Below are 72089 nucleotides of genomic sequence, written 5' to 3'. Positions count from 1 at the left end.
ACATTTTTTTATTTAAGAAAGGTGATGGATTCATAGGACATTCATAACTTTAAGGCATAGACACTAAGACACTAATGATCACAAGACACAAACATAGATAAACATAAGCACTAAAATTCGAAAAACAAGGAAATAAAGAACAAGGAGATTAAAGAACGGGTCCACCTCAGTGATGGCGGCTTGTTCTTCCTCTTGAAGGTCTTATGGAGTGCTTGAGCTCCTCAATGTCTCTTCCTTGTCTTTGTTGCTCCTCTCTCATGATTCTTTGATCTTCTCTAATTTCATGGAGGAGGATGGAATGTTCTTGGTGCTCCACCATTAGTTGTCCCATGTTGGAACTCAATTCTCCTAGGGAGGTGTTCAGTTGCTCCCAATAGCCTTGTGGAGGAAAGTGCATCCCTTGAGGTATCTCAGGGATCTCATGATGAGAGGGATCTCTTGTTTGCTCCATCCTTTTCTTAGTGATGGGCTTATCCTCATCAATGGGGATGTCTCCCTCTATGTCAACTCCAACTGAATAACAGAGGTGACAAATGAGATGAGGAAAGGCTAACCTTGCCAAGGTGGATGACTTGTCCGCCACCTTATAGAGTTCTTGGGCTATAACCTCATGAACTTCCACTTCTTCTCCAATCATGATGCTATGAATCATGATGGCCCGGTCTAGAGTAACTTCGGACCGGTTGCTAGTGGTAATGATTGAGCGTTGGATAAACTCCAACCATCCTCTAGCCACGGGCTTGAGGTCATGCCTTCTTAATTGAACCGGCTTCCCTCTTGAATCTCTCTTCCATTGGGCGCCCTCTTCACAAATATCAGTGAGGACTTGGTCCAACCTTTGATCAAAGTTGACCCTTCTAGTGTAAGGATGTTCATCTCCTTGCATCATAGGCAAGTTGAATGCCAACCTTACATTTTCCGGACTAAAATCCAAGTATTCCCCCCGAACCATAGTAAGCCAATTCTTTGGATCCGGGTTCACACTTTGATCATGGTTCTTGGTGATCCATGCATTGGCATAGAACTCTTGAACCATTAAGATTCCGACTTGTTGAATGGGGTTGGTGAGAACTTCCCAACCTCTTCTTCGGATCTCATGTCGGATCTCCGGATATTCACTCTTTTTGAGTGAAAAAGGGACCTCGGGGATCACCTTCTTCAAGGCCACAACTTCATAGAAGTGGTCTTGATGCACCCTAGAGATGAATCTCTCCATCTCCCATGACTCGGAGGTGGAAGCATTTGCCTTCCCTTTCCTCTTTCTAGAGGTTTCTCCGGCCTTAGATGCCATAAATGGTTATGGAAAAACGAAAAAGCAACGCTTTTACCACACCAAACTTAAAATGTTTGCTCGTCCTCGAGCAAAAGAAGAAAGAAGAGAGTAGAAGAAGAAGAAATGAGGAAGAAGGGAGTGGCTTTGTGTTCGGCCAAAGAGGGGGAGAAGTGGTGTTTAGGTTGTGTGAAAATGAAGGGGTGAAGAAGGGTATATATAGGAGAAGGGGGATCATGGTTCGGCTATTATGGATGGGTTTGGGAGGGAAAGTGGTTTGAATTTGAAGGGTGAGGTAGGTGGGGTTTTATGAAGGATGGATGTGAGTGGTGAAGAGAAAGATGGGATTTGATAGGTGAAGGGTGTTTGGGGAAGGGGAATTGAGGTGATTGGTGAATGGGTGAAGAAGAGAGAGAGTGGTGGGGTTGGTGGGGATCCTGTGGGGTCCACAGATCCTGTGGTGTCAAGGAAAAGTCATCCCTGCACCAAATGGCATTCAAAATCACGTTTTGAGCCAATTCTGGCGTTAAACGCCGGGCTGGTGCCCCTTTCTGGCGTTTAACGCCAGGTTCTTGCCCTTTTCTGGCGTTTAACGCCAGTCTGGTGCCCCTTTCTGGCGTTAAACGCCCAGAATGGTGCCAGACTGGGCGTTAAACGCCCAACTGCTAACATTACTGGCATTTAAACGCCAGCAAATTTTCCTCCAGGGTGTGCTGTTTTTCTTCCTGTTTCTCATTTTGTTTTTGCTTTTTCAATTGATTTTGTGACTTCTTATGATCATCAACCTACAAAATAAAATAAAATAACAAAAGAAAATAGATAAAATATAACATTGGGTTGCCTCTCAACAAGCGCTTCTTTAATGTCAGTAGCTTGACAGAGGGCTCTCATGGAGCCTCTCAGATACTCAGAGCAAATGTTGGGACCTCCCAACACCAAACTTAGAGTTTGAATGTGGGGGTTCAACACCAAACTTAGAGTTTGGTTGTGGCCTCCCAACACCAAACTTAGAGTTTGACTGTGGGGGCTCTGTTTGACTCTGATTTGAGAGAAGCTCTTCATGCTTCCTCTCCATGATGACAGAGGGATATCCTTGAGCCTTAAACACAAAGGATTCTTCATTCACTTGAATGATCAGTTCACCTCCATCAACATCAATCACAGCCTTTGCTGTGGCTAGGAAGGATCTGCCAAGGATGATGGTTTCATCCATGCACTTCCCAGTCTCTAGGACTATGAAATCAGCAGGGATGTAATGGCCTTCAATCTTCACCAAAACATCCTCTACAAGTCCATGAGCTTGTTTTCTTGAATTGTCTGCCATCTCTAATGAGATTTTTGCAGTTTGCACCTCAAAGATCCCTAGCTTCTCCATTACAGAGAGAGGCATGAGGTTTACACTTGGCCCTAAGTCACACAGAGCCTTCTTGAAGGTCATGGTGCCTATGGTACAAGGTATTGAAAACTTCCCAGGATCTTGTTTCTTTTGAGGTAATTTCTGCCTAGACAAGTCATCCAATTCCTTGGTGAGCAAAGGGGGTTTATCCTCCCAAGTCTCATTTCCAAATAACTTGTCATTTAGCTTCATGATTGCTCCAAGGTATTTAGCAACTTGCTCTTCAGTGACATACTCATCCTCTTCAGAGGAAGAATACTCATCAGAGCTCATGAAAGACAGAAGTAAGTCCAATGGAATCTCTATGGTCTCATTTTGAGCCTCAGATTCCCATGGTTCCTCATTGCGGAACTTAGTGGAGGCCAGTGGACGTCCATTGAGGTCTCCCTCAGTGGCGTTCACTGCCTCTCCTTCCTCTCCAAATTCGGCCATGTTGATGGCCTTGCACTCTCCTTTTGGATTTTCTTCTGTATTGCTTGGAAGAGTACTAGGAGGGAGTTCAGTAACTTTCTTGCTCAGCTGACCCACTTGTGCCTCCAAGTTCCTAATGGAGGACCTTGTTTCAGTCATGAAACTTTGAGTGGTTTTGATTAGATCAGAGACCATGGTTGCTAAGTCAGAGGGGTTCTGTTTAGAATTCTCTGTCTGTTGCTGAGAAGATGATGGAAAAGGCTTGCCATTGCTAAACCTGTTTCTTCTACCATTATTGTTGTTGAAACCTTGTTGAGGTCTCTGTTGATCCTTCCATGAGAAATTTGGATGATTTCTCCATGAAGAATTATAGGTGTTTCCATAGGGTTCTCCTAGGTAATTCACCTCTTCCATTGAAGGGTTCTTAGGATCATAGGCTTCTTCTTCAGATGAAGCATCCTTAGTACTGCTTGGTGCATTTTGCATTCCAGACAGACTTTGAGAAATCAAATTGACTTGTTGAGTCAATATCTTGTTCTGAGCCAGAATGGCATTCAGAGTATCAATCTCAAGAACTCCTTTCTTCTGATTTGTCCCATTGTTCACAGGATTCCTTTCAGAAGTGTACATGAATTGGTTATTTGCAACCATTTCAATTAGCTCTTGAGCTTCTGTAGGCGTCTTCTTCAGATGAAGAGATCCTCCAGCAGAGCTATCCAAAGACATCTTGGATAGTTCAGAGAGACCATCATAGAAAATACCTATGATGCTCCATTCAGAAAGCATGTCAGAAGGACATTTTCTGATCAATTGTTTCTATCTTTCCCAAGCTTCATAGAGGGATTCTCCATCCTTCTGTCTGAAGGTTTGGACTTCCACTCTAAGCTTACTCAATTTTTGAGGTGGAAAGAACTTTGCCAAGAAGGCATTGACTAGCTTTTCCCATGAGTCCAGGCTTTCTTTAGGTTGTGAGTCCAAGCATGTCCTAGCTCTGTCTCTTACAGCAAAAGGGAATAGCATAAGTCTGTAGACCTCAGGGTCAACCCCATTAGTCTTGACAGTGTCACAGATTTGCAAGAATTCAGCTAAGAACTGATGAGGATCTTCCAATGGAAGTCCATGGAACTTGCAATTCTGTTGCATTAGAGAAACTAATTGAGGCTTAAGCTCAAAGTTGTTTGCTCCAATGGCAGGGATAGAGATGCTTCTCCCATAGAAGTCGGGAGTAGGTGCAGTAAAGTCACCCAGCACCTTCCTTGCATTGTTTGCATTGTTGTTGTTTTCGGCTGCCATGTCTTCTTCTTTGAAGATTTCTGTTAGGTCCTCTACAGAGAGTTGTGCCTTAGCTTCTCTTAGCTTTCGCTTCAAGGTCCTTTCAGGTTCAGGGTCAGCTTTAACAAGAATGCTTTTGTCTTTATTCCTGTTCATATGAAAGAGAAGAGAACAAGAAAATATGGAATCCTCTATGTCACAGTATAGAGATTCCTTGAGGTGTCAGAAAAGAAGAAAAATAGAAGGAAGAAGGAGAAGAATTCGAACTTAGTCAGATAGAGTTCGAACTGTGCATTGAGGAGGAGTGGTACTCCATAATTAGAAGGATGTGAGAAGAGGGGAAGAGATTTTTTCGAAAATTAATTAAAAAGATTTTAAAAACATTTTGAAAAACTTTAATTTGATTTTTGAAAATCAAGAGTGAGAAAGAGATCAAGTAATTTTTTTGAAAAAGATTTTGAAATTAGAAATCAAAAAGATATGATTAAAAACTGTTTTGAAAAAGATGTGATTAAAAAGATATGATTAAAAAGTTATGGTTTTAAAAAGATATGATTGAAAAGATATGATTTGAAAATAATTTAAAAAAAAGATTTGATTTTAAAAATTAATGACTTGCCTAACAAGAAAAGATATGATTCAAACATTAAACCTTTCTCAACAGAAAAGGCAGCATACTTGAAATGTTCAATCAAATCATTTAATTGTTGGCAAGTATCTTTGAAAGAGAAAGAAATTGATTTTGAAAAAGATTTGATTGAAAAGATATGATTTGAAAAAGATTTGATTTTGAAAAACTTTGAAAACTTGAAAAAAATCTGAATTAAAAACAGAATCTTCGCTCTTGTGCCATCATGGCGTTAAACGCCCAGAATGGTGCACATTCTGGCATTTAACGCCCAATGCACTACCTTTTTGGGCGTTAAACGCCCAACCAGGCACCCTGGCTGGCGTTTAAACGCCAGTCTGTCCTTCTTCACTGGGCGTTTTGAACGCCCAGCTTTTTCTGTGTAATTCCTCTGCTGCATGTTCTGAATCTTCAGTTCCCTGTACTATTGACTTGAAAATAGAACCAAGATCAAATAAACAATGCACGCAAGACACCAAACTTAAAATTAGACACTAGACTCAAACAAGAAACATAAAATATTTTTTGGTTTTTATGATTTTGAAAATTTTTTTGTGCTTTTTCGAAAATTATATGAAAATAGAAAATGAAGGTTTCAGAATTCTCAATTTTGATTCCAGGAATCATTGCAATGCTAGTCTAAGACTTCGGTCCAGGAATTAGACATGGCTTCACAGCCAGCCAAGCTTTCAAAGAAAGCTTCGGTCCAAAACACTAGACATGGCCAATGGCCAACCAAGCCTTAGCAGATCATTGCTCCAATAGCAAGATTGATAGAAATCAACAAGCTCTTGTGATGATCAGTTGAAACCTCGGTCCAATAAGATTAGACATGGCTTCTCAGCCAGCCAGATTTCAACAGATCATCATGAAACTCTAGAATTCATCCTTAAAGAACTCTGAAAAAAAAATACCTAATCTAAGCAATAAGATGAACCGTCAGTTGTCCATACTCGAAACAATCCCCGGCAACGGCGCCAAAAACTTGGTGTGCGAAATTGTGATCACTACTTTTCACAACTCAAATAATCCCTACTAATGGCCCCAAAAACTTGGTGCTCAATACCATGGCATAAACACAACTTTGCACAACTAACCAGCAAGTGCACTGGGTCGTCCAAGTAAAAAACCTTACGTGAGTAAGGGTCGATCCCACGGAGATTGTTGGTATGAAGCAAGCTATGGTCACCTTGTAAATCTCAGTCAGGCAGACTCAAATGGGTATAGATGATGAATGAATAAAACATAAAGATAAAGATAGAGATACTTATATATATCATTGGTGAGAGCTTCAGATAAGCGTATGAAGATGCTTGTCCCTTCCGTCTCTCTGCTTTCCTACTGTCTTCATCCAATCCTTCTTACTCCTTTCCATGGAAAGCTTGTGCAAGGGTTTCACCGTTGTCAGTGGCTACCTCCCATCCTCTCAGTGGAAATGTTCAACGCACCCTGTCACGGCACGGCTATCCATCTGTCGGTTCTCGATCAGGCCAGAATAGAATCCAGTGATTCTTTTGCGTCTGTCACTAACGCCCCGCCCTCAGGAGTTTGAAGCACGTCACAGTCATTCAATCATTGAATCCTACTCAGAATACCACAGACAAGGTTAGACCTTCCGGATTCTCTTGAATGCCGCCATCAGTTCTTGCCTATACCACGAAGACTCTGATCTCACGGAATGGCTGGCTCGTTTGTCAGGCGAGCGCTCGGTTGTCAGGCGATCAACCATGCATCGTGTATCAGGAATCCAAGAGATAAACATTAGAGCCTTGTTGCTTGTAGAACTACAGTGGTTGTCAATCACGTGTTCATAAGTGAGAATGATGATGAGCGTTACATAATCATCACATTCATCAAGTTCTTGAGTGCGAATGAATATCTTGGAATAAGAACAAGCTGAATTGAATAGAAGAACAATAGTAATTGCATTAATACTCGAGGTACAGCAGAGCTCCACACCTTAATCTATGGTGTGTAGAAACTCCACCGTTGAAAATACATAAGAACAAGGTCTAGGCATGGCCGAATGGCCAGCCTCCCAAAGTGATCAAAAGATCTAAAGATCAAAAGATTCCAAAGATCAGAAGATTTAAATACAATAGTAAAAAGGTCCTATAAATAGAGAACTAGTAGCCTAGGGTGTACAGAGATGAGTAAATGACATAAAAATCCACTTCCGGGCCCACTTGGTGTGTGTTTGGGCTGAGCATTGAAGCATTTTCGTGTAGAGACTCTTCTTGGAGTTAAACGCCAGCTTTTGTGCCAGTTTGGGCGTTTAACTCCCACTTTGGTGCCAGTTCCGGCGTTTAACGCTGGGAATTCTGAGGGTGACTTTGAACGCCGGTTTAAGCCATCAAATATTGGGCAAAGTATGGACTATCATATATTGTTGGAAAGCCCAGGATGTCTACTTTCCAACGCCGTTGAGAGCGCGCCAATGGAGCTTATGTAGCTCCAGAAAATCCAGTTCGAGTGCAGGGAAGTCAGAATCCAACAGCATCTACAGTCCTTTTTAGTCTCCGAATCAGATTTTTGCTCAGGTCCCTCAATTTCAGCCAGAAAATACCTGAAATCATAGAAAAACACACAAACTCATAGTAAAATCCAGAAAAGTGAATTTTAATTAAAAACTAATAAAAATATACTAAAAACTCAACTAAAACTACTAAAAACATACTAAAAATAATGCCAAAAAGCGTACAAATTATCCGCTCATCACTGGTTCGGTTGCCAGTCCTTGGATTAGAGACCTATTTCCCGTCCCGGGCTTGGTGCTTGTTAGCTTGGAAAGGAGATCTGCTTGGGCGTTTCTCTCTCTAGGGACATGCTGGATTACGAATTCTTCTAAGCTTTTTCATAGCTCTTTTACCTTTTCTAGTTACTTTTGTAGTAGTGTGTCTCTAGCCTGGTAGCTGCCGTTTATCTGGGAGGTGATGATCTGGGAGTCACTGGTAACGTCTATCCTTGATGCTCCGACCTCTTTAGCTAGGACTAACCCTCCTATTACTGCTTCGTATTCTGCCTGGTTGTTGAAGACTGGAAAATCGAATTTGATCGATTGTTCGTAAGCTACTCCTGCCGAGTTCTCAAGGATGATGCCAGCTCCTCTAAACATTTGGTTGGATGCTCTGTCAACGTGGAGTTTCCACCGTGTGTTCGGTGTGTCGGGTGAGTCACCTATGACCTCTACCAGAAAATCTACCATTGCTTGGACTTTGATTGCCTGTCTGGGTTCGTATTGCAAGTTATATTGAGACAGCTCTACTGCCCATGCCATCATTCTTCCCGTGAGGTCGGGTTTCTGAAGGACTTGCCGAATAGCCTGGTCAGTTCTCAGGATGATTACTTGCCCTTGGAAGTACTGTTTTAGCCTTCTTGACGAGGTCAGTAGGGCGTAGGCCAATTTTTTCAACTTGGTGTACTTCAACTCCTCCCCTTGGAGTACCTTACTGATGAAGTATATTGGGCGTTGAGTCTTGTCTTCTTTTCGAACAAGGACTGCCATCATGGCTTGTGTGGTCACTGCCAAGTATTAGTACAAAGGTTCTCCTTCTCTGGGTCTGCTGAGCACGGGAGGTTCTGAGAGTATCTTTTTGAAATGGCTAAATGCTTCTTCGCATGTCGGGGTCCACTCAAAGGTGATCCCTTTCTTCATTAGGTTGGAGAACGGGATGGCCTTTTTTGCCGAGGCTTCGAGGAAGCGGGATAAAGCCGTAAGTTTCCCGGTAAGTCGCTGCACATCTTTGATGCACCCTGGGCTCGTCATTTTGAGCACGGCTTCGCACTTGTCTGGGTTGGCCTCCACCCCCTTTTGCGTTATCATGAAGCCTAGGAATTTCCCTGCTTTCATGGAAAATGCACACTTAAGTGGGTTGATCCGCATCTTGAACTTTCTTAGTGCCTTGAAGACAGCTTGGAGGTCGTCTATAAGACTATTCGGTTCTACTGTTTTTACCAAGATGTCATCGACGTAAACTTCTACTGTCTTGCCGATGAGGTCGTGAAAGACCTTGCTTATTAGCCTTTGGTACTTCAACCCAAATGGCATTACCTTGTAGCAATAGGTGCCTCCTGGAGTTATGAACGCTGTTTTGTCTTCGTCAAGTCGGTGCATCGGGATCTGGTTATAACCGGAGTATGCATCCATGAAGCTGAGGAAACGATATCCTACCGCTGAGTCTACCAAGGTGTCGATGTTGGGGAGGGGGAAAGAGTCTTTGGGACATGCTTTGTTCAGGTCAGAATAGTCAACACACATTCTCCACCTTTCGCTGCCTTTTTTGAGCGGGACGACGTTGGACATCCATGTGGAGTACTCGAGCTCCTTGATGAACCTGGCTTCTAGTAGCCCGGCTGTTTGCTTGGTGACTTCATTGGCCCTTTCCTGGGACATCTTTCTTCGTCGTTGGGCTACTGGCTTGGCATCTAGTTTGACAGCTAGTCGGTAGGATGCGACTTCGGGATCCAAGCCGGCATGTTTGAGGGTGTCCATGCGAAGAGATCGCCGTTTGCCCTTACGACCTCCATGAGGGGGCCCTTGAGCTCGTGGGGTAGGTTCCTGTTTACGAAGGTAAACTGCTCTGCCGACTTCCCTATTTGGAACTTCTCAATGTCCCCTTCTGGTTCTAGTCTCGGCTTGACTTCCATCCTTACGTCCAAGTCTGCCAAGAACACACCAGCTGCCTTCTTAGACTCTTTCCTTAGGTAGAGACTGGCGTTGTCGTAGGCGACCGCCGCTTCTAAGTCTCTCCTAATGGAGCCAACGGTTCCTTTTTCTGTCACGAACTTTATTGTTAGGAATTTAGTACATATCACGGCTGAAAATTCATTGATGGTCTTTCTTCCTAGAATGATGTTGTAGGCTGTGGAGTCTCTAAGGACTACGAAGTCCGCCATAACCGACCTTTTACCGTCATCGGCTCTAAGGCAGATTGGGAGAGAGATCGTCCCGTCGAGCTTTATATAGTTGTCGCCTAGCCCCATAACCCCGTGCTGGTGACTCTTGAGGTCAGACTCCTTGAGTCCCATGACGTCGAATACGTTCCTGAATAGGATGTTGGAGTTAGCCCCAGTATCGACGAGGATTCGCCTGACTAACCCGGTCCCAACAATTGCCGTGATTACCATGGGGGTGTTTTAGGGAGATCGTAAAACCACTGATCTTCTGGACCGTAGGATATCGTTGGGGTCTTCTGCTTGAGGCGGTGGGACCTCTTGTCGAGATAGAAAGGATCCGGGTATCCTTCTTTGCTGCTGACTTAGATTTGGGGGGTATCGCGCCTGACCACAACGTTAACCACGAAAGTTGGGGGGTTTTCGGTGTTCCCTGTGGGCTCTTGTCTTGCCTTGACAGTCCGGTTACGATCTTTTTTGGAGCACTCCCGTTCCCGTCTTCTTAGTTCTCGGATGAGTCGGGAGAACTCGCTCAATTTTCCATCCCAGATGGCCTGTTCTAAAGCATCTTTGAGGTCGAAACAGTCTTGGGTCTTGTGACCGAATCCCTTGTGATAATCACAATAGAGGCTTTTGTTGCCTTCCATTCTCTCTTTTAACGGTCTGTGTCTGGATAGGATTTCCTTGTCCGCAATCTACTGATAGACTTCCACTATGGGCGCCGTGAGTGGCGTGTAGTTGGTGAACCTCCCCACCCATGGAGGTTGTTTGGGGTGCTTGGCCGGGGTTCCGTCCCTAGGAGCTTCTTTATATCGGTCGACCTGGGGGCCTGCCAAACTGAGGGGTTCGAGAGCTACCATTTATTGGTTGCTACAACCTGACTCACCTCCTTATCATTGATGTATTCCTTGGCCACGCTTTGAATTTCCTGCATGGTCCAGACAAGTTTGGTCGTGAGGTGCTTTCTAAAGTCCTCATTTAGCAGGCCATTTGTTAGGCAGAGACTAGCAACCGAGTCCGTGAGGCCATCAATTTCCAAGCATTCGTCGTTGAACCTATCCAGAAACTTTCTGGTCGGCTCTCCGGGCTTTTGAGTGACCCCTAGCAAGTTAATCGGGAGCTTTGCCTTGACTATGCGTGTTATGAACCGAGCTAGGAAGCTTTGGGAAATGTCCATGAAGGTCGTGATGGACCCTTGCGAGAGTGCGTTAAACCATCGGACTGCTGGGTCAGCCAGCGTTACGGGAAATGCTCGACCCCTGACCGCGTCGCCTACCCCTTCCAAATTCATCTGCGCTTCAAAGGCTGTGAGGTGCTCCTGGGGGTCCTTAGTCCCTTCGTACCTCATCTCTGTTGGCTTGTCAAAATTTCTCGGAAGCCAGACCTTGAGGATCGAGGGGTGGAAAGGGGTTGTCCCCATGATGACGGGTTCCAGCCGTTTCTTGGCTTTTCCCTTTTGGGACTCCCCGTGGCTCTCGGACCTACCTTGGGTAGGTCGGGAGGTCGCTTGTGTGTGCGCCTCATCGCATTTTGTTAGGCTCTTCTCTCGGTCTTCGTATCTTCGGGAGGGGGAGCGGGTGCGGGATCGGCTGACGTCTCCGTGGGATCGGCTAACGTCTCCGTGGGATCGACTCCTCGCTGCAAGCTCCCTTTCAAGGTTTTGTACTCGGTGTCTAAGCTCCTACATAATCTTAGCGCCGTCGGCTCCCGTTCCTCCGAAGGGACGTCTTTCTGGGGTCTTCGTGTAGATTGGTTGGTTTGGCTGAATGGAGGATCGCGGGTGTTCGGCGCCACGAGCCATCGAACTTGCCCTACTCAAGCGGGCCCATCCTCCTTCCCGAAGCTCCTCCGACGTGGGGAGTCGCTCCATGTCTGCTCCAGGATCCCCATAGACGGCGCCAATGTTCGCTACCTGCGAGATTCGGGTGCTCGGGGGGTCGGGTTGTGATGAGTGGATGAGGCCTTGGGCTGACTTGGATCGGGAGTAGGTGTGTGGGTCAAAATCTGGCGACACCGAAGGTGGCGTGGACGAGGGGGATAACCATCTGCAAGGACACTTCAACGATCAAGTCAGTGTTCGTACGAGGTGAGAGCCAAATTAAGTAAAATGATGCGTACCTCGGGGGAAGAGGTGGCCTCTTCCCTTATATACTATGTTGGGTGGGCCTATAGGTGACCTAGCCCACTGACCAGGAAGCTTCTACGATCTGTCCTGGTCCACGTGGGAGGATTAGGTCGTTCCGGTTTTTGGATCGGGGCTTCGGGTGCTATCCCGAGGGAACCGACCCGACCGGTCGCTGGTCGCGGTGGCGTAGGTCGTACAGATGGTAAGTCGTTCGTGCTTCAGGTCGAGTGTTAGGAACCGACCCGTTGGATTCTCCCTGCTGAGGGATGGTTCGGACTTGGGTCAGGAATAGTTCCCCGACCCGACTGCCAATCGGGCTAGACCTGCAACGGTCCATAATAGAGAACTAACTTTTTGTTAATGAAGATGTTAATGCTCTTTAATTAGGACCAATAGACTCTTTCTTCTCTTTACAGGAGGTACTAACTATTAATTATTTGAATAATTAACAAAATATTGAATTTATATAAAAAGTTAACAATATCGGATTGAATTTTAGATTACTAACAAAAATTATATCTAATTAATTTAAATTTTGATTTTTAAAATTAAAATTAATTTTTTTAACCTATTATTTATGTTGTTCAAAAAAACATTTTTTTCTTATGAATGTTTGGTATTATTCCACCACCCTGCCATATTGATAAGACTCTTCATGTGCAGGCATGGCTGGAATGCCAAATAACCAAGTGCATATTCAGCTACTGGATGAAATAAAATGCCCAAATACATATTTGAACCGTTATTGTTTTATTTGACCAGTATAGTATGAATTATGAAATGAAGGGTTCAATTCATAATATATAACTATAATTGGATCAAACATTTTGATCTTTAATAATTTTTTATTATTTTAGAAGTCTTCGAAAGCCAATTAGTCTCTTTTCTTATAATTATATTTTTGAAAACTAAATTATTTTATAATAAAATTTGTTATAAATTTATCTGGCTACTAAGAATACTAAAAATTTTATTAAAAGCGACGAAAGACTAATCTAATAATTTTCGAGATTTTTCATTGAATAATAAAATTTTATTAAAAATCAAAATATCCCTTCTAAAATTTATTAGAAACCAATTTTAATATTTACTTATTCTTACTCCTAAAAGACAATTAGAAAACCTAACTAAATAGTGATTATATCAATTGTCATAGTTTAATTAATAGTTGTCTTTTAAAGACCAATTTGAAAGTTGAAACGTTTAAACTTTCAAAAACCAAATTGATATGCACTTAATTTTTTCATAACTATTTTTACTTTAACCTTATTTTATAGGCTGCATTTAATTTGAAAACAATAAAGTTCTACATCTAAATAAAATATTAATCAAGTTGTTATAACAACTTTTTAAATTATGCGTCTTTCTTTTTCTTCTTCTTCTTCCTCCAAATTCGCGCATGCAATTTCTTTTTCTTCTTCTTCCCCCCTCCCTCCTCCTCCTCCTTCTTCTTCTTAATGTTGCGTCTTTCTTTTTCTTTTCGTTATTGTCATCGCTAATAACACCAACATTTTACAAACATTTTTATTAGTTCTGATTTTCTCTGCTGCCATCATTAAATAATTTTTGTTAATTTCTTAATTTATTTTGACTTATTTGTGTGTTAATTGAGGTTCACTTGATGCTGCTATGTATTTGATGGTTATCGGTGGCTAAGAGGAGGAGAGTTAAATCTTAACTACTCTTTCTGCAGAATATTACTTTTTCTTTCTCAAGGGAGCTTAGGAGATATTTTTTCTTTTGTCTCATGGTCAGCTCAGAGACATTTTCATTTTTGTCTCCTAAGTAACAGAAACAGAAAAGTAGAAGGGAAGAAGGAATAATACCCAGATATATCATGGTTCAGCTACAAGGTGTAATGTAGCCTACATCCAGTCTCCATCACAACAATGATAGAATTTCACTATCTCTTTTTCAAGATTACAAACACCAATGCTTTCCTAGGATCTACCCAATCCTATCTGGAACAAATCCATATTCTAAACCCAATCTGAATTTGACTAGGACTCAAATCTAGCTTTCAACAGTAAAGTGCTAACCCAACTTATAAGGGAATTTTCACAGGATCATGACACAAAACATAAAGATGTACAAAGAACTTCTGAGACATCTTATGGCTTTTTCTCACTATTTTAACTCACTGTCTTTTTTCTCTCATTGTTTTTTTCTTACAAACCTCACCATGTTTGCCTTTTATAATGAGACTCAGACAGATCTAAACTGAGAAAAAGAAAATACAAAATAAACTACATGAAGGAGAAGAACTCTAACAGCTTGGGTAGCTATGAGAGTGAACTCTGTGCTCTTCGTTTACTCTCTTTGCCTTCAAACTTGGTCGTTCACCCTTAATATAGAAAGGTAAAGCTTTCAAGGTCGAAGCTTGTTCAACCCTCACACCTTCTTTCTTCTCCAACATCAGAGTAACAGCGGCTTCAACAAAGAGGAGGGAGAGGCCCGAGGTTGTTGCATGCATGCTCACCTCTTCTCTCTCATCTTTTTTCTTCAAGCTTCTTCAATCTTGACCATTGATCTTGACTTTGGCCCCAAGCTTTTATTCTGATAGTTGATATGGTTCTGACCCAAGATGGCTTCACGTTCTCCATTGTTACTTCTTCCATGCTTGAATCCTTGAAGTTTCTTCTTCGTTCCTCTTTGTAACATAAAAGAGGAAATAAACTTTTGTTGTGATTTGACCGAGAGAGATTTGCTTCTTGACCAAAGTCCTTTTCATTGCCTTGATTTGGCAAAAATCTTTTTGCCTTTCTTCAAAATCTGATCTCTGAACCTTCTATTTTCTTCTTTCTTTTTTGTGGATGAACACATGATGTGACCGAAGCAAGAGAGAGGAGATAGAAGAGAGAAACTTTCGGTGGAAACTTTGAATAAAATTAAATCAAATTGAATTTTAAGTTCCAATTACCAAGAGATGGAGTAACCGAAGCATGCTTTGAGAACTTTGGGTTTCTTTCTTTGATTCATCCATTTTGGTTATGGGCTTGTGATTTGGGCTTGTCTATTCTTCCTTAGTCTCAAGGTTCAGCCACTTATTGTGAAATAATTTTTGAACAAGGCTGAATTTATTTAATTACCAAGTTGGGCTTATTTTGTAACACCCTAATTACTCTAAGTCTTACCTCACGTCGTAAAGCAAAGGTTAATCAAAGGTTACGACAATTTTGAAGCTTATACATATTAAATAGAAAGAAATAATATATTCTAGAAGCCCGATGAAGGATTAAACTCAAAAACAGAGTTTAGAAAGTAAAACAGCTTATACAAACTTCCTCTCAAAGTAAGTCTCTAGGCAAAATAAATACAAAAGTGAGAGAAGCTAAACAAAATAATAAAAAAGACTTCAAAACATAGTGAAGATCCTCCACTCTGTCACCATCAAGCAACTCACCGTGGTGGGTTACGACCTACATCTGAATAACAATAACAGAATATGGTATGAGAACCGAAGGTTCTTAGTATGGTAACAGTGTCCAGTGATGTAAGATATAAGACTCTGGGACGCCAGAGGCAATCCTAGAACTTCATATCCATCACAAGATTCATGCTTAAAACATAAGTAAACTTTAAAACATTAACTTTAAAACCATATTGAAAAAGGGGTAATCTAACTTAGGAAATTCTAAACTAACAATTCTCCGCTGTCCCATAGCCTTCACCAACCTATCCTCCATGTGATCTCATCGCCACCGCCTTCTAAACCTCCTTAATCCCAGTAGAAAACACAAGTAATACAATGCAAGTAAAGCACAAGTATAAGCATGTATATCAAGTAATTCAAATAGGCAATTAGGCATGTTATACAACTAGGCAAGCAATTCAAGTCGACAAAGCAAGCAAACAGATAAAATATGCACACGATGAATGCATGTTATATTTGGCTGTGATATCACATCGTCAGTTCAACTGTCAATCCGACACATTCCCATGAGAAGGGAGCCACAGACAGTATACCGGTGTCGACATGGAGGACGGAGCAAGGTGCAGACATGAGGAGCACGAACAGGATACGGGAGGCACTACAACTGACCACCAATTAGAAAGTACCAATAGGATGAGCAGTGATTCAGAGCAAGTTGAGGTGGAAGGAAGAGGGCAGGTTAGAGATGTGCAGAGGTCATACGAGGGTACAGTTGAAATGACAAAAATAGATGCACAAGAAGAGGGACGTGCAACCGGTGATACAGAAGGCAGGAAGTTCATAGCGGGGGAAGTCGTGGGTCTGGGAGAAGCTTCTGGGATTGGGAAAGCAGGAGAACCTGAGGACTAAGTAGTGGAAGAGTTTGGAACAGAGGTGGATATGCACGAAGACACAGTGATGGGCAAAGGTAAGCAAATGCGGAGTTGGGAAGAGGAAATGGCGCAGAATAAAGAGGCCTGGAAACTGGCGGTCGAATCAAGAGCAATACCATGCAGTGATGAGGAAGACATCATGGCAATCCTCCAGGAGCAAAACGAGGCCATAGCTCTGAAGTGAAGACAGTCAAAACAAAAGGAGAAAATCAGAAGAAGTCGTCCAAAATGCCGTAAGCAGGTATGTAATAAAATTTATAAATGATTTTAAGCTCTTGGAATATTAGGGGGTTGAGAGGTGTTGCAAAACTGAACATGATAAAAAAAACTTCACAAATAAATTTAGAGTAGATATGTTAGGACTAATAGAAACAAAAAAAGAAGTGGTGAATAAATATGATGTAGCTAGAATTTGGGGTAACGATAGAGCTAGTTGGGAGTGTGTCAATTCTGTTGGAGCTTCCAGAGGTCTACTATTAATTTGGGATGAATTAGCATTTAAATTGATGAATTGCTATAAAGGAGATAGGTGGTTATGTGTAGAAAGAGTGATGACCAAAGATAATTTTCACTGTACAATTTTTCTGGTGTATGGCCCGCATGTGAGAGACGAAAAACTCTTAATGTGGGAGGAATTAAACTATATTACAGGATTGTGTCAAACCCCATTTTTCTACATGGGAGATTTCAACGAGATTGTGCGTATAGAGGAAAGAAAAGGGGCGACCAACTTGTCAGCTTCTGTTGAAGACTTCAAAGCATGGCTAAATGATATGGAGTTGGTGGACTTGGCAATCAATGATCGCAAGTATACATGGTTTCGAGGCTAATCCTGCAGTCGTATTGATAGAAGCATGGTTAGCTTGGAATGGCTAGATGCTTACCCAGATACTCGCCTAAGAGGAAGTCCGAGGGGCCTATCAGATCATTGTCCTCTGGTAGTGGAAGATAGAAAAATAGCTCAAGGACCAAGACCGTTCCGCAGTCTAGACGCATGGTTCACGCATGAAGGTTTTCTAAAGATGATGAAGGAAGAATGGAGGGGATTAGGGGATGTGCAATTCCTGGATAAACTGAAGGCAATGGCAAAACCACTGGGTAGATGGCACAAGCAGCACTTTGGGAATATACGTGAGAAGATCCAAAGGTTTGAGGACGAGATCAAGAAAATGGATGACATAGTTAGCAACGGAGTATATGATGGTACAATAGAAGTAAGAAGAAAGGCACTGGTAAGATGTTGTGAGGTATGGTATGAGAGACAAAATATACACTGGAAGCAAATGTCTAGGTCTCAACATGCTAAGGAGATGGATAGGAATACCACATATTTTCATAATATTGCATCAGCAAGAAGAAGGAATAAATGGATTGAGTCTTTAATGATTAATGGAAGGTTGGTAAGGAATCATGCACGGATTAAAGTTGCAATTAGAGATTTTTACAGGAGCCTATACCACCAGGATGAGTCACCAAATATCAGTTTTCGAGATGGTTTACTTAATCGCTTGGAGATGGAGGAAGCTCAAGCACTAGAGGTGTTACCGACGGAGGAGGAAATAAAGGAGGCAGTATGGGATTGTGAATCATCTAAGGCTCCGGGTAGTGATGGATACAACATGAATTTTATAAAAAGATGTTGGGATTCGATTGGAGCAGAATTCACTAAAGTTGTGATGAGCTTCTTTGAGACAGAGAGATTACTAGCAGACTCCAATATCACTTGGGTAGCATTGGCTCCAAAGTTTATGGGCGTGAAGGAGATAAAGGACCTGAGACCGATCAGTATGGTTGGCTGCATATACAAGGCCATATCAGAAGTGTTGACAAGACGAATGAGGAGTGTAATGCCAGGGTTAGTTGGAGAATCACAGAGTGCATTTGTCAAGGGCATGCGAATACATGATGGAGCGTTAATTGCATGTGAAATTGTACAGTGGCTGAAATTGAAGAAGAAGGCATCAGCTATCATTAAACTGGACTTCCAGAAAGCCTATGATATAGTCAAATGGAATTTTGTTGATATTGTGCTGGAAAAGATGGGGTTCGGAAGAAGATGGAGGGCATGGATTACAGAGTGTATTAGATCAGCTTCTATATCTATAATGGTTAATGGGGCTCCATCAAAACCGTTCAAGATAGATAGAGGGCTTCGACAAGGCGACCCGTTATCACCTTTTCTATTCGTTCTTGTTGTAGATGTGCTGAACAGGATGATCGAGGAGGCAGTAAGAAATAGGAGAATATCTCCTCTCTTAGTTGACAGGGACAATATATAACTATCCCACCTTCAGTTTGCTGATGACACTATACTGTTCTGCCCACCAGAGGAGGAACAGTGAGAAATTACAAGACTCCTGAGGTGTTTTGAAGTCATGTCAAGATTGAGCATTAACTTTGACAAGTCTATGTTGATACCGGTAAATTGTAGTCAAGAGTGGGTTGGTCAAATGTGTAGATTATTAGGATGTCAGGCGACGTATCTACCAGTAAAGTATCTGGGAATTAATCTAGGAGCAAACCCGAGGCTAGTAAAAACTTGGAAGCCAGTAATAGATAAGGTGGAGGAGAAACTGAGCCTGTGGAAAGTAAAGGTACTCAGTAAAGCGAGGAAGTTGGTTCTCATCAAATCCGTGATTAATAGTCTGCCTACGTACTATTTGAGCTTGTATAAAATGCCAGTTACGGTGGCCAAAAAAATAATCTCATTGCAAAGAAGATTCTTTTGGGAAAAAGACGACGGACGACCTGGACTGGCTCTTGTCAAATGGCAAATGATATAGGCACCAAAGAAACTATGGGGACTAGGTGTGGGAGATGCGATGATTCGTAATACCGCGTTGTTGTTTAAGTGGTGGTGGAGATTCTCCAAGGAAGAATGTCCTCTATGGAAGAAAGTAGTGTGCTCCTACAATAATCTGAACCCTGCGCAGTTATTGTCTACTCGAGCTATACCAGCAAAAGGGGGTCCGTGGAGAGATATATGTCAATTGCAAATCGAGGAGCAACATGTTAGACAGAGGATGATTGACGGGTTGGCTATAGAAGTAGGCGATGGTAGACTAACCAGATTTTAGGAAGATACATAGCTACAGTCGAGGAAGCTGAAAGACTCCTTTCCAAGACTCTACTTAATTTCAGATAATAAGGGATTCGTGATTGGGACTGTGGATTTTGGGATGGAATAGAGTGGGTTTGGAACTTTCATTAGAGGAGAGAACTCTGCCAATGGGAGACCGACAGTTTGAACCAAATGCTTGAGATCTTGCAAGCTGTGAGACTGATAGCAAACGCACAAGATAGAGTAGTGTGGAAATTTGATAAGGAAGGCGTTTATATTACTAACTCATTTGTGCAGGTTTTGCAGGTACAGACATTGACAGATGATATTCTCAGCTATAAGTTCACAAATGGAATCTGGAAAGGAATTGTTCCACCTAGGGTAGAGTTGTTTAATTGGTTTGTGCTTGTAGGCCGAGTTAATACAAAAAATCGCTTGAGCATATTAGGCACCATTGAACAAAGTGATAAAGTATGTGTTATGTGTAGTAAGGAAATTGAAATTGTACAACATTTGTTTGTTACGTGTGAGTATGCTTGGCAGGTGTGGTGCGCATGGATAAGTCATGTGGGTCGTGTTTGGAGCATCACAGGCTCCATAAAAGAACATTTTGAAAGCTGGAGGACGACGACTTTGAGAAAAGATGTGCGAGAAACATCTGGTTGTGTAGAAATGAGGTTATTTTTCAGAACAAGACAGTGGAAGTGGGAGATTGTGTTACTAGGACGTTTTCTTGCTCTAGAGAGTGGTGCAAAAGGTAACTCATGTTATTGATAGCTATGCCGGAGATACCATAAGAGTTTCAAAAGTTTATTTTATGTTTTCTTGTATGCTCCACTAAATGTGTTGAGCTCATTTTCCTTCAAAAAAAAGAAAAAAAAAAAGAATATGTTTTACATTATTGAAACACATGTGTGTACACACTGATGTGATGAAAATAGATTTTGTTGAATTTGGACTAACTTAATTAGACTTAATTGCCAAAAATACTTAGACGTGTAGTTAAACTTATTTTAAAAATAAGTCGTACAATAAAAACATAATATAAAAGACAAGCATAAATTATTATCTTATATATTTGGTAATAAACTAAATATAAGATATAACAAATTATGAAAAATCTAGTTTACTTAAATTTTCTTTCACACAATTTATAAGAAAAATAAAATAATAAAACTATAATTATAAAAAATTAATGAAAACAATTAAAAAAAACAGATAAGTTATATCCTACTAGTGTCTTTCCATGTCTCTTTCAACGAACAGTATATTAATTCAAAACATAATTTTGTATTCCTTTCTCTCGGTGATTCCTATTTGTAAACAAACACAACCTTACATAACACAAGACACAATAAATAAATATATAATATTAATAAAGAACATGAGTAAATCCACATTTTAAAAATATATCGTTAAACGTAGATATTATACAAAAAAAATCGCATTATACATAGCTATTGATGGAAATGGGAATGACATTTCAAAGCATTATACTACTGCCTCCAAACAAACTACTAAACCAGAGAAAAATGTGCCTGTAAAAATTTGTAAACAATGAATTGTACAAGGTGTCAAAATTTGCCAGATTTTCTAGGCATGAATCAACCAGAGATCTAGGAGTAACATAGTAACGATCTTATATTTCCAGTTTCTGTAACAAGTCATGGCAACCGGTTCCCATCTTCACAGGCAAACCAAGACAAATTCTAGAAGACGGAGTGTCCAAGGTGTCAACCAGGCCGTGAGAAGATGCTTCGACGATGAACTTGGAGGCCGTCTCAAAGCACATCTTGAGGAAAGGGGAAGTAGAGAATGCTATGCCCCCGGATCTGCTCATCGGACGATACTTACCAGCGAAAGTCATGAAATCAGCGATAAGCATCAAGTGCCGGATGTCTACGGATATTCCATAAGACTTGAAGACATTTTTAACTTCCCTGATGATGGTCTCTCTGGCTGCTTCCACACCATAAGTCTTTAACATAGCTTGGACATCGTTGGAATAAATGTACCTTACATCAAGATGATCTTCTAAGTCCCAAAATGTTTGAAAATTCACACCAGAAGTTTGAAGTGCTGCTATTTTTTCCAATTCGGCAGCAGGGATATCTTCCCTTGTACGGTGATTGTCGCCGTAGTAGATTACTCCACTTTCTTTGCAAGTAACAGCCTTACATTGGCCAACCTTTCCATACTTCTGGATGCAAACCTTATTGGCAGTTTTCTGAGCAATCTGCATAAAATTAATTCAAAAATAAGTGAGCCTTTTTATGTTTGAAAGCAATGAGAAGGTAGAGAGATAACATACACTCATTTGTTAACCATCACTTGTCAACCAAACGAAGGTTACCATCTTCCCTCAACATCATTCATGCATTAATGTCTCTACAATATTTGCATGTCTAAGCTCAAATAACAACTTGACAAAATCTACAGCATATGCATCTTTTCTATAAAATTACCATGATAGCACCTTGCTAATATTTCGTAGTTGCAAAGGAATCAAACCTAGAATTGCAGAGCATACTGCATACAAGACTAGAATAACTATGTTGCTCTTTAGGCATAACCAAGGTAGAGAAATCAAGATTTACGTAAAATCCTAACAAGATTTATATCATAAAATCGTCCGACCTAGTAGAAATTTGTAAAATCAGTTAACTCATTAAAATCAAAGAAATTCGTATACCTGAGCCAATAAAATATGTGGTTCGTGAGTAAATTGGAAGTGGATCTCAAAATGCATCCCTTTTGCTTCCACAAAAATTGATCTGTCATATTTCTTTCTTATTGGTCCAGATTTTTTCTTCTCTTTTTCACCACTAGATTTGGGCTTAGATTTCCGATCAATTTTTTCAGGAGGTGAGACATCCCCATCAGGCTCTGCCAGGTCTTCAAGTCCTTGAGAATCACGGGCATCAAGTTTGATGTTCTTATCATCCTCGTTATCACTTCCACCATAATCACCATCAGATACTTCTGATAACTCATTATCACGTGTCTCATCTTCAGGATCATCTTCATAATCAACCTCATCAGTAACTTGCTGTTTTCTCTTCTGTGCTTCAAAACCAAGATCCTCATCCCCTTCTGTGTCATCAGCCCCACCATCGTCATCGTCATCGTCATCATCATTACTCCGGCCTTTCTTTGCAGTATCCGTTTCATTGCCGTCTACATCATCTGAGCTACTTGTGGTGGATTTCTGTGTCTTAAAATCTTTAATGCCACCAATTTTGGAAAGCAGTGCCACATGATTCTCAATGGCATCCTCCAACTCCCTCACAAAGAGAACTCTTAGTGTGTCCTCCCAATCTTCAAGTGTTATATCCGTGTATTTCGGATAGTGTTTAGGTTTATATAGCTTCATCACAAGTTTATATACTCTGCAAATCTGACCATTACAAACAACTACTGGTACAACAGACACTTCCATACTTTCAATAATGTCAGCTACAGTTATTCTCTTCAACTTATCGGAAAGAGAAATCGCATCTTCCCTGCAAGCAACAACTATGTCAAACATATGTATTGTAGTTTGTATAAGTATCTACACATAGAGAAAGCAAGGGGTGTTCAGAAACAAAACTACAAACAAATAGATTAGAGAACAGAAAGCAATGCCAGCATCTCACATCGATTTGCCAGCTCTCAAGGGGCATGTCATAAATGGAGTTAGTATATGTTCTGAGGCATTCATCACGATCTCTTGCAGACGCGGAATTCCAAGAGTCACATTCATTTCCCCTCGACCAGCAAGATGAAAAGTATTCAAGCTGCAGAATAAAAATGCAAAAGAATAAATAACAAGCACTGTTTACACCTTAAGTTTTGAAAAATAGTAGCTGGTAAAAGAACAGATATACAGTTCCAATCCCACTAGCTCCCTTATGAGGCATAAAATTTAAATGTTTAACTTGGGAAGTTTATTCTCTTAACATTTTACCGCAGTGGAAAACAGTAAACCAGCTTTTGATTACAAACTCCATACGCAAGTATAAAGCAGTTATTCTTATTAGTTCAGGCTATGATTTCAAAGATCCAGCAATTTATATGAAAAATAGTTCAAATTAAGCATATGCTGGGCAATATCGAAGTACTATCTGCCACGTTAATAAAAATTGTTCCTTCCAAATTGCCATAAATTATCTGGTCATTTTACTTTAAATACAAAAAAAAAAAATTAATAACAAGAAGGAGGCTCATCAAGAAGCAGACAAATATTCTCCCGGAAAAAATAGGGTCTTACGTCATTTGTGTTGCTGGTTCCCCGACAGATTGAGAGGCTAAAACACCAACTGCCTCTCCTGGTTGCGCAAGGCTTGACACATACTTGTGCTCCATCAACTTCAAGAAATCTGATCGTTTCAATGAACTACGATTTCTCTTCTTTGAAGAAAAATGACGAATGAAGTTTTCAGCTTTTCCTTTAAGAGCATCAGGCAACTTGCTAATATAAGGACTGGATCTGTCAAGCTCACGGCAACAGTTGCTGTAAACCAGTTCATTATTCTGAAATTGGCACAATAAACAAACATATAAACAACATACAAATTGCATGCATTATTTAGGATTTTCAAAAAAATAACAATAATAGCAGTAAAAAATCAAGTCCATACAATCAACAAGGCTTCAAATTTGGTAATAAAGCTGGTTTGATGGACATCTACGCCATCTTCTCCATAACGAAATTGAATAACTGAACCATCAGAATCACGAACAGTGTGATCATAACTAACTTTGAGACACTCAAGATTTTTCATTAGACATCTTTGCAGGTAACCACTCCGAGAAGTTTTAACTGCAGTATCAACCAACCTGAGCAGCAAACATTCATTTGTTAAGACAACCATACTGTAATCGAAGAAATAAACCTTACATGTGAAATACTATCAAATTATTTATCCAGAATATGAATTGAAAGATTTTCCATTAGGGAAAGTGTTGTGGAGTGAAGAGAATGGTTCAGACAGCTTTGAAAAGAACATAAACAAATGAGCAATGAGATGCATGTCAGCAGCTAATCAACGTGCACATTATAAAGTTGAAATGTAATCACATGCAAGAACATGCATTACCTAGTTCAAGTTACTTATATACCAATACATCTAAGCAAATGTCCCTGAGATTAAATTTAAACTCACTTAAAATCGTTTTCTTTTTTACATCTTTTTTTATAGTATATTCATAAAGCTGAAATGATAATGTGATTTGCAACGTGTATACGTTACCGCGTATTAAGTGACATTATAACTTTTACTTGACAATACAGACAAGCATATAAGCATATAAGTATATATTATATATCAGTCACTTCTTGACAATACACACAAGCAAACACCAATACACAACACTAACAACCATACACGTAACAAAAAAACATTCAAAACGAACTGCTATCATGTTCAGTCCATAAGCCTTTTTTACCCTTCACGCCCTGCCATGCAATGAAAGTAATATTCCTGTGGACGAAGGGCTGTGAGAAAACGATCAATAATGAACCCTCCTGCTCTAGGGGAACAATCCCAGGGAGGAAAGCTTGGCAAAGTCTTTCCAGAAACCATGCGTGGAACTCGTTTTCCTTCCAACTCTTGCTGGCCTAAATGAGAAGATATCTGCTGGAAATTGACCTGTTTCAAAACAATATGAATCAACTTAATATTTTTAAATGGTTAAATGCCATCAAATATATCAACAAGACTTGTATCAAATGGAAAATACTAAAGTATACAGTGAATAAAGTGATATTTAACACTGAAAATACAATCAGACTAACTAGTTCTACATCATCAACTGAAAAAAGCAAATGCCAGACTAGCAAAACTTGATTACTTTATAAAAGAATCCATCCAAAATAGTTGCAAAAGCAAATTCATTGTATCCATGCCATTCTGTATCCTAACCTGCTAAAATCTAACATAGCAGTGTAACACAGACAAATTAACATCACAACAGTATACTTACCATACTACCCTTGGCTCCAGATGTGGTCATAAGAGAAATCCAATTTTTCCCAGAAGGTTTCCATATACCTTCGGATAATAGCTCCTTTAAAACTCCTGAGCTTGTTTTGGAGTTAAGACTGCTTATCATCTTCCGATCCAAGTATGTTAAGGCTGCATCTCCATTACTGCGTATTTTTTTCTCAATATTCAACTGCAGTGTGGTTGGGTCTGAAATAACAAATATGCCACAAATCACAGATTTTACATAGGAAAACTAACTGCACTAAGTAAATGTCAAGTAACATAGGTATGCTGAACTATAAGTTGGATGCATGGACAATTATATATTTGACCAATATATATATATATATGATAGCGTAGAAGAAATACATTGGTCGATATGTCTCATTATATGATAGCGTAGAAGAAATGCATACCAAAATTTTATTTGGTTTGAAATATGCTTTAACCGGTGTATCTATGAAACAATACTAGTTATAGATTCTGTGTGCTCAGGAAACACATCCATATTAGATAGGAGTAATAAATTATCTTAGGATAGTAGAGTTACTACCAAAGTTTACTTGGTATTCTATTTTCACATCATAAGTCATTTAATAAATTAGATAGGAGTCATATATAAGTAGAACATGGATAGAAAGCTAGCAAATTAAGCAATTTACTACATCAGGAAATGGTATTTTATTTTATAATCATATGGTTTGCAGCAGAAACCAAATTTAAGAATATTACCTATATTATCACCTTCCATGACTCCGACAAATTCCCGATGAACAATGTCACCAATTTCCTCGCAGCTTTTGAGTTGATTCATTCTTTCACCATCCTTTCTTTCTGTTATCAGTAGATCATCAACTCCACATGTGAAGCCGTGCATCTGAAAAACAGAAAAATATAATAGAATATTGAGGATAGATAAATCAATAAAATAACCCAAGATTATATATTAACTCATTGGCAGCTAACCTGCAAGAAGTTTGTGAATAAACGACTAAACGCTGAAAGAAGGTTTCCTGCAATGTTTGAGCCATAAAGTTCTTGTACTGTATGTACTATACCATAGTCACCAAATTGAGCCTTATCAACCACGCCACACACCAAATCATTTCTATATATCAACAATTTATCCTCATCAGGCTCATCCTTCATCTTACTTGACTTCTCAGTGGTTCGTCCTTTAGTGTTTCCGTTTCGAGTCTTGAAAAAATTAGCTGGTATTTTCGCATTCTTCTCAACTGTAAATGGTGGGGAACCTCTAGTGACATAGTATAACAATGCACTAATGACCTGCAATATAGCAGAAACTAAATTCACTTACAAAAATTAAGGTCCTAACATAAAGAAGCAAATCTTGAATCATAACTCAGTAGAAAAGTAATGGTATGTAGCACACGATCCAGTTTTTCACATACTAAGAAATCAAAACTACCAAGAAAGAACAGAATTGACAAAACGAAAAGGATCCAGAAAATTTATCAAGAAAATAATTGTTAGATATTAGATAAACATCCAGCAATATCTCCATAGTATCTTTAGAATAGAATAAGTATCTTAGATCTCTAAGAATAATTTATCTATTTCTTTATAGTTCATGATTTCTCTATATTAAATTAATAGAGTATGATATTAGCACTTGTCATAAAATAGCTGATGTATCTTCTGAATCGCAGCATCTTACGTCGAATTCGGCCGCGCATTCACTCCTCTCCTGTTATTCTATCCTCGAAATTTCAATATAGTATCTGAGCAGCAGCATCTTCCAAGTCATGTCCCATCACTATTCTATTTCCAAGTTGACCAGAACTTCAGACTCTTAATAATATGACAACTTTCATCCTACTATTACCGTAAGTTGACCAGAATTTGATGCTCTATTTAAACAATATGCCAAATTTCATCCTAGTATTACTGTAGCCAATCATGTCTTACGGATCTTTTGTTCACAATCACGACTGTTATTTCTCTCTCTCTCTCTAGTGGGTCTAAGTACCACAACACTACAGCATGCCCTTAAATCACATCACCATCAATATTCTTCAACACAGCACCCGGAGCTACTCCTTAGAAACTACCCAAATTTTCTTTTTTTTTTTTCTTGTGACAAAACCTGCTACCACACTTGTAATCATTTTTGCATCCAGTAATTCCCTGATCATCTACAGACAAAAATCACATCTAGTTTCCTTCCTGCATTTTGTGACTTTTGATATTTGATTAAATCAGTCTATCAATACAACATGTTCTATGGAGTACTTATGGAGGAGAAAGGCTAAAGGAATTTTTAATGACATTCTTTCCAATGCCAAAGATAAGAGGCCCTTCATATAATAGAAAAAAAGCCAAAAAACGAACCAAATGATAGTATACCTGCTTTCCTGTCCAAAGGGGCTCTGGCTTCCATATGGCTGGAGGAAACAAAAACATTTCACTCTCGGAAGTTGATGTGAAAACTTTCTGCCCAGGTTTTGCATAGAAAGATCCCACCATAGGCATGGATACACCAGAACTGTAGAGAAGTTGATTGAATGCTTCACAGCTTAAAAATGTATCCTTTTTTGTTAGAAGGGCAGCACTTACAATATGATCCTGGAAATTTATTTAAAAGGCAGAGAGAAAAACTTCAGTATATAATAATAATAATAATAATAACAACAACAACAAAGGCTGTCTATGCAGTTAACATGTTAATTATTTATGCAAATAGAGGGGTGAGGATCAGATTGCTTCCAATCCGTTTAGCAATTCATGCAGTGTGCATGTAATTCTTCAATCCATAATGTTGGGATCTTCATTAAACTGCCACCTTTCTAAATTATTTATGCAAATACCTGAATCAAGGCTCTTATTGGATCACCACTGGTAGGCTTCACATATTGGTTGTTGGCATTTACAATATTGTAAGCTTCAGCACGGGAAATTTCATCTTGTGGAAAATGCACATTAATCTCGTCACCGTCAAAATCAGCATTGTAAGTACTGAAATATTAAGGAATCGAGGAGGGAAAAGTTATTGACTGCATCAAAGTAAATTCTAAGGATACTTATTCATTTGAGTTATCAGAGAGTCAAAATGTACCCAATAATAATAATTTATTTCACAAGCACACCAAGCTTAAACCTAAAATAAAATATTACCTACAGTTCGCATAGTGCATACGCACTGTTTTCTCCCCCTTCAGAACACGAACTATATGCGCCATTATACTAGGTTTATGAAGTGTAGGCTGCAACGGAATATATAGTTCAATTCAAACCAGAAGTTAAACACTGGCAATGTTTATATCACATCTCTGATCAATATTGTCTTCACAAACCAGCATATTTACCAAGTCATAGAATCAGAACAATTATGGTTAACTTAAAATTGAATATAGTTAAATATACCCAATTAGCAGTTCTAAATAGTATATGATAATATTCAATCACCATACATCAAGTGTAATTATTTGATTTTCTTTTCTTGTATGATTAAAAGAAAAGAATTTCCAATTAGGGGAATAAAATACATTAACATTATAAGGCTTGGTTTGGTAAAACTTTTTGAAGATGTGTTTGTGCTTTCGAAAAGCACAAGATCCTCGTTTTGTCTTTTAAAAGATATGGGTACTTTTGAAAGCACCCAAAGTGGAACTTTTTAAAGTTGACTTGTGCTTATCAAAATAAAAAATCTAATATAACTTCATATATTAGTAAATTTCCAAATTAACTCTTACATTTATATCTATTGTAGTATTTTTAAATTTTACCAAACACAATGGTTGTTATTTGTGCTTATTGAAAATCATTTTTAATTTATTTACCAAATATAAATGCTACAACTTTTAGAAAGTTATATTTTAAAAGCTAGCTTTGATAAGCTACCTTTAAAAAGTAAAAGTTTTACTAAACCACGCTTAAATGTGCTAATAAAACACCATATAATAAGATTATAAGATAATAAGTACCTGTCTATTGACAAGCACAACATCACCATCCTTCAAGTGGCGATACACAATTTTTCCTTCAAATTCTTGATCGCATATCTTTCCATTATGCATGATAACCCCTCTTGATGATGGTAATTTCCTCGATGTCAAAGCAAGCAACTTCCCTTTTGGTGGAAGCTTTACTATTGATGATTTATCGCCATAATGTGTGGCACCTGGATGGATTTCTGGACCATTAAGAATAGCATTCCTTAACTTCACTACATTCCAAGGAGTAACTCTCTGTAAGTTACCAGGGCAGAAAACAAAATGAGATACTCAGAGCTTAGAAGATGTGACTTTCCATAGCTAGTAGTTTCGTATTCCATGCAACTTATCAAGGGAAAAAAACATGACATACTCATCTTTGAAGATGTGATTTTCCATAGCCAGTGATATCATCAAGTTATCAAGGGCAGAAAACAAAATGACATACTCGTCTTAGAAGATGTGATTTTCCATAGTTAGTAATATCACATTCCATGCACAGTCCAAACATAAACTTAGACATCGGAAATCATCAATGCTATCAACTGCTTATCAACATTCAGTCATTTACAATATCCTACAGATTGTTTGATTTCCTTAATAAACCCTAAATATTTCACTTCACAATAGAGAAATTTCCCATCCTATGTTCCTAATTCTCTGATATAATAAGGAGGCCAAGATTTCACACTTCAATGTACAAATTATTTGCAGCAGAATACTTATTTTTCAATTTTGTATAGTTTTCTTCAAATTACATAGGCTGCATCAGATAAAAAGTGATTTGTCTATAAAATAACTGCATGTAAATAGCATAGGCAGAAAATTAACTAAATAAAGATGCAATGTCAATACCAGAATATATTAGCTTTTATTAGATCTGTAAGTAAATGTTTTGAAGGTATGAAATATGCAGAATGCTAAACTGAACAGACAAAATTCTTAACAGAAATGCAAATGAAGAACATAACTTACATGCATATTGGGTAATACAAAATTATAATTCTCACCTCAGGATATGTTAACCTTAGAGCAAAATATGGGGGAATCCCAATTTCATTCACTGCTAAATAAGGATCCGGTGATATGACAGAGCGGCATGCAAAATTAACCCTCTTTCCCATCATTTTCTGGCGGAAGAGGCCTTCCTTCTTCTCCAACAACTGAATAATTCCATTACTTGCATCTCTTTGGCCTAGACCAATCAAGAAGTAATAGAAAATCATGTGTAACCATCAATAGCAAGAGAAATAAAAATATTTACATATTGACATGTTTATGAAGTAATCCACATTCAGCATAGCCTGGTACAAACTACCAAGGATTGCACCCTTCATTTCAGTCACATAATGTAGTCATGTTGGGTATTACCATATATTGTGCACATATTGTTCTTTGTCCTCTTTTAAATATTCACGAGAAAAAGAAGAGAGTGCTCAACAGACATTTTATCACATAAAGAAATTTATAAAATATATTACCCAACTACACCCAGGTCTGCATGTTACAACTAAAAAAAGAAAACAAAACATAACCAGCATAAATTCTCACCAGAAGTGCTACTGTTAAAGAGCACATTTACAGATTGCTGAAGTTCCATCCACCTGGCTAAAACCATCAAGGGATCCTTCTTGTTTAGATGGGCATTCCCTAATCTTATGTTAGACTGCAGAATCTTACCCAACAAAACAGTATGAGCATGCTCCGATACCTATAAACACAATTGCCCAAGTCAATAAGGTGAATGTAGAATAAAAAAGATAGTCAAGTATTCACAAAATAATGAAAGGACTAAAAAGGAGTAGTTATACTTTGAATGTCAGCAATTTACAAGCCTCATCCCACTAAATGAGATTAGCTACATTGAAAGGGTAAGTGTGTTCTTGTGATAAACCAAGAAAGAAACTGGATTTGCATTTCATCCTTATATCCTCCCTTCACATGACCTTTACATCCTGCTGGCTTCCTTTCCTAAGAATGGCCCGCATGAGTCATGATAGAATTTTCTAACAAAAAACCCTTCATTTCCAATCTATATATATCTGCTAACAATTTCATAAGTACATTTTTCCTACATTTATATCCCACAGCAATTTCAAATTCAGAGTACTTCCCTAAACCTATACCTTGCATTGACAAACTTTGGAAATATTCCACACTCCACAGTAGAAGCAAGAACATGGAGTACAAACAAAGAAGATAGAGAAATAGTACAAATCGTTAACAGTCTTTATTTATTATTCACACTTACCAAATCACCTCCTTTAGTGGGAGGGCGGAATTTGATTGGTGGAACAAAAATATTCTCAAGAAAGAACATTGAGTGCCCTGCTTTCTTTCCATATCCCTGACCTTGAATATCATTAATATAGGAACAGAGTCGAGCCTCATTTTTCCACAAAAGTTCTAACGTCATTTTAACCTGTAACTTGAATAGAATTAATATATGATTCTAAATTTTCCAACAGCATGCAAAACTTTTCAGTGTCCAGCTGACACTTTACATTGAGGTTAATTCAATATTTGGAAGAAACTAACTTGCGATGGTAACAAAGGACCAGAAAGTCGATTTTGCTCAGCAAGCTTGTAAGACAACTTGTGCCTTTTTGCATCACTTTTCTTGGTCCCAGCAGAGTTGATATCCTCTTCATATGTTGCATCCCTGTCATTGGTTATAGTCTCACTTGCCAAGATTGTATCATCAGAATTTATGACATTTGCTCTAGCATCAGCAGCTGACAGACCATCCTAGGTACATTATCCAAAAACCCAAAAATGGTGAAGGGTTTTGCAAGAATTAGTAAAGCATGTGGATTGTTGAAACACCCACAAGAATTAGTAAAGAAATAAAGTGAACAGGAAACTGTAACCAAAACAGACAAGGTGAAAAAAGAAATTGAGTCAAAAGAATGATAAATGCCTTCTACCAAAAAAAAAGAGATAATACTCATGTTGAGTGAAATGTTGAGTGTAAGTTCAACTTCAAATATGTCTTTCTTATCACTAAAAGGTTAAAATTGCACGTACCCCCCCCCCCTTTTTTTTTTTCCAAAAAAACACCTCTCCTTTTCCCTCAACCCATGTAGGCATTTACAATGTAGATATACAAAAGAAGAATGTGTGTGTAAAATCAAGCTCCGTAAATTACCAGTACTAGCATAGACAAGATATAGCATTTAAATCTTTATGATACTTTAATATCAGAAAGCAAATTTAAGAGAAATTTAAGAATTTACCTTACGGAACCATCCAAAGGTTGGTTGGCTAATTTTAGGATTAATGGAACCACACCGTTGACATTTTTTAGAAGACTTCTTCAAAAACTTCTGTACAATAGAAATTGCCTCTTCGAACTGCAGCGAGGTCCAACTTTCTCCCCGCTGTTCAGAGCTACAAGACTGGCTTTTATCATCATCATCACTTTGATACATGGATTCATCTTTATTAATTGAATCCAATCTTTTTGCCCCAATGATATCCCCTTTCATAATAAGCTCCAACTGGGAACTACATTTTTCCACCTGGCAGCAACAGAAGACCATATGAATAGTGACCAACAAATGCATAAAAATATTATAAAATCATGAGCTTATGGAGAATATATTTACCAGTTCTTTATTAGCCCTAAAATGACAGCAAGTGAAACAAGTTCTTTGTAGAATATTTGTAAGAAGACTGATCATCAAGGGGTTGTAGACAGGGGAAACAAGCTCTATATGACCAAAATGACCTGGACAAAGGTGATACAATTGACCACATGTTTTACAACTGCATCAAGGAAAAAGAGAGATCTCAATCATCCACCTCAAGAAAACTTTGGGCAATACCAATAAAATATCAAATTAAGATCTATTGATAACAGGAAATAATTGCTGCTCCAATTTGTCTCAACTCCACAGTCCACAGAGCTATATCAAAAGAACCAACTTGGCTGATTCAAAAAAGTAAGATACAAAATTTCCACCCAAATGTAAAACTGTTAGGTATCATCAACAAGAATACAAGTTTTGAAGAAGTCCTATGAAGAAAACCAAAACTTTTCAAGAATAAAATAATTTCTTGTATGCAGACTGTAGCCGAAACAATTCAAAGGTTAAAGGATAAAAAATAAACAAAAATAAACAAAGGATGAAACATGAGAAACGAAAAATTTAAAAATAAAATAAAACAAAAACTAATTAACCAAGAATGAAGCCTTCTCCAAAAAATAGGATTTGACAAGCATGGATGTCCAACAAAGCACCACCACTAAAACCTAAACCCAGCAAAGCACTACTACTACTAAGCCCTCTCCAGAATAGGATTTGACAAGCATGGATGCCCAAAAAAGCACCACCACTAAACCCTAAACCAAGAAAAGCACCTAGCACCTAGTAGTAGTAGTAATAATCATAATAATAATAATCCATCTATACCAATATATAAAGGGTAATGGAGTACTTAGGTTGGTGTACTTGGATTGTTCTCTTTGATCTCTCACTCATGTTTTCAAGTCTTTCTCTTACTAAATGAAAAAAAAAAGGAATTTTCTTCATACGTAGGATTTAAACCATGAAATTAAAGACCTTGTCAAATTGGCTAACCTCAGGGTGATTACCATTTATTTAACACATTAACAACGACATAAATAAAAATAAAGAGCATATTAACGGTCACTTCACTTCCCCCTAGTAGTAGTAGTAGTAATAATAATAATCAGAATACGCTTTATTAAAAAAAAAAAAAAAACATACGGCAATTTCTCTTCGGATGGACCCAAAGCTGGATCATATAAACCACCAGGAGCGGGGGCACCGATAGTATCAAGCAAGTTAGCGTTTGTAATCTTGACGCGGCTGTTCTTCTTCACCTCTTCATCCGTGTAGAAACTGAACACAACCTCCTCAACAGAATTCGAAGCACCCTTAAAAATAACATAGGTTAAGATTTTTAAGTGACTGACAAAAGTAGATAGAGAGAAAGAAGAGGTTGTGGAGTACCTCGATCGAGAGAACCATGGCTTGGCTTTGGTCGTTGCGTTAAGTGAAGAGAGACCAAGAGTGGAAGAGTTACGAAGGAGGTGGGAGTGAAAGTGAAACGACGACGTTTAAGTGAGCGGAATTAGTAGCAGTGTTGGAAAGAAGGAAGGGAGGGAGGCGCTGCTGCGTTTGAGAGACTTGGGAAGCAGAACCTAAACAAAAAGAAGGCGGTAAAACGGAGAGCTTAAGTATGGTACTTAGGAGTTAGGACTTAGGCTTCGGGTTCCGAATGGAGCAACCGAATACCCGACCCAAACTTATTTCAATGTTTTATTCTACCGAGCACTTCAATCTATTGGTCCGAAAACTGGTTCATCTAATTATAATAGGAAAAAAATTACTCTCTAACTTACTATTACCAAGATTTAATTATTAAAAAAAATAAGTATCGAAATGAGTAAAAAAACAATTAATTTCTATAATATTTAAGGAAAAAACCAATTTTTTTAGTAAAAAAATTAGTTTCTATAATATTTAAGGAAAAAAACCAAATCTTTTTTTATAGAAAGATAAATATATTTTTATGTTATTTTTATTCTTTTATAAATATATTTTTTAATTATCTATTGCATTTAAATTTAATCAATATTTCTTCATTTATAAAAAAAAAGTATTACTTCAAATTTAAATATAATTAATTAATTAGTGACTAAATTGATATGTTTATTTATATATTAGTTTTAAATTAATCTATATTCAATTCATCAAAACACAAATATTAAGAAACACTTGTATTTCTCCTCAGAACCCCTTTAGAACCTCTAGAATTCAAGAGTCTGATTGGTTTGTGAAAACATTTTTTATTTTTATTTTTTAAAATAATTTTTATTTTTAACTTTTCACATCTTAAAAATATAATTAGTTTGTAAAAAAAATATTTTAAATATTAAAAATAATAAAAATATATTTGTTTAGTCTATTTTTTTTATTTATTGATATTTTATTAATTAATTATTAATTAAACAAATTATTTTCATAATAATTTTTTTATTTTATTAAAAAAGAGACAGTCATGGTGTTTAAAAAAATAATATAAAAAAATATTTTAAAATAAAAAGTATTTAAAATTAATAATTTTTAATAAAAAATAAATTATATTAATATTAAAAGATAAAGTTAAGGTATAAGTATAAAATTAAAAGAGCATATAAAATAGGAGTATGGTTCAATTTAACTTTAAAAATAGAAGGTATTTTTTAAAATAGCAGTACGGTTAAAAAAGAGAGAATTATATTGAATCAGAATAGTAGTGTTACGGTAGGTAACTGGAGATTAATGGGATGAACTTGTTAGGTTGGCCCAATCGTTTGGTGGAAGAAGCCTTCGTGCGGGGTTCACGTCTGGGAGCTTCCTTCCGACTTGTGTGTGAGAAAGAATGGGGGTGGTACCTGTAAAGATACTCCAATGCTTAAGTCAGCAAGGGTCTAATCAAGTTTTTAGAGTATGGGAACTTAGAGATACTTGAGGAGTATTAGTGTATTTGTATTGGTGAACCCATAACCACCGTTAGAGTGGTTCCACCTTTTAAAGAAGATAACCGTCCCTTTATCTTAGGGAAGTCAAGATATGACTTCTGGAAGTGGGTTGAGAGATTTTAGGGGCAGTTACTTATTTAAATAAGTGTTATCTGCCAGCTAACCTTCGTTCCCGACTTCCTTGTGGCGGAGTCTGTGTCGAACCCGACCTCTTGCGAGGAGGTCAGTTATAGGGGAAGACAAATCTTGTGGATTGGGCCTTTTTATCTTATTTGGATCTGGGCCTTGCCATTGGGCCAGGGTATGAACAGTGTCCCTACTTGAGTCCAAACTTTTTCGTGAGTTGGGCTCGAGTATACAACTCGGGATCGTAGTCGACGTAGTGGGAACCGACATGATTCTTCAGGAACCGACGTGATTCAAATTTCTCAACCGTCGCGTCTAATCAAACGTCGCATCTCTTCAGAGGTTTTAGCATTTACACGCGGGGAGCAATTACATTGGTAACGGCGCATCTCTTAAATGGTTGCGTCATTTTACTGTTATACCCCTAACGTGTTTATAAATACTTTCCCTCTCTTTCCTTGTTTCGTTTCTGAAAAATTTCTTACTTGCACCCTCTGTTCGAAAGAAGAAACTCCTTTCTTTTCGAGTGCTTTGGCTGTTTGTCGCACCTATCTTCTGCGTGAAAAAGGTCAGTTCCTTTCTTTTCTCCTCTTTTTACAAAATGCTTTTACTTGCATGTTTTTGTTTGGAGGAGCGTTGACTGTAAGCTTAGTGATTCTGTTTGTTTGAGAAACTTGCCTTAGGCCCTTTAGAGACCCTGTTTTTGATTCTTTTTCTTTTTTCTTTGTAGGATTCGTCACCCTTCTTAGAAAACGATGTCTTCCCTAGAGTCTCTTTCATTATGGTTGATGGCACCGTTCTTGGGGAGAGCCCCCTGGTAGATACCGACTATATTACTGACCTGCGTACTCATCATAGAATATGTGCTATTGATGAGGATGAGCCGAAGTATAAACTAATTACCTCGGGTCCAGAAGACCGGGTTGTTTTGGGAGAGCTTCTGATGCAGACCCCATTTTTTTCTTTATGTATGAAAGATTTTTTACTCGTTTGAGTGTTTTTCTTCCTTTTTCCGACTTTGAGATAGCCGTTTTATCTCATTGATGTGTTGCCCCCTGGTGCACAAATTTGTGATTCGCACAACTAACCAGCAAGTGCACTGGGTCGTCCAAGTAATACCTTACGTGAGTAAGGGTCGATCCCACGGAGATTATTGGTTTGAAGCAATCAATATTTATTTTATTAATCTTAGTTAGGATGTCAACAAGGTTATTTGGATTTAACTGTAAGAAGTCAAAGTATTTAAAATTGTAAGTTGGAATTATTAGATTTGATTGGAAAGATAAACGAGAATAATAGCGTTACTTGTTGTGCAGTAATGGGGAATATGTTGGAGTTTTGGAGATGCTTTGTCCTTTGACTTCAACTCTTCCTTGAAATCCTTCAACACACGCAAGGCTCCTTCCATGGCAAGCTCTATGTAGGGTGTCACCGTTGTCAGTGGCTACTTCCCATCCTCTCAGTGAAAACGTTCCTATGCTCTATCACAGCACGGCTAATCATCTGTCGGTTCTTAATCAGGTTGGAATAGAATCCATTGATTCTTTTACGTCTGTCACTAACGCCCATCCCTCAGGAGTTTGAAGCATGTCACAGTCATTCAATCCCGGAATCCTACTCGGAATACCACAGACAAGGTTTAGACTTTCCGGATTCTCATGAATGCCGCCATCAATCTGGCTTATACCACGAAGATTCTGATTAAGGAATCTAAGAGATATTCATTCAATCTGATGTAGAACGGAGGTGGTTGTCAGGCACACGTTCATGGATTGAGGAAGGTGATGAGTGTCACGGATCATCACCTTCTTCACAATTAAGCGCGAATAAACATCTTAGATAAGAACAAGCGTGTTTGAATGGAAAACAAAGGAATTGTATTAAATCATCGAGACGCTGCAGAGCTCCTCACCCCCAACAATGGGGTTTAGAAACTCATGCCGTCAAAAAGTATGTAATTCAGATCTGAAAATGTCATGAGGTGCAAGATAAGTCTCTAAAAGTTGTTTAAATAGTAAACTAGTAACCTAGGTTTACAGAAAATGAGTAAACAAAGATAATTGGTGCAGAAATCCACTTCTGGGGCCCACTTGGTGTGTGCTGGGGCTGAGACTAAGGCTATCCACGAGTAGAGGCCTTTCTTGGCGTTAAACTCCAGGTTATGACGTGTTTTGGGCGTTCAACTCTGGATCATGACGTTTTTCTGGCGTTTAACTCCAGACAGCAGCATGAACTTGGCGTTCAACGCCAAGTTACGTCGTCTATCTTTGCGCAAAGTATGGACTATTATATATTGCTGGAAAGCCCTGGATGACTACTTTCCAACGCCGTTGAGAGCGCGCCAATTGGACTCCTGTAGCTCCAGAAAATCCATTTCGAGTGCAGGGAGGTCAGGATCCAACAGCATCAGCAGTCCTTTTTCAGCCTAACTCAGATTTTTGCTCAGCTCCCTCAATTTCAGCCAAAAAATACCTGAAATCACAGAAAAACACACAAGCTCATAGTAAAGTCCAGAAATATGATTTTTTGCTTAAAAACTAATAATATTCTCCTAAAAACTAACTAAAACATGCTAAAATCTACATGAAATTACCCCCAAAAAGCGTATAAAATATCCGCTCATCACAACACCAAACTTAAAATGTTGCTTGTCCTCAAGCAACTGGATGAATAAAATAGGTTCTAACAGCAATTAAGAAGTAATAATATTTTAAAGTTTTAAATGAAGCTCAGATTCTTATTAGATGAGCGGGGCTTGTAGCTTTTTGATCCTGAACAGTTTTGGCATCTCCCTGTATCTTTTGAATTTCAGAATGATTGGCATCCTTAGGAACTCAGAATTCAGATAGTATTATTGATGCTCCTAGTGTAGTATGTTGATTTTTGAACACAGTTATTTTATGAGTCTTGGCTGTGGCCCTAAGCACTTTGTTTTCCAGTATTACCACCAGATACACAAATGCCACAGACACATAACTGGGTGAACCTTTTCAGATTGTGACTTAGCTTTGCTAAAGTCCCCAGTTAGTGGTGTCCAGAGCTCTTAAGCACACTCTTTTGCCTTGGATCACGACTTTAACCACTCAGTCTCAAGCTTGTAACTTGGACCTGCATGCCACAAGCACATGGTTAGGGACAGCTTGGTTTAGCCGCTTAGGCCTGGATTTTATTTCTTTGGGCCCTCCTATCCATTGATGCTCAAAGCCTTGGATCCTTTTTACCCTTACCTAGGGCTCATGGCTTGTTTTTTTTTTTTTTTTGAACTGCTTTTTCTTGCTTCAAGAATCAATTTCATGATTTTTCAGATCATCAATAATATTTTTCGTGTTCCTCATCCTTTCAGGAGCCAATATTCATCAAATTCAAAGTACAATTTATGCACTGTTCAAGCATTCATTCAGAGAACAAAAAGTATTGCCACCACACATAATTAATTATAATTTTTATTATTAAGAACTCGAAAATATAAATTACTTCTTTATTCTAAAAAAATCTACTACTTTATTCATGCCTGATGATGATGAGAAAAATAAATTATAGCTTAATTGGAAATAAAATCAAAATAGACATACTAATTACTACTACTACTATATATCTCCTAAGGTGAATTTCTAAAAAAAACGCTATCACTAAGTTAAAGCAGAAAAATTGGAACTCAACAACCTTTTGTTTTGAGGAGGGCATGCTCTTCTAATCCTTGGGGTGTTGTTCAAGGATTAATTTTTGGCGCTTCAGCTCCCTTAGATCATGCCCTTGCTCTTCCTGTTCCTTAAGCAGTTTGCAAAGCATGCTACTTTGATTATTCTGTTCTTCCTTTATTTGGTCCATAGCTTCTTGCAATTTGGAAATAGAAGCCTCAAGATGTTCCCAATATTCGAATTGAGGCAGTTCTGGGAGGACTTCTTGTGCTCTCTTCTTGGTTGGATCATCTTGTTGCTGTTGTCTGACCATTGATATTCCAGTAATGGGCTTTTCAATTAGGATATATTCTGTTATTCCCATCTTTACTCTAGCATCTTTGCAGAGCATAGAAATTAAGCTTGGATAGGCCAATCTGGCATCCTTAGAATTCCTGTTTGCTATTTTGTATAGCTCACATGAGATCAGCTGATGGACTTCTACTTCTTTTCCCAATATGATGCAGTGAATCATTACTGCTCTTTTAATAGTGACTTCAGAACGGTTGCTGGTGGGCAATATGGAACGTCCTATGAAATCTAGCCAACCTCTGGCTACTGGTTTTAGATCTTCCCTTTTGAGTTGAACTGGGACGCCAGTCGTGCTGGTGGTCCACTTGGCTCCAGGGATGCATATATCCTCCAGAATCTTGTCCAGCCCTTTATTGACCCTCATCATTCTCCTATTAAAGGAGTCTGGGTCATCCTTCAGTTGAGGGAGCTTAAATATTTCCCTGATCTTGTCAGAGTTGGTATGAATGATCTTTCCTCTGACTAAGGTCCGATGGTCAAAGAGAGCAGCTCCAATTATTCTTTGCCTGTCTGTCTGCCATAGATTAGCATAGAACTCCTGGATCATATTTCTTCCCACTTTTGTTTCAGGATTGGCCAGAATTTCCCAATGCCTGTTTCGAATTTGCTCTTGGATCTCTGGATATTCATCTTCTTTCAGATCAAATCTGACTTCCGAGATCACTGATTTGTGACTCATTATCTTGTAGTAATGGTCTGAATGTTCTTTAGTTAAGAACTTCCCTTGATTCCAAAGTGGCTTTAGATTGCTTTCTTTCTTTCCTCTTGAGGTGGTTTGCTTTCCTTTAGGAGCCATGATCTTGAGTGAGTATGTTTTTGTGATCACGGATAAACACACCAAACTTAGAGCTTTGCTTGTCCTCAAGCAAAAGAGTAGAAAGAAGAGGGATAGGAGGAGAGCAAGTGTGGCAAGGTGATGAAGAGTGGGACGCCGAACACAATAAAAGGGGAGGGGGTGGGAAATTTCGAAACTAAGAAAAGGATAAGATAGAAGATATGATTTATAAAAGATAGATATGATAAGAAAAAGATATAGTTTAAAAAGAGAAAGATATGAATCATATTTAAAAAGATAGATTTGAATTTTTAATTTTGAAAAAGATTTTTAAAGAGATAATTGAGTTTTGAAAACAAATTTTAAAAGAGTTTGATTGGATTGAAAATTAATTTGTCTTTATAGATTAAGATACATTTGATATTTTTGAAAAAGGGATTTTAGAAATTAGGATTTTTAGAACACTAATTTGATTTGAGGGATGATAATTTGAAATATGTTTATGCAAGAAATCATGAATTGAAACATAAAAAAATTAGAAAATTTGTAAAGAAAAACGAATTTTACCTCCTCCCCACCATCCGGCGTTAAACGCCCAACTGCTGCATGGTTTGGGCGTTTAACGCCCAAATGTTGCTTCTCCTGGGCGTTCAACGCCCAGCTGCTGCATCTTTCTGGCGTTGAACGCCAGGAAGTCCTTTGTTACTGGGCGTTTTTCTAAACGCCCAGGATGCTGTCAATCTGGCGTTAAACGCCCAGAAGGTGCTTCTTTCTGGCGTTTAACGCCCAGAAGATGCTCCTTTCTGGCGTTTAACGCCCAGAAGGCTACCCTTACTGGCGTTGAACGCCCAGTGGGTGCTTCTTTTGGGCGTTCAACGCCCAAAATGTTCCTTACTGGCTTTTTCACGCCAGTGAGCTTCCAATTTCCTTTATAACTCTGTGAATCCAACCAATTGCTATTTTACCTTGAAGATACTTTGACATATACCTGAAACAAAATCAATTAATTAATGAATACGAATAAAATTAAATTTTGTGATTGGCTGGGTTGCCTCCCAGCAAGCGCTTCTTTAATGTCATTAGCTGGACTATTACTGAGTTTTAATCAAGTCTCAGCTTTGAGCATTCTTGCTCAAAATTGCCTTCAAGATAATGCTTGACTCTTTGTCCGTTAACAATGAACTTCTTGTTAGAATCATTATCCTGAAGCTCTATGTATCCATATGGTGATACGTTTGTAATGACATATGGACCTCTCCACCGGGATTTTAATTTTCCGGGGAATAATTTGAGCCTAGAATTAAATAGCAGGACTTTCTGCCCCGGCTCAAAGACTCTGGATGACAATTTCTTATCATGCCATCTTTTCGCTTTCTCTTTGTAAATCTTTGCATTTTCGAAAGCATTGAGTCTAAATTCCTCTAGCTCATTTAACTGGAACAATCGTTTTTCTCCGGCTAACTTGGCATCAAGGTTTAGGAATCTGGTTGCCCAATAGGCCTTGTGTTCCAGTTTCACTGGCAAGTGACATGCCTTTCCATACACAAGCTGGTATGGAGAGGTCCCTATAGGGGTCTTGAATGCTGTTCTGTATGCCCACAGAGCATCATCCAAGCTTCTTGCCCAATCCCTTCTACGGTTAATTACAGTCCGTTCCAGGATTCTTTTGAGTTCTCTATTTGAGACTTCAGCTTGCCCATTAGTTTGTGGATGATATGGAGTAGCTACCCTGTGGCTAACTCCATAACGAACCAGAGCAGCATAAAGCTGTTTATTGCAGAAATGAGTGCCCCCATCACTAATTAACACTCTAGGGATACCAAAGCTGCTAAAGATGTGTTTCTGGAGGAATTTTAACACTGTTTTAGTGTCATTGGTGGGTGTTGCAATAGCCTCCACCCATTTGGATACATAATCCACAGCCACCAGAATATAGGTGTTTGAGTATGATGGTGGGAAGGGTCCCATGAAGTCAATACCCCATACATCAAACAACTCAATCTCCAAGATCCCTTGCTGAGGCATGGCGTAACTGTGAGGTAGATTGCCAGATCTTTGGCAACTGTCACAATTAAGTACATACGCTCGGGAGTCTTTATAGAGAGTAGGCCAGTAGAAGCCACTTTGGAGGACTCTTGTGGCTGTTCGCTCACTTCCAAAATGTCCTCCATACTGTGATCCATGGCAGTGCCATAGGATCTTCTGTGCTTCTTCCTTAGGCACACATCTACGGATTACTCCGTCTGCACATCTCTTAAAGAGATATGGCTCATCCCAAAGATAATACTTTGCATCTGTGATCAGCTTCTTTATTTGCTGTCTACTGTACTCTTTGGGTATAAATCTTACTGCCTTGTAGTTTGCAATGTCTGCAAACCATGGCATTTCCTGGATGGCAAAGAGTTGCTCATCCGGAAAGGTTTCAGAGATCTCAGTGAGAGGGAGGGACGCCCCTTCCACTGGTTCTATTCGGAACAGGTGATCTGCTACCTGATTCTCCGTCCCTTTTCTGTCTCTTATTTCTATATCAAACTCTTGCAGAAGCAACACCCATCTTATAAGTCTGGGTTTTGAATCCTGCTTTGTGAGTAGATATTTAAGAGCAGCATGATCAGTGTACACAATCACCTTTGATCCTACTAAATAGGATCTGAATTTGTCAATGGCGTAAACCACTGCAAGTAGCTCTTTTTCTGTGGTTGTGTAATTCTTCTGTGCGTTATTTAAAACACGGCTGGCATAGTAAATGACGTGCAGAAGCTTGTCATGCCTTTGTCCCAACACTGCACCAATAGCATGGTCACTGGCATCACACATTAGTTCAAATGGCAATGCCCAGTTTGGTGCAGAGATGATTGGTGTTGAGACCAATTTTGCTTTTAGGGTCTCAAATGCCTGCAGACACTCTTTATCAAAGATAAATGGCGTGTCAGCAGCTAGCAGGTTGCTTAGAGGTTTAGCGATTTTTGAAAAATCCTTTATAAACCTCCTATAGAATCCTGCATGCCCCAGGAAGCTTCTGATTGCCTTAACATTGGCAGGTGGTGGTAATTTTTCAATTACTTCAACTTTAGCTTGATCCACCTCTATTCCCTTGTTCGAGATTTTGTGCCCAAGGACAATTCCTTCAGTCACCATAAAGTGACACTTTTCCCAGTTTAAAACCAGGTTGGTCTCTTGGCATCTCTTTAGAACAAGTGCTAAATGGTTAAGGCAGGAGCTGAATGAGTCTCCAAACACTGAAAAGTCATCCATGAAGACTTCCAGAAATTTTTCCACCATATCAGAGAAAATTGAGAGCATGCACCTCTGAAAGGTTGCAGGTGCATTGCACAGGCCAAATGGCATCCTTCTGTATGCAAATACTCCAGATGGGCATGTGAATGCCGTTTTCTCCTGATCTTGGGGATCTACTGCAATTTGATTATAACCTGAATATCCATCCAGGAAGCAGTAGTATTCATGACCTGCTAGTCTTTCTAGCATCTGGTCTATGAATGGTAAAGGAAAATGATCCTTTCTGGTGGCTGTATTGAGCCTTCTGTAATCAATGGACATACGCCACCCAGTAACTGTTCTTGTAGGAACCAGTTCATTTTTTTCATTATGAACCACTGTCATCCCACCTTTCTTAGGGACGACTTGGACAGGGCTCACCCAGGGGCTGTCAGAAATAGGATAAATAATCCCAGCCTCTAGTAATTTAGTGACCTCTTTCTGCACCACTTCCTTCATGGCTGGGTTCAGCCGCCTTTGTGGTTGAACCACTGGCTTGGCGTCACCCTCCAATAAGATCTTGTGCATGCATCTAGCTGGGCTAATGCCCTTAAGATCACTGATGGACCACCCAAGAGCTGTCTTGTGTGTCCTTAGCACTTGAATTAGTGCTTCCTCTTCCTGTGGCTCTAAGGTAGAGCTTATGATTACAGGAAAGGTATCACCTTCTCCCAGAAATGCATATTTCAGGGATGGTGGTAATGGTTTGAGCTCGGGTTTAGGAGGTTTCTCCTCTTCCTGAGGGATTTTCAGAGGTTCTACTATTCTCTCTGATTCCTCTAGGTCAGGCTGAACATCTTTAAATATGTCCTCTAGCTCTGATTCGAGACTCTCAGCCATATTGACCTCTCTTACCAGAGAGTCAATAATATCAACACTCATGCAGTCATTTGGGGTGTCTGGATGTTGCATGGCTTTGACAACATTCAGCTTGAACTCCTCCTCATTGACTCTCAAGGTTACTTCCCCTTTTTGGACATCAATGAGGGTTCGGCCAGTTGCTAGGAAAGGTCTTCCTAGAATGAGAGTTGCACTCTTGTGCTCCTCCATTTCCAGCACCACAAAGTCAGTAGGAAAGGTGAATGGCCCAACCTTGACAATCATGTCTTCAATCACGCCTGATGGGTATTTAATGGAGCCATCAGCAAGCTGAAGACATATCCTGGTTGGTTTAATTTCTTCAGTTAAACCAAGCTTTCTGATAGTAGATGCAGGTATTAGGTTGATACTTGCCCCAAGATCACATAAAGCTTGCTTGGTACAATTACCCTCTAATGTGCATGGTATCATAAAGCTCCCAGGATCTTTAAGCTTCTCAGGTAAGCTTTTCAGAATGACTGCACTGCATTCTTCAGTGAGGTAAACTTTTTCAGTTTCCCACCAATCCTTCTTATGACTTAAGATTTCTTTCATGAACTTAGCATAAGAAGGTATTTGCTCAAGTGCTTCTGCAAACGGAATCTTTATTTCAAGAGTCCTGAGATAGTCTACAAAGCGGGCAAATTGCTTATCCTGTTCCGCTTGGCGTAGTTTTTGAGGATAAGGCATTTTGGCTTTGTATTCCTCAACCTTAGTTGCTGCAGGTTTATTACCTACAAAAGTGCGTTGGGAAGCCTTTTTAGAAGGGTTGTTATCAGCACTTGTATGTGACTGATTCCCCATTGGTATTTGAATGCCAGTGGTGGGGGCTGGAGTGGCGTTAGACGCCACTTCCTTGTTTGTTACTGGTGTTTGAACGCCAGAACCATGTTCCCTTTGGGCGTTCAACGCCGGATTCATGCTTGTTTCTGGCGTTGAACGCCAGGAATGAGCATGGTCTGGGCGTTCAGCGCCAGCTTTATTCCTCTCTGGGCTCTGACTGTCCTCAGAGGGATTTTGAGTATCCACTTGTTCATTTCTTGGTTTCCTGCTGCTTTGAATTGAGGTATTTAATGTTTTCTCACTTCTTAATTGAACTGCTTGGCATTCTTCTGCTATTTGTTTTGACAGTTGCTTTTCTGTCTGCTTTAATTGTACTTCCATATTCCTGTTAGCCATTCTTGTTTCCTGTAATATTTCTTTGAATTCGGCTAGCTGCTGAGTTAGAAAGTCTAATTGCTGATTAAATTCATTAGCCTGATCCACCGGACTGAGTTCAGCAGTTATTGTTTTAGCTTCTTCTTTCATGGAAGATTCACTGCTTAGGTACAGATGTTGATTTCTGGCAACTGTATCAATAAGCTCTTGAGCTTCTTCAATTATTTTTCTCATATGTATAGATCCACCAGCTGAGTGGTCTAGAGAAATCTGAGCTTTTTCTGTAAGCCCATAGTAGAAGATGTCTAATTGCACCCATTCTGAAAATATTTCAGAGGGGCATTTTCTTAGCATCTCTCTATATCTCTCCCAGGCATCATAAAGAGATTCATTATCTCCTTGTTTGAATCCTTGGATGCTTAGCCTTAGCTGTGTCATCCGTTTTGGAGGGAAATAATGATTCAGGAATTTTTCTGACAGCTGCTTCCATGTTTTTATGCTGTTCTTAGGCTGGTTATTTAACCACCTCTTAGCTTGATCTTTTACAGCAAATGGAAACAGTAATAATCTGTAGACATCCTGATCCACTTCCTTATCATGTACTGTGTCAGCAATTTGCAAAAATTGTGCCAGAAACTCTGTAGGTTCTTCATGTGGAAGACCAGAATACTGACAATTTTGCTGCACCATGATAATGAGCTGAGGATTCAACTCAAAGCTACTAACTCCAATGGAGGGTATGCAGATACTACTCCCATATGAAGTAGTAGTGGGGTTAGCATATGACCCCAGAGTCCTCTTGGACTGTTCATTCCTACTTGCTTCCATGATGGAATACAAGGGATAATTTATATGTTGATTTATTTTTTTTAAATAAAATAAAATAAAAAAAACGAAATAAATAAAAGAAATTGGAAATATTTTGAAATTGAAATTTGAATTTTTATATAAAATTTTCGAAAAATGAAGTTCAAAATTAGTTAGAAAAAAATAATTTTTTTGAATTTTAAATTTTGTGATGAAAGAGAAAAACACATAAAAGACACAAGACTTAAAATTTTTAGATCTAATGCTCCTTCTTTTCGAAAATTTTGGAGGGAAAACACCAAGGAACACCAAACTTAAAAATTTTAAGATCAAGACACCAGAAAAACTCAAGAACACCTTGAAGATTCACAAGAACACCAAGAACAAAAGGAAGAACACCAAACTTAAAATTTTTAGAAAACTTTAATAAATTTTCGAAAATTAGAGAAAGATTAACAAGAAAACACCAAACTTAGAGTTTGGCACAAGATTCAATCAAAGAAAAATTATTTTTGAAAAAGGTTCCAAAGCGTATACCCAATTATCAAGAATATAAGCCAATACTCTAGCCAATTGGGGGTAACTTCAATGTTGGTTTTTAAAATGTATCATATTTATGGATAAAAATATAAATTTTTGAAAGTTAATGTTTTGAAAAAGCACAAGAAAAACAAGAAAAGACACAAAACAAGAAAAACTTGAGATCAAACAAGAAAAATAAACAAGAACAACTTGAAGATCAATGAAGAACAAAGAACACAAGTCGAAAATTTTAAAGAAAAATATAAAATATGCAATTGACACCAAACTTAGAACAAGACACTAAACTTACGAAAATTAGCAATTAATTAAGAAAAATAATATATTTTGAAAAGAAATTTTTGAAAAGAAACTATCCTATCAAGATTTAATGATTATATAACAATAAAAATAAATTATTCCTAATCTAAGAAATAAAATAAACTTTTAGTTGTTCAAACTCGAATAATCCCCGGCAACGGCGCCAAAAACTTGGTGCACGAAGTTTTTGATTCGCACAACTAACCAGCAAGTGCACTGGGTCGTCCAAGTAATACCTTACGTGAGTAAGGGTCGATCCCACGGAGATTATTGGTTTGAAGCAATCAATATTTATTTTATTAATCTTAGTTAGGATGTCAACAAGGTTATTTGGATTTAACTGTAAGAAGTCAAAGTATTTAAAATTGTAAGTTGGAATTATTAGATTTGATTGGAAAGATAAACGAGAATAATAGCGTTACTTGTTGTGCAGTAATGGGGAATATGTTGGAGTTTTGGAGATGCTTTGTCCTTTGACTTCAACTCTTCCTTGAAATCCTTCAACACACGCAAGGCTCCTTCCATGGCAAGCTCTATGTAGGGTGTCACCGTTGTCAGTGGCTACTTCCCATCCTCTCAGTGAAAACGTTCCTATGCTCTGTCACAGCACGGCTAATCATCTGTCGGTTCTCAATCAGGTTGGAATAGAATCCATTGATTCTTTTGCGTCTGTCACTAACGCCCATCCCTCAGGAGTTTGAAGCATGTCACAGTCATTCAATCCCGGAATCCTACTCGGAATACCACAGACAAGGTTTAGACTTTCCGGATTCTCATGAATGCCGCCATCAATCCGGCTTATACCACGAAGATTCTGATTAAGGAATCTAAGAGATATTCATTCAATCTGATGTAGAACGGAGGTGGTTGTTAGGCACACGTTCATGGATTGAGGAAGGTGATGAGTGTCATGGATCATCACCTTCTTCACAATTAAGTGCGAATAAACATCTTAGATAAGAACAAGCGTGTTTGAATGGAAAACAAAGGAATTGTATTAAATCATCGAGACGCTGCAGAGCTCCTCACCCCCAACAATGGGGTTTAGAAACTCATGCCGTCAAAAAGTATGTAATTCAGATATGAAAATGTCATGAGGTGCAAGATAAGTCTCTAAAAGTTGTTTAAATAGTAAACTAGTAACCTAGGTTTACAGAAAATGAGTAAACAAAGATAATTGGTGCAGAAATCCACTTCTGGGGCCCACTTGGTGTGTGCTGGGGCTGAGACTAAGGCTATCCACGAGTAGAGGCCTTTCTTGGCGTTAAACTCCAGGTTATGACGTGTTTTGGGCGTTCAACTCTGGATCATGACGTTTTTCTGGCGTTTAACTCCAGACAGCAGCATGAACTTGGCGTTCAACGCCAAGTTACATCGTCTATCTTTGCGCAAAGTATGGACTATTATATATTGCTGGAAAGCCCTGGATGTCTACTTTCCAACGCCATTAAGAGCGCGCCAATTGGACCTCTGTAGCTCCAGAAAATCCATTTCGAGTGCAGGGAGGTCAGGATCCAACAGCATCAGCAGTCCTTTTTCAGCCTAACTCAGATTTTTGCTCAGCTCCCTCAATTTCAGCCAGAAAATACCTGAAATCACAGAAAAACACACAAGCTCATAGTAAAGTCCAGAAATATGATTTTTTGCTTAAAAACTAATATTATTCTCCTAAAAACTAACTAAAACATGCTAAAATCTACATGAAATTACCCCCAAAAAGCGTATAAAATATCCGCTCATCACCCCCACTCAACTTCACCCCAACTCTTGGGGTTTCCTGAAAATTTATCAATTCATTAGCCATGCATTAGATTTTTCGACTTCTTTGAGGATTTTCTTTTTTCTTTTTCACATGACCAAGCCCTTTAGTGTGCAGAATAATAAACAGCAGTGGGTGTCTTTCCGGGCCATTCAAGGTCGGAGAGTTTTTACTCTTTTTGATGAATCCTTCCATGATTTCAAAAACTTCTTTTTTAAAGTTCAAGCCGTAGAGGGTCACCACCCCCTTTTTTCTGGACTAGAATTCTTCTCCTCATTTTCCCCTGTACTGGTTAGAGGCCTCTCCCGTAGAAAAATATAATCTGGATTATTTGAATGAGGTAGAGGCGGCTGTTGTGGGGTTCTTCCAAGAAGTATGGGGGAGAGCCCCTTATCTTGATACAAAAAAAGTTCCTCCAGGGGTCTCCGACATTTGTACAGACTCAATTAGGTAGCTTTTATTGTTGTTTTTGTATTGTTTTCCGACCTGATTGGTTTCTGAGCTATTTTCTCCGACTTGTAGGTTGATTCTTTTATTACCTAATGGTTTTTGCAGAAATGGCGAAGAAGAATTCTAGCTCCTCCTATCAAAGAGTTTAGGATGCCAAGTCGAGGTCCCGTGCTAGGGTGAGTGCCGCCAGGGCTGCTGACACTCTTCCTGCTCCTCCTCCTCCCCCTCCTCCTCCTCCTCCTCACAACTTAGGGACCCCCTCCCGACCTATTGTTATATCTTCCTCTGCTTCTTCTCTTTCGTCTCCTCCGCCCCGATCTTCTCCTGAGTCAGAGAAGAAGAAGTGCAAGACTTTAGAGTCTGGATCTTCTTTTGAGGGTGAGGCTAAGTCTAATGGGCCTCAGTTCATTCGGAATCATATCTATCCTCATACTTGTATAAGTATGGATGATGTTTCCGTTCGAAACCACCTTAATGTTCTGGTTCAGGGGAGTATCCGGGCGGCTGGAGTAGGTACAAGGCTTCTGGATATTTTTTAAAAGACTCCCCTCAGCTCTTTGGGTTCTTCCCAAAAGGTTGAGGAGCTAGAGGGGAGAATTTTTTTTATATCAAGAAGAGGAGAAGAGGCTGAAGGAGGAGGTCGCTAAGTTGAAGAAGGAGAGGGATCGCTTCCAGGAGAAGGAGAAGAGGTTGCTGGGCCAGTGTGCCATGGCAGAGGGCCTGAAGGAGAAGGCAGAGCAGAGTTACATGAGGCTATTTGGGGAGAGTCTGGACCTAAAGAAGGAGTTGGCGAGATGTCGGGAGGCCTTCCTGGAGCTGGAGGACTCTGTAGCTGAAGGTGCCGAGGAGGCGTGGAGGATATTCAAGGAACAGGTCGGGGTTATCGCTCCTGAATTGGATCTTTCTCCACTGGACCCTGACAAGATCGTGGTTGACGGGGCCATTGTTTATCCTCCCCGACCTGAGTTGGACTCCGACTTAAAGACTCGAGGGCAACGAATAGTAGAATCCCCTCCCCGACCAGAGGATGTTCCGAGTTCTTCAGGAGCTCCTTCTCAGGGCCCCGATCAACCTGCTCTGTCTTCCCCTGGTGCTGCTCCAACTTCTCTCCCTGGTCCCGATGTCGTTCCGACTTCTCTCCCTAGTTCTGGTGGTGATGGCCCCTCTCCCGGTGGTGATGACCTTCTTTCTTCTAACTGATCATTGCTATATGGGGGCCCGGCCTGTGGGTCCCCCTGTTTTTTAAACAATTGTATATTTGTTTTATTGGTGGTGGCTGCTGGTACTTGACATTTCTTGGCCCTTTGAGGCCGCAAAAAAAAGTTAAAAATACCTTTTTTTGGATAATTGTTTTTAAGCTATCTGTGTTGCGTGCATGCTTTCTGTTTAGGTTTTTGAAAAAATCTTTTTTGATCTTTTTGCTTTTTGAAAACCTTTTTGTCATGGCTGGCTGTCATTTGTCTAAATTACTTTGAATTTTCTCAAAGGCTTCGAACAGCCTCTGCCTTTGGCTTTTCGATGCGTTTTCTTATCTCTTTTTGGTATTTCTCGTACTCAATTTTCTTTTATTGAGTTTCCATAACTTAGGTTATTTTTGCGATGCATTTTTTCTCGGTTTTTACAACTTGTAAGTTGACTATCCTCCGAGTTCTTTTATGATCTACTTTTATAACCTATTTATGCTGACTTGACCTCGTCGTTTTATCCTGACGACCATCTAGGTCGGTTCATGGGATTTTTACGATTTGTCGAGCTTAAGTCGGCGCGTTTCGTAGAAAGAATGAAAATAACGTATAAAGGAATTTATAAAGAGATATGAAAAAGATCTTTATTTATTTGCAAAAGTACATTTTGCTACTAAGGGTTTTTATGATTCATTGCCCTTAGTCCCCACTTTGATGCCTCGTTAAAAACCCCCTTCAGGAAAACCCTTTCTTTGGGAAAAAACCATGAAGTTGGGAAAAGAGTATATCAGGGAGTGGTTCGCTTTGAACTATAGTACCTTTTCATATTACAAGCATGCCATGACCTAGGTAGCTCGGCACCGTTTAAGTCGGTCACCTTGTAATAGCTCTTTCCTAAGACTTCACTAATTTTATATGGTCCTTTCCAATTGGCAGCAAGCTTCCCATCCCTAGTTTTGTTGACTCCAATATCGTTTCTGATCAAAACCAAGTCGTCTGGGGTAAAACTTCTTCAAATGACCTTTTTGTTGTATCTATTTACCATCCTTTATTTCAATGCTGCTTCTCTTATCTGGGCTTGTTCTCGGACTTTGGGGAGTAACTCAAGTTCTTCTTTGTGCCCCTGTATATTTCTGACATCGTCGTAGAAGTTCACCCTTGGACTTTGCTCACTGATTTCAACTGGTATCATGGCTTCTATGCCATAAGTAAGTCAGAAGGGTGTTTCCCCTGTGGCAAACTAAGGTGTAGTCCAATAAGCCCAAAGTACTTGTGGGAGCTCCTCAGCCCAGGCTCCCTTTGCATCTTGCAACCTTTTCTTCAACCCTGCCAGTATGACTTTGTTAGCTGCCTCAGCTTGTCCATTTGCCTGTGGATGTTCTACCGAGGTGAACTGATGCTTAATCTTCATGCTCGCTACCAGATTTTTTAAGGTTGAGTCGGTGAACTGAGTACCATTATCAGTTGTGATGGAGTGAGGTACTCCATACCTTGTGATAATATTTTTTTAGAGAAACTTCTGATTTCTCTAAGCGGTGATGGTGGCCAATGGTTCTACTTCTATCCACTTCGTGAAGTAGTCTACTCCCACTATTAGGTATTTTACTTGTCCAGGCGCTTGGGGGAATGGTCCTAACAAGTCCAATCCCCATTTTGCGAAAGGTCATGGAGAAGTTATACTAATGAGCTCCTCGAGGGGAGCAACATGGAAGTTTGCATGCATTTGGCATGGCTAACACTTTTTCACAAAGTCTGTGGCATCCTTTTGCAAGGTCGGCCAGTAGAATTCAGCTCGAATGACTTTCCTTGCTAGCGATCGGGATTCGAGATGGTTTCTGCAGATACCATTGTGGATCTCTTCTAAGACTTCAGTTGTCCTTGAAGTTGGGACGCACTTTAATAGTGGTGTTGATATTCCCCTTTTGTAGAGAATATTTTTCACCAAAGTGTAGTTTTGTGCCTCCCTCCGGATCTTCTTAGCCTCTTTTTCCTCCTTGGATAGGATGTCAAATTTTAGGTATTCGACTAAGGGGTTCATCCATCCAAGGTCTAATCCCGAGATTTCAAGGACATTTTGCTTGGCCTCTGTTTTTGCCACAGAGGGCTCTTGGAGAGTCTCTTGTATCAGACTTCTATTATTCCCCCTGGCTTGGTACTTGCTAGCTTGAAAAGGCGTCTGCTCTGCTGTTGAGGTCCTGAGTTATATGCTTGATCTCAGCTTCTACAAAGCGCCTAAGATGCTCCAATGTTTTGTCCAAGTATCTCTTCATATTGGAGTCTTTAGCCTGATACTCTCCATTTATTTGGGAGGTCACCACCTGAGAGTCGCTGAATATCGCTACTTTTGTAGCACCGACTTCTTCTGCCAGCTTTAATCCTGCAATCAAGGCTTCATATTCTGCCTGATTGTTGGAAGCTGGGAATTCAAATTTGAGGGAGACTTCTATTTGCGTTCCCCCTTTGTTGACCAGTATTATGCATGCACCGCTTCCTATTTTGTTTGAGGAACCGTCTACATATAGCTCCCATGTAGTGGATTCTTCCTCTTGGTCTCCTGCATATTCTGCTATGAAGTCAGTGAGGCATTGAGCTTTGATAGCCGTCCGAATTTCATATTTTAGGTCAAACCCGCAATATCCGTTTTCTGAAGAATTTGCTTCATGGGTTGGTTTGTTCAGACTTTTATTGTGTGAGCTTGAAAATAAGGCCGTAGCATTCGTGAGGCTATTACTAAGAAGTATGAAAACTTCTCCAGTTTTTGATACCTTAGTTCAGGGCCTTGTAGAACTTTACTAGTGAAATATACAGGATGCTTCCCGGCCTCGTCTTCCCGTATGAGAGCTGATGCTATAGCTTTGTTTGCTACAGACAAATACAGGACGAGTTCTTCCTCGACTACAGGTCGGGTTAGAATCGGAGGTTGGCTTAGGAACCTTTTGAACTCCTGGAATGCTTCTTCGCACTCAAGGGTCCATTCGAACTGGCATCCTTTCCTTAGTAGAGAGAAGAGTGGTAGGGATCTTAATGCTGATCCTGCCAAGAACCTAGAGAGAGCAGCAAGTCGGCCGTTCAGTTGTTAGACTTCCCTTAAGCAAGTCGGGCTTTTCATTTCTATGATTGTTTTGTACTTGTCGGGGTTTGCTTCAATCCCCCTTTGTGTCAGCATAAATCCTAGAAATTTTCCGGCCTCTACCGCGAAGGTGCACTTTGTGGGATTCAACCTCATCCCATGCAACCTTATGGTGTTGAAGACTTGCGAGAGATCTACCTGGAGGTCGATCTCCTCCTTGGTTTTTACTAACATGTCGTCGACGTAGACTTCCATTAAATTCCCAAGGTGGGGAGCAAACACCTTATTCATCAGCCTTTGATATGTGGCTCCAGCATTTTTTAATCCAAAAGGCATGACCACGTAGCAATAGTTTGCTCTAGGCGTGATGAAGGATGTTTTTACTTGATCCGGCTTGTACATCAGGATTTGATTATATCCCGAGTAGGCGTCCATAAATGACAAGTATTAATACCCTGAGCTAGAGTCTATTAGGGTATCAATACTGGGAGGTGGGTATAGATCTTTAGGACATGTCTCGTTCAGGTCAGTGTAGTCGACGCACATCTTCCACTTGCCGTTTTGCTTTTTGACCAGCACTACATTTGCCAGCCATGCCGGATACTTGACCTCTCTAATGAAGTCGGCTTCTAAGAGGGCTTGTACTTGCTCTTCCACCACTTGAGCTCGTTCTGGCTCGAGCTTCCTTCTTTGCTGCTGTACAGCTCGCGATCCGCGGTATACTGAAAGCTTGTGGGACATGAGCTCGGGGTCTATCCCTAGCATGTCTGAAGCTTTCTAGGCAAAGAGGTCGGAATTATCTTGTAGGAGCTTTATCAGCCTCTGCTTCAGGTCTCCCCCTAGGCTAGCTCCTATGTTGGTGTTTTTTTCCTTCCTTCAAATGTCTCTTGCAAGATAACTTTGTGAGTCCACCTCCCCCAAATCCCTTTGAGATCATATGTATATGCCTTTCTGGGGTCTGTGGTGGTGGATCCCTTCGGTCGCCGTCATCTCGCTTTTTTTTCCCATGATTGTTCGACCTTTTCATGAGATATCTATCAAGTCGGCCTTCCCTGGCCAACTTTTCTATTACATTTTTAAGGTCGTAATAGTCATTTGTTGAGTGACCATACATCTTATGGTACTCATAGTAGTTGCCGCGACTCCCCCTCCCCCTTTTTGTTTTTGATGGGCCTAGGGGGTGGTAGCCTTTCAATGTGGAAAATTTCCTTGTATACATCAACTAGGAAAACTCTTAAAGGAGTATAAGAGTGATATCTCTTCGGCCTTTCAGGGTCGACCTCTTCTTTTTTCTTGGGCTCTCTCTCTCTCTTTCTCTTTTGATGAGTGAGAGTGCCCAGGTCGCCAGCTCGCACAACTAGAAAATGGATTAATATAGACAAATTTACAGACAGATTTAGTTTTTATTACAGACGGATTTTTGGTTATCGACGGATTTTGTCCCTCTGTAAAAGCCCCATCGAAAATAATTTACCGACGAATTTTTTTCCGTTGGAAAATTACTGACGGACTTTTACCAGTTACCGACAGATTTTTCCTCTGTAAATTTTTTTCCATTTCCCGAAAATGACAAATTTTTCGACGGATTTTTCGTCTGTAATTACAGACGGATTTTCCGACGAATTTTCCAATCCGTCTGTAATTACAGACGAATTTTCTGACAGATTTTTTGTCTGTAATTACAGACGGATTTTTTGACAGATTTTTTGTCTGTAATTTGAACCTTGGAAAATCATCTCACACTCTAATTACATACAGAAAATCTGTCTGTAAATCCGTTAGTAAGATAAAATAATTTTTTTAAATTTTTTCATTCCAAAATAAAACTTGTTTTCATACAAAATAAATATAGATTTAATACAAATTTTTATCTAATTTGTATTCGAATATTTATAATATTTCATAAAATCAACAAATTCATCGTATTATCAAACTAAAAGAAAAGTACTATAAACAAGCAAGTCAATATAATTCAAAATATAAACAAAGTGTATTGATACATCAACTAGAATAATAAGTAACAAACATACATCAACAAAGTGTATTGAGTAAATTAAAAGTTATTAATGGGTATCCAAAGAGCTCTAAATGATTTTTCTCATACTAGTAAATTAAAAGACCTATGTTGCAAGCAACTCCTATTCAATTTCCTAATTTATTTGAACAATTTTCGCTGCTCTAATAATTAATAGATGAAGTTGGTGAATGAAGTCCTGTGTTAATTCCACTTATCTCATCTGCAAAATTCACTTGCTCTTTCTACTGCTTCTTCTTCATCATCACTGCTTTCTTCACAAGAAAACTTTGTCTTTTTGTTCCTCCTCTTATTCTTCTTCAGATATATTTTGTAGCCAGCCCATGATGATATTATCTGTTCCAAAAACCACATGTTATGAAATACCATAACTAATTAATTACTAATTACTTATTACTAAAATTTTTTTGGTGCAAGTTTACTCTTAATTTTGGCATGAATATCTACATTTGAAGTTACTTGTTTTGCATAAGAAGCAAAAATCAAAGGATTCTCCAAGGCAGCAGCAACTCTTTCTTTATCATTTAACTGCTTATTCATTGCAACAACAGAAAATTAGTAGAATCCAAAACTTGTGTTATGATGAGGATTGAGCATAGTTTTTAACAAAAAAACAAAAGATTAAAATTCCTTATACATAGACACCCTTCTAAGAATAACTACTTATGCTACTATTTTCTTTCTGTAACTTATCCTTTAATTATATTGCTTAAGATACAGGGAACAATGAGTTGTAACTAATTTGGTTATAAAGAAAAGAATTATAAGTGAGTGAACTTATTTAGTTATAACTCATTAATTATTGGGTGAAGGTGGCTTATTTTTATAATAAAAAATATAAATAACAACATAGCTCATCTTCTTAGAAAAAAAAAAGAATAGATAGGAAGGAATTAAATGAACCTTTTGTCATTGAATGTAAGCAGAGAGCAAATCAGGATAGCGGGAATGGTTGGCGATCTGAGCCTTAATAACCGGATCCGACATATCCGGGTCGGGTGCTGCAAGTTGAGGAGGTAGTTACTACCCACACCCACACTCGTAGTAGCTTCTGTTAGATGCAACTTAAATATACTTATGATTAGTATACTTGAACGGCAGTGCATTAACTTGAACAATAGTATACTTATGATTAGTATACTTATGCTAGAGAGTAAGTACTCTACACAACTTAGCATAATTCTTATTTAATGATTAGTATACTTATGAACAACAATGCATTAACTTGAAATAAGAAAATATCGACATAATTACACATATTTGTAATCAATACAATCAAATGACCCAACACAAATGAATCAAAAAAGAAATTGACTCACCGTTCCACTAATGGAGACTATGATGGTGCCAATAACAGACCCAAAAAGAAGTCCTGCTGACATTGTTAAGGAAATAGCAGGAATTGCAAGTATCTGAGACAACATCAAAATGTAAACATAAAAATTCAGGTCAAAATAACATCCACAGCAGAAGACAAAAACAAAAATATAATGATAGAGAAAAGAAAGACAAAATAACTTGAAGGGAACAAACTTCATCAAACCCAGATGCCTAACATACTGCAGGTTGGTTTCAACAGGAGCTGGATGGAGTCTAATTTTTAATGTTTTGCAGGAAACAAAAACCTTCTTTAACAAGAAAACTCAAACAAACCTTGCTCTAACGACCAAGACCTTCTTGTTTAGCTTGTTCTTCCAACTGTAATAGCTCTGCGAGGTAAGAACTCGCCTCTCCTTTCTGTTGCCCCTGCTCTCTGACCTGCAAGAATAATATTACAACAATAAAAACTCCCGCAGCCAGAAAGTAACTCAAACAAACACAGTCAGATGAAAGCACACAGTATCCAAGCTTTGCCCATCCTTGAGAAACAACCAACAGTGAAATATTCTTGTCACCAAGCATAACACTCCCAAACTCTAAGGCACAGTGTAATCAACTTTGAAGATCACCTCCTGATCAAACAAAACAAAAAATCACGTTTTCATTAGAAGGACATAAATGGCAATCATAATAACAAAAGAACCACATCACTCAATCACAAAAAATCAGAACGACAAAAACTAACTCATGATTCCCACCTTCCCAATGCAGAGCTTCCTCAGAAACTCTCTACTTTCCCACGCAAACGGCTCATCTACACCACCCCTACGTGCCTATATCATAATTAGCAAAAATAGCATCAATGCCAGATAAATTAACAAAAGCATTATATCAGATATAAATATATAAATTCATTCATGCAAATAAATAAATACATAACAGAATAACAAGTTAACACCTAAATCAATGAAGTCAAACAAAAAAAGGTGAAATTTTTTTTACCAGTCTAGGAGCAATGAGAGATGATAAAGTGAGAGTCTTCTCAGGAAGGCGACCAGGCTTAGAGCTTGATAAGGCCACAATGACCAAACAGTCCCCCGAAGGAACTACTTTCACCCTTCCCCTGAACCAACCTGGTCTAGCCGCTGCTGACACCATTTTGAACAGCTACCTCACGATCTGCAACCATCACAACACACAAAAAAAACTCAAACTCTCCAGAAATTTCAAATTATATTTAAAAAAAAAACTCGAACTCTCCAGCTACCTTATACGAGTTTTACTAGTTTAGGTCTTGAAATTATATAATTTGAAACCAACCTGTAACGTGGCAATGACATTATACTTGGGCAGTGATGAGCGGATAATTTATACGCTTTTTGGCATTGTTTTTAGGTAGTTTTTAGTAAATTCAAGCTACTTTTAGGGATGTTTTCATTAGTTTTTATGTTAAATTCAAATTTCTGGACTTTACTATGAGTTTGTGTGTTTTTCTGTAATTTCAGGTAATTTTTGGCTGAAATTGAGGGACTTGAGCAAAACTCTGAAAAAGGCTGACAAAAGGACTGCTGATGCTGTTGGAATCTGACCTTCCTGCACTCGAAATGGATTTTCTGGAGTTACAGAACTCCAAATAGCGCGCTCTCAACGGCGTTGGAAAGTAGACATCCAGAGCTTTCCAGCAATATATAATAGTCCATACTTCATTCGGAAATTGACGACGTAACTTGGCGTTGAACGCCAAGTACATGCTGCTGTCTGGAGTTAAACGCCAGAAAAACGTCATGATCCGGAGTTGAACGCCCAAAACACGTCATAACTCGGAGTTCAGCTCCAAGAGAAGCCTCAGCTCATGGATTGATCAAGCTCAGCCCAAGCATACACCAAGTGGGCCCCGGAAGTGGATTTATGCATCAATTACTTACTCATGTAAACCCTAGGAGCTAGTTTATTATAAATAGAATATTTATCTATTGTATTAGATATCTTTGGTCTCAGTTTTGTTTTATTCTTCATCCTAAGAGGCTATTGATCACGTTTTAGGGGCTTGGCCATTCAGCCATGCCTGAACCTTTTACTTATGTATTTTCAACGGTGGAGTTTCTGCACACCATAGATTAAGGGTGTGGAGCTCTGCTGTACCTTAAGTTTCAATACAATTATTATTACTTTTTATTCAATTCTCTCTTATTCTTATTCCAAGATATACGTTGCACAACACTTTGATGAATGTGATGATCCGTGACACTCATCATCATTCTCACCTATGAACGCGCGTGATTGACAACCATTTCCGTTCTACCTTAGGCCGGGCGCATATCTCTTAGATTCCCCAACAGAATCTTCGTGGTATAAGCTAGATAGATGGCGGCATTCATGAGGATCCGGAAAGTCTAACCTTGTCTGTGGTATTCCGAGTAGGATCTTGGGAATCCGGAAAGTCTAACCTTGTCTGTGGTATTCCGAGTAGGATTCCGGTATTGAATGACTGTGACGAGCTTCAAACTCCTGAAGGCTGGGCGTTAGTGACAAACGCAAAAGAATCAATGGATTCTATTCCAACCTGATTGAGAACCGACAGATGATTAGCCGTGCTGTGACAGAGCATTTGGACCATTTTCACTGAGAGGATGGGATGTAGCTATCAACCAAGGGTGATGCCTCCAGACGATTAGCCGTGCAGTGACAGCGCATAGGACCATTTTCCCGAGAGGATCAAAAGTAGCCATTGATGATAGTGATGTCCTACATACAGCTTGCCATGGAAAGGAGTAAGAAGGATTGAAGGAAGAGTGAGTAGTGAAGTAGAGTTTCAAGAGGAACACAGCATCTCCATACACCTATCTGAAATTCCCACTATTGATTTACATAAGTATTTCTATCCCTTTTTATTTTCTTTTTATTATTAATTTTCAAAACCATAAACCAATTTAATCTGCCTAACTGAGATTTACAAGGTGACCATAGCTTGCTTCATACCAATAATCTCTGTGGGATCGACCCTTACTCACGTAAGGTTTATTACTTGGACGACCCAGTACACTTGCTGGTTAGTTGAACGGAGTTGTGAATTCAAATAGAGCCAATTATTAAATTTCATACAAGTACAAAGACAATAGATCACAATTTCGTCCACCAAGTTTTTGGTGCCGTTGCCGGGGATTGTTCGAGTATGGACAACTGACGGTTCATCTTGTTGCTCAGATTAGGTAATTTTCTTTTCAAAAATCTTTTTCAAAAATTTTTCTTTTATTTTTCGTTTTTCCTAACATTATTTCCGAAAAAAATTAATAAAAATACAAAAAAATTAGAAAATCATAAAAACTAAGAATATTTTGTGTTTCTTGTTTGAGTCTGGAGTCAATTTTTAAGTTTGGTGTCTATTGCATGCTTTAAAATTTGTCTTGCATTTTTTCGAAAATTCCATGCATTCATAGTGTTCTTCATGATCTTCAAGTTGTTCTTGATAAGTCCTCTTGTTTGATCTTGATGATTTCTTGTTTTGTGTTGTTTGTTGTTTTTCATATGCATTTTTTGTTTGTTAGAGTCCATGCATTAAAGATTTCTAAGTTTGGTGTCTTGCATGTTTTCTTTGCATAAAATTTTTTTCAAAATTATGTTCTTGATGTTCATCATGATTTTCAAAGTGTTCTTGGTGTTCATCTTGACATTCATAGCATTCTTGCATGCATTCATTGTTTTGATCTAAAAACTTCATGCATTGAGTATTTTTGTTGTTTTTCTCTCTCATAATTAAAAAAATTCAAAAATAAAATTTTTTTTCCTTATTTCCCTCCAAATTTTCGAAATTTTGGGTTGACTTGGTCCAAAAATTTTCAAAATTAGTTGTTTCTTACAAGTCAAGTCAAAATTTCAATTTTAAAAATCTTATCTTTTCAAAATATTTTTCAAAAATCATATCTTTTTCATTTTTTTATTTTATTTTTCGAAAATTTTAAAAATTATTTCTCAAAAATCTTTTTCTTATCTTTTATATCATATTTTAAAAAATATGCTAACAATTAATGTGATTGGTTCAAAAATTTGAAGTTTGTTACTTTCTTGTTAAGAAAGGTTCAATCTTTAAATTCTAGAATCTTATCTTGTAGTTTCTTGTTAGTTAAGTCATTTTAAAAATTAAATCTTTTTCAAAATATCTTCTTCTTAAAACTTTTATCTTATCTTTTTATCTTGTCCTTTTCAAAATTTTATATTTTTCAAAATTTGATTTCAAAATATCTTATCTAACTTCTTTTCTTCTTATCTTTTTAAAATTTAATTTCAATATCTTTTTCAATCAACTAACTAACTTTTTGTTTGTCTATTATCTTTTTCAAAACCACCTAACTACTTTTCCCTCTTCAATTTTCGAAAATATCTCTCTCTCTTTTCAAAAAAATTCTTTTAATTAACTAATTGTTTCATGTTTTAATTTTAATTACATTTTATCTCTAATTTTCGAAAATTACTAACCCCTTTTTCAAAATTATTTTCGAAATTTCCCCTCTCTTTTCTTATTCTATTTAATTATTTAATTACTAACACTTCTCTTCACCTCTCTTCATCTAAAAATCCGAATTCTTCTTCACTCTTCTCCCCTTTCTTTTTCTACTAACATAAAGGAATCTCTATATTGTGACATAGAGGATTCCTCTTTCTTTTCTTGTTTTCTTCTCTTTCATATGAGCAGGAACAGGGATAAAGGCACTCTTGTTGAAATTGATCCAGAACCTGAAAGGACTTTGAAGAGAAAATTAAGAGAAGCTAAATTACAACAATCCAGAAACAACCTTTCAGAAATTTTCGAACAAGAGAAGGAGATTGCAGCCGAAAATAATAATAATGCAAGGAGAATGCTTGGTGACTTCACAAAGCCAATGTCCAAGTTTGATGGAAGAAGCATCTCCATTCCTACCATTGGAGCCAACAACTTTGAGCTGAAACCTCAGCTAGTTGCCTTAATGCAACAAAACTGCAAGTTTTATGGACTTCCATCTGAAGATCCTTATCAGTTTTTAACTGAGTTCTTGCAGATCTGTGAGACTGTAAAGACGAATGGAGTTGATCCTGAAGTCTACAGACTCATGCTTTTCCCTTTTGCTATAAGAGACAGAGCTAGAATATGGCTGGATTCACAACCCAAGGATAGCCTGGACTCCTGGGATAAGCTGGTCACAGCCTTCTTGGATAAATTCTTTCCTCCTCAAAAGTTGAGCAAGCTGAGAGTGGATGTTCAAACCTTCAAGCAAAAAGATGGTGAATCCCTCTATGAAGCTTGGGAAAGATACAAGCAGCTGACCAAAAGATGTCCATCTGACATGTTTTCAGAATGGACCATATTAGATATATTCTATTATGGTCTATCTAAATTTTCGAAAATGTCATTGGACCATTCTGCAGGTGGATCTATTCACCTAAAGAAAACGCCTGAAGAGGCTCAAGAACTCATTGACATGGTTGCAAACAACCAATTCATGTACACTTCTGAGAGGAATTCTGTGAACAATGGGATACTTCAGAAGAAAGGAGTTCTTGAAATTGATGCTCTGAATGCCATATTGGCTCAGAACAAAGTGTTGACTCAACAGGTCAACATGATCTCTCAAAATCTGAATGGATGGCAACATGCATCCAACAGTACTAGAGAGGCAGCTTCTAAAGAAGCTTATGATCCTGAGAACCCTGCCATGGCAGAGGTTAATTACATGGGTGAACCTTATGGAAACACCTATAACTCATCATGGAGAAATCATCCAAATTTCTCATGGAAGGATCAACAAAAGCCTCAACAAGGCTTTAACAATGGTGGACGCAACAGGCTGAACAATAGCAAGCCATATCCATCATCTTCTCAGCAACAGAAAGAGAATTCTGAACAAAACACCTCTAATTTAGCCAATGTAGTCTCTGATCTGTCAAAGGCCACTTTCAGTTTCATGAGTGAAACAAGATCCTCCATTAGAAATCTGGAGGCACAAGTGGGCCAGCTGAGTAAGAAAGTCATTGAAACTCCTCCCAGTATTCTCCCAAGCAATACAGAAGAAAATCCAAAAGGAGAGTGCAAGGCCATTGACATAGTCAATATGGCCGAATGCACAAGGGAGGAGGAGGACGAAAATCCTAGTGAGAAAAACCTCCTGGGACGTCCCTCAAGCAAGAAGGAGTTTCCTATTAAGGATCCAAAGGAATCTGAAGCTCATATAGAGACCATAGAGATTCCATTAAATCTCCTTCTGCCATTCATGAGCTCTGAAGACTATTCTTCCTCTGAAGAGGATGAAGATGTGACTGGAGAGCAAGTTGCTCAATATTTAGGAGCTATCATGAAGCTGAATGCCAAGTTATTTGGTAATGAGACTTGGGAAAGTGAATCTCCCTTGCTCATTAATGAACTAGATACTTGGATTCAGAAAATTCTACCCCAAAAGAAACAAGATACTGGCAAGTTCTTAATACCTTGTACCATAGGCACCATGACCTTTGCAAAAGCTCTGTGTGATATGGGGTCAGGGATAAATCTTATGCCACTCTCTGTGATGGAGAAGCTGGGGATCATTGAGGTACAACCTGCCTTGTTCTCATTACAACTGGCAGACAAGTCATTGAGACAAGCTTATGGAATAGTAGAGGACGTGCTAGTAAAGGTTGAAGGCCTTTACATCCCTGCTGATTTCATAATCTTAGACACTAGGAAGGAAGAGGATGATTGCATCATCCTTGGAAGACCTTTCCTAGCCACAACAGGAGCTGTGATAGATGTTAACAGAGGTGAATTAGTCCTTCAATTGAATGGGGACTACCTTGTGTTTAAGGCACATGGCCATCCCTCTGTGACAGAAGAGAGTAAGCATGAAGAGCTTCTCTCAGTTCAGAGTCAAGAAGAGCCCACACAGTCCAACTCTAAGTTTGGTGTTGTGAGGCCACAACCAAACTCTAAGTTTGATGTTGAGACCCCATATCCAAACTCTAAGTTTGGTGTTGGCAACTATACAGCATTGACCTGATCACCTTGTGGCTCCATGAGAGCCACTGTCAAGCTATTGACATTAAAGAAGCGCTTGTTGGGAGGCAACCCAATTTTATTTATCTAATTTTATTTTATTTTATTGTTATTTTGTGTCTTATTAGGTACATGATCATGAGGAGTCACGAAAAAAATCATAAAAATTAAAAACAGAATCAAAAACAGCAGAAGAAAAAAATTCACACCTTGGAGGACGCACAGGCTGGCGTTCAACGCCAGTAAGATGCATCTGGCTGGCGTTCAACGCCAGAACAGAGCATCATTCTGGCGCTGAACACCAGAAACAAGCAACATTCTGGCGCTGAACGCCAGGAATGTGCCCAGAGAAGAAAAACTGGCGCTGAACGCCAGTAACAAGCATGAAACTGGTGTTCAACGCCAGAAACATGCTTTACATGGGCGTTGAACGCCCAGAATGTGCACCAATGGGCGTTTAAATGCCAGAATGGTGTGCAAAGGCATTTTACATGCCTATTTGGTGCAGGGATGGAATTCCTTGACACCTCAGGATCTGTGGACCCTACAGGATCCCCACCTAACATATTCCCACCTTACCTCATAATCCTAGTTTTTGTGATTACTCTTCCCCATGTCACACTTCCCAACAACTTTCACCAATCACCTCAATTCCTCTTCCCAATTACCCCATTCACCACTCACATCCATCCACTCTTCCCCATAAACCCCACCTACCTTCAAACATTCAAAATCAATTTTCCCACCCATTCTCACCCTAAATGGCCGAACTTACACTCCCCCCTCTCCCTATAAATACCCTTCCATTCTCCTTCATTTTCACACAACACAACCCCTCTTCTCCCACTTAGCCGAACCTCCCTCTCTCCTTCTCTACCATATTTTCTTCTTCTTCTTCTTCTCTTCTTTCTTCTATTGCTCGAGGGCGAGCAATATTTTAAGTTTGGTGTGGTAAAAGCATAAGCTTTTTTGTTTTTCCATTACCATCAATGGCACCTAAGGCCGGAGTATCCTCTAGAAAAGGAAAAGGAAAGACAAAAGCTTCCACCTCCGAGTCATGGGAGATGGAAAGATTCATCTCCAAAAGCCATCAAGACCACTTCTATGATGTTGTGGCAAAGAAGAAGGTGATCCCTGAGGTCCCTTTCAAGCTCAAGAAAAATGAGTATCCGGAAATCCGACATGAAGTCCGAAGAAGAGGTTGGGAAGTCTTAACCAACCGCATGCAACAAGTCGGAATCTTAATGGTTCAAGAGTTCTATGCCAATGCATGGATCACTAGGAACCATGATCAAGGTATGAACCCGAGTCCAAAGAATTATCTCACAATGGTTCGGGGGAAATACTTAGATTTTAGTCCGGAAAATGTGAGGTTGGCGTTTCACTTGCCCATGATGCAAGGAGATGAACGCCCCTACACTAGAAGGGTCAACTTTGATCAAAGGTTAGACCAACTCCTTATGGACATTTGTGTGAAAGGAGCTCAATGGAAGAGAGACTCCAAAGGCAAACCAGTCCAACTAAGAAGACTGGACCTCAAGCCTATAGCTAGAGGATGGTTGGAGTTCATTCAACGCTCCATCATTCCTACTAGCAACCGATCTGAAGTTACTGTGGATCAGGCCATCATGATTCATGGCATCATGATTGGAGAGGAAGTAGAAGTTCATGAGGTCATCTTCAATGAAATCTACAAAATAGCCGACAAGCCCTCACCCATGGCAAGGCTAGCTTTTCCTCACCTTATTTGCCATCTATGTTACTCAGCTGGAGTTATCATAGAAGGAGACATCCTCATTGAAGAGGATAAGTCCATCACCAAGAAGAGGATGGAGCAAGCAAGAGAGACCCTTCACGGTTCTCAAGAGATGCATGAGGAAGCTCATCATCAAGAAATCCCTGAGATGCCTCAAGGGATGCACTTTCCTCCAAACAACTATTGGGAACAACTCAACACTTCCTTAGAAGATTTGAGCCACAATGTTGAACAATTAAGGGTGGAACATCATGAGCACTCCATCATTCTCCAAGAAATAAGAGAAGATCAAAGAGCAATGAGGGAGGAGCAACAAAGGCAAGGAAGGGACATAGAAGAGCTTAAGGACATTGTTGGACCTTCAAGAAGAAGACGCCACTAAAGGTGGATTCATTCCTTGTTCTTTATTTCTTTCTGTTTTTGGTTTTTAATATTGTGTTTATCTATGTTTTGTGTCTTTACTTCATGATCATTAGTATGTAACCATGCCTTAAAGCTATGAATAAAATCCATTAATCCTTCACCTCTCTTAAATGAAAAATGTTTTAATTCAAAAGAACAAGAAGTACATGAATTTCAAATTTATCCTTGAATTCATTTTAAATATATTGATGTGGTGACAATACTTTTGTTTTCTGAATGAATGCTTGAACAGTGCATATGTCTTTTGATCTTGTTGTTTATGAATGTTAAAATTGTTCACTCTTGAAAGAATGATGAACAAAGAGAAATGTTATTGAGGATCTGAAAAATCATGAAATTGATTCTTGAAGCAAGAAAAAGCAGTGAACAAGAAGAAGCTTGCGAAAAAAAATGGCGAAAAAGAAAAAACTATAGAAAGAAAAAGAAAAAGCAAGCAGAAAAAGCCAATAGCCCTTAAAACCAAAAGGCAAGGGTAAAAAGGATCCAAGGCTTTGAGCATCAATGGATAGGAGGGCCCAAGGAAATTAAATCCAGGCCTAAGCGGCTAAATCAAGCTGTCCCTAACCATGTGCTTGTGTCATGAAGGTCCAAGTAAAAAGCTTGAGACTAAGTGGTTAAAGTCATGATCCAAAGCAAAAGGAGTGTGCTTAAGAGCTCTAGACACCTCTAACTGGGGACTCTAGTAAAGCTGAGTCACAATCTGAAAAGGTTCACCCAGTCATGTGTCTGTGGCATTTATGTATCCGGTGGTAATACTGGAAAACAAAGTGCTTAGGGCCACAGCCAAGACTCATAAGTAGCTGTGTTCAAGAATCAACATGCTTAACTAGGAAACTCAATAACACTATCCAAAATTCTAAGTTCCTAAGAGACGCCAATCACTCTAAACTACAAAGGAAAAAGTGAGATGCCAAAACTGTTCAGAAGCAAAAAGCTACAAGTCCCGCTCATCTAATTATAATTAATATTCATTGATATTCTGGAATTTATAGTATATTCTCTTCTTTTTATCCTATTTGATTTTCAGTTGCTTGGGGACAAGCAACAATTTAAGTTTGGTGTTGTGATGAGCGGATAATTTATACGCTTTTTGGCATTGTTTTTAGGTAGTTTTTAGTAAATTCAAGCTACTTTTAGGGATGTTTTCATTAGTTTTTATGTTAAATTCACATTTCTGGACTTTACTATGAGTTTGTGTATTTTTCTGTAATTTCAGGTAATTTCTGGCTGAAATTGAGGGACTTGAGCAGCACTCTGAAAAAGGCTGACAAAAGGACTGCTGATGCTGTTGGAATCTGACCTCCCTGCACTCAAAATAGATTTTCTGGAGCTACAAAACTCTAAATGGCGCTCTCTCAACGGCGTTGGAAAGTAGACATCCAGAGCTTTCCAGCAATATATAATAGTCCATACTTCATTCGGAAATTGACGACGTAACCTGGCGTTGAACGCCAAGTACATGCTGCTGTCTGGAGTTAAACGCCAGAAAAACGTCATGATCCGGAGTTGAACGCCCAAAACACGTCATAACTCGGAGTTCAACTCCAAGAGAAGCCTCAGCTCGTGGATTGATCAAGCTCAGCCCAAGCATACACCAAGTGGGCCCCGGAAGTGGATTTATGCATCAATTACTTACTCATGTAAACCCTAGGAGCTAGTTTATTATAAATAGAACATTTAACTATTGTATTAGACATCTTTGGTCTCAGTTTTGTTTTATTCTTCATCCTAAGAGGCTATTGATCACGTTTTAGGGGGCTGGCCATTCGGCCATGCCTGAACCTTTTACTTATGTATTTTCAACGGTGGAGTTTCTGCACACCATAGATTAAGGGTGTGGAGCTCTGCTGTACCTCAAGTTTCAATACAATTATTATTACTTTTTATTCAATTCTCTCTTATTCTTATTCCAAGATATACGTTACACAACACTTTGATGAATGTGATGATCCGTGACACTCATCATCATTCTCACCTATGAACGCGCGTGATTGACAACCACTTCCGTTCTACCTTAGGCCGGGCGCATATCTCTTAGATTCTCCAACAGAATCTTCATGGTATAAGCTAGATAGATGGCGGCATTCATGAGGATCCGGAAAGTCTAACCTTGTCTGTGGTATTCCGAGTAGGATCTTGGGAATCCGGAAAGTCTAACCTTGTCTGTGGTATTCCGAGTAGGATTCCGGTATTGAATGACTGTGACGAGCTTCAAACTCCTGAAGGCTGGGCGTTAGTGACAAATGCAAAAGAATAAATGGATTCTATTCCAACCTGATTGAGAACCGACAAATGATTAGCCGTGCTGTGACAGAGTATTTGGACCATTTTTACTGAGAGGATGGGATGTAGCTATCAACCAAGGGTGATGCCTCCAGACAATTAGCCGTGCAGTGACAGCGCATAGGACCATTTTCCCGAGAGGATCAAAAGTAGCCATTGATGATAGTGATGCCCTACATACAGCTTGCCATGGAAAGGAGTAAGAAGGATTGAAGGAAGAGTGAGTAGTGAAGTAGAGTTTCAAGAGGAACACAGCATCTCCATACACCTATCTGAAATTCCCACTATTGATTTACATAAGTATTTCTATCCCTTTTTATTTTCTTTTTATTATTAATTTTCGAAACCATAAACCAATTTAATCTGCCTAACTGAGATTTACAAGGTGACCATAGCTTGCTTCATACCAACAATCTCTGTGGGATCGACCCTTACTCACGTAAGGTTTATTACTTGGACGACCCAGTACACTTGCTGGTTAGTTGAACGGAGTTGTGAATTCAAATAGAGCCAATTATTAAATTTCATACAAGTACAAAGACAATAGATCACAATTTCGTCCACCAGGCAGCACTAAACAGAAGCATTCATTTATGAAAAAATGGGAAAATGTGGAGTCATGATCAAAATCAATAGCACTGAAACCAACCTGTACTTTCTCATTGGAATTTTCTGAGATGTCTTTGCTTTCATGATTACATGTTCTTCATGGCAAAATGACGCTATAGTCTTATATTGGCGAAAGACTCAGATGGAAGAGCAACAAGCTCAAAATCGAAAGCAGCATAGTCACCTGAAAAGCCTTTGGCAGACTTTGCTTGAATGAGACCGCCTATGAAGTGGCAAGGCTTCACAGCCCAAGCTACCATAGCCATTCTCCAATCAACATACATGTTGAAACCTGTTGCTATCAAAATACTAAATGTTAATAGTTATCTATATATTTGGAAATATTATATAGTATGGTGAGATTTGGCCTTTTTACCAAAGTCTCACCTTTTCCGAACGTTATTATCAAAATGTCATCTTTTTGTAACTAATTACTCAGATGCCATCTTTTTACCACAGTCACAACTAATTTGCTATTTCATTTTTAATTATGATTGTTCATAGTAATATTCAAGGTGACACTTGAGTAATTAGTTTCAAAAGAGTGATATTTTGGCAATTAGTTTTGAAAAAGGTGGCACATTGGTGAAAAAATCACAAGATTCCTTATGCGCTTTAAAACCAAATTCCTCAGTAAAATCATTTAGTTTGGAAGAATTCTTGGTAAATTGTAGATAATGGTAAAAAGTTACAAACCAACCTCTTCTCCTTTTCAAATCGGCCTTACTGTGATTATGGTTGCTTGGCCATCCCTATCCTGCATACAAAAAGATTAGGACTACAAAGATAGTCATATCTTTGCAGAATAAAATTAAACCAGGTACCGATTGACTCAGTTCGAAACGTATCTCATCTCTCTTGAAGGCTTTGGCATGAGGACCACAAGAATGGTTCATGCAGCTTTGCAAAGGAAAAAAAGCAGTTCCTACAGCAAAATTTAAAAGGATTCAGGTATAATTACAAATAAAACTGCATAATTTCAATAACCAGTAGGCTAACACTAACTGTGATTCATTCATTACCTTGGCAATAAACAAAATAGTCTTCACCAAGAGCATATAAATTTGGTTGTGTAATTTTCTCAGCTTCTTCCTACTATTAACAATGACGAGAAAAGGAATCGAGTCAAAATAGTTTCTTTCTTTGGAGATAAAGTAGAAAAGTAATTTGAACAAAATTCTAACCTTATCAGGATTTTTCAGATCATCAATGTATAAAAAGTAATCCTCCACGGAAGAAGCTACAACCAAATCATTGGAAAATATAAAAGCACAATACAAAAAACTCTTACAGATTATTCTGTTCAAACATGCCAATGATGTGTCCATAGATATCAAGGGAGAATACTAGAAATTGTCAAGGAATTCAAGATAAGTCTCCACATGATGAAATAGTCTTCATCATACGCATGAATGAGTGTATCAATTAAAGAATTTGTAAGGATACATGGCTCACACTCTTTGTCAAATATAGCTTTCTTAAGAAGTTGGAGAGACTGAAATATTAATCAATAAGCAAAAAATCAGGTATGGCATCAAATCAGCAAAAACATAATTTTGTGTCATGCACAATCATACATCTAAAGAACTCTCACCTTGAATGCCAATTCTTTTATTTGCATCCTGAATGAATCTTCATCTGAAGAATCAATATCATCTGGCAATGCAACACAATCCCACCACCTACAAACAATTTGAAGTTACTACTTCATAATTCAAACGCATCTTGCCACTATATTTGTTAATAGTGTACTATATTGTAAACTTAACTCTATGAAATCCTTGTCATGCTACTCAGCCAAAGAAGAATGTTAGAGAGAAAAAAAGTTTCAACCCTTCAAATAACTATGGAGACAATAAGATCAAGTAGAATCCATCCAAGCAAGAAAATAATTACTTTTTGAATTATATATATCTCTGAAATTATGTATTGAATAAATGGCAGAAACTAGAAAGAGTTACACAGTCATAGGAAAGAAACAAAGAAGAGAAGAATGAAGGAAGTTCGTTCACAAAAAGCTTGCCATATCTGTCACTGTAATAAAACCCTAAATTTGTTTTGAGAATAGAACAGATATAATTGCAAGAAAATCAATGTAATCTGAAGGAATGACGGAACCTACCTAAACCAACGGCGATGAGAAGAAGAGGTAGAAGCGGCGGCGACGACGCTGACGAGCTTTAGCGAGCAGCAACAGAAAATGACATGGAGAAGGTAGCGAAAGTTATCGACATCGAAACTGAAAGAGAGAGATTGGAGAAGGGATGTGACGGAAAGATTAGGGAAGGGGTGTGATGTAGCTTCGGGAACGGCGGTGAAGGGGCGAAAGGTGCCGATGATGAAGGATTAGGAGCGAATCGGTGAGAATCGGTGAGAAGCGGCGTCAATGAAGGATAGGGTGTTTTGTAAAATGAAGTCACCGTCGAGGAGAACGTGATTTTCATACCCTTATTTTCACCTCTTTCGACGGAATAATTTAAAAAAAATTAATTTTTTCGATGAAATTATCGACGGATTTTCTTTTCCGTCTCTAATTTATGCTAATTCATTTTTTTGTTTACTGACAAAAAATTCCTCTGAATTTCCATCTGTATT

The 72089-nt window shown here is 38.8% G+C and overlaps 2 protein-coding genes, 1 long non-coding RNA gene and 1 other non-coding gene across 4 annotated transcripts; 1 reads left to right on the top strand and 3 right to left on the bottom strand.

Moving 5' to 3' along the window:
• The first annotated feature begins 3857 nt into the window (after positions 1–3857).
• Positions 3858–3965, top strand: LOC112767316 (small nucleolar RNA R71). The gene has a single exon (XR_003184859.1). It is a non-coding gene; the product is annotated as a small nucleolar RNA R71 (small nucleolar RNA).
• Positions 3966–10723: 6758 nt separating this feature from the next.
• On the bottom strand, positions 10724–11290 carry LOC112726105 (uncharacterized). Its single transcript, XM_025775486.1, has one exon. It carries the CDS (start codon positions 11288–11290, stop codon positions 10724–10726), a length of 567 nt encoding a protein of 188 aa, XP_025631271.1.
• Positions 11291–20716: 9426 nt separating this feature from the next.
• Positions 20717–34473, bottom strand: LOC112745674 (DNA-directed RNA polymerase I subunit 1). The gene is made up of 21 exons (XM_025794885.2): positions 34263–34473; positions 34017–34186; positions 32892–33051; positions 32520–32804; positions 31822–32031; positions 31535–31705; positions 30835–30994; positions 30294–30478; positions 29275–29538; positions 28466–28554; positions 28159–28306; positions 27698–27916; positions 26297–26617; positions 26063–26207; positions 25329–25537; positions 24792–24994; positions 23984–24182; positions 23614–23876; positions 23000–23140; positions 22054–22864; positions 20717–21597 (listed from the first exon to the last, which is right to left on the bottom strand). The coding sequence occupies exons 1-21, from the start codon at positions 34278–34280 to the stop codon at positions 21001–21003; spliced, it is 4968 nt and encodes a 1655-aa protein (XP_025650670.1). The 5' UTR covers positions 34281–34473; the 3' UTR covers positions 20717–21000.
• Positions 34474–70785: 36312 nt separating this feature from the next.
• LOC112719453 (uncharacterized) lies at positions 70786–71190 on the bottom strand. The gene is made up of 3 exons (XR_003161759.2): positions 71089–71190; positions 70941–70989; positions 70786–70840 (listed from the first exon to the last, which is right to left on the bottom strand). It is a non-coding gene; the product is annotated as an uncharacterized lncRNA (long non-coding RNA).
• Positions 71191–72089: the final 899 nt, after the last annotated feature.

Source organism: Arachis hypogaea, chromosome 2 (assembly GCF_003086295.3).
Source record: "Arachis hypogaea cultivar Tifrunner chromosome 2, arahy.Tifrunner.gnm2.J5K5, whole genome shotgun sequence".
NCBI lineage: Eukaryota > Viridiplantae > Streptophyta > Magnoliopsida > Fabales > Fabaceae > Arachis > Arachis hypogaea.
Note: the sequence above shows the minus strand (reverse complement) of the source record. Positions and strands in the feature narration are given on the sequence as shown.

What these genes read in the sequence shown, in the direction of transcription:
- LOC112745674 (XM_025794885.2), bottom strand. An exon ending in CCATCCGAAGAGAAATTGCC is followed by an intron (nt 33,052 to 34,016) that starts GTATGTTTTTTT and finishes TCCTTGATGCAG; the next exon opens with TTGTAAAACATGTGGTCAAT. An exon ending in TAAGGTTAACATATCCTGAG is followed by an intron (nt 29,539 to 30,293) that starts GTGAGAATTATA and finishes GGTAACTTACAG; the next exon opens with AGAGTTACTCCTTGGAATGT.
- LOC112726105 (XM_025775486.1), bottom strand. Translation starts at nt 11,290, where the DNA reads ATGGGGACAACCCCTTTCCACCCCTCGATCCTCAAGGTCTGGCTTCCG.